Raw genomic sequence first — 72,089 nt, 5'->3', positions numbered from 1 at the left:
CCTCACCAAAGAAGATATATACATGGTTGGTGAATAAACATGAGAAAATGCTCCCCATTATATGTCATTAGAGAAATGCAAATTAAAACCATAAGACATCACTATACTACTGATTAGAGGTATACAGATAATTAATCACCATTGTCTTTTTAAGACATCACCATGCAATATTTGGGCTTCCCTGGTGGCTCAGCTGGTAAAGAATCCACCTGCAATGTGGGAGACCTGAGTTCAATCCTTGGGTTGGGAAGATCCCCAGAGAAGGGAAAGGCTACCCACTCCAGTATTCTGGCCTGGAGAATTCCATGAACTGTATAGACCATGGACACAGAGTCCAACAAAGAGTTGGACACAACTGAACAACTTTCACTTCACTTCATGCAGTATTTATCTAAATGGATGGTGAATGGTGAGAAGATTACGTACTATTTTGGAAATTAAAAGGTTGGAGATATATGGATTTATTAATAGTGATTAAGAACATGAAATTTTTAGTCAGACAAATATGTGTTCAAATTAAAAATCTCCCACTGGTATGAAACCTTGCAAAAGCCACTTAACATTTCTAGTGAAAGTGAAAGTCACTCAGTCATGTCCAACTCTTTGCATAGTTCATGGATACTTTTATTGGATCAATTGTGAAGAGAATAGGCAATTAAAAAATGACCAAAATAATTATTAGAAAATGTTCTTAAATTTTTGTACATATTTGGAAAGATTTCATGTTGTTAAGTGTGTACTTTTCTTATTCTAAAAATAATCCAAGCTGACTATATAATCAGATGCTATAATCAATGAGTCACCAACTGCCATTTGGAAAGTTTTATTTATATTTTTAAACTTCTAAATTACTTTTTATAAAATTACTATTTCTGTGTACTAAATTGTGACCTAAAGCTGCATCTTTTATGGCTAACAATAAATATCAATTTTTAAACAGTTATTTAAACAAAAATGATGATCTTTGAATAAAATATAAGTTTTTTATTATATAGTTACAATAGAACCTAATAAAACCTAATACTAGTAGGATAGTATGAAAAAATGAAAGTCAGTCAGTTGTGTCTGACTCTTTGTGACCCTATGGACCCTGCCAGGCTCCTCTGTCCATGGGATTCTCCAGGCAAAAATACTGGGGTGGGTTGCCATGTCCTCCTCCAGGGGATCTTCCTGGCCCGTGGGTTGAACTCTCGACTCTTATGTCTCCTGTATTTGTAGGCAGGTTCTTTAACACGAGTGACACCTGGGAAGCCCATAGGATGGTATAGTACATATAGGATAGTAAAAAAAAATCAACTTTCAGTAGAATTCTACCCTGATGTAATTTAATAGTATTTTGGTGAGAAGATGAGAATTTGTATGTTCATTTCAATCAAGGGTATTCTGTTCTTGGGTGGCCCATTTATATTTTAATCACTCATTCATTATAACTGCTGAAAATATAGTACAACTAAATTTATCCTTTTTCTGTCAAGAGAAAAAACCCAGAATCTTTTTTAAAACCGGCCTTATGGCCAAGACAAAGCCTAGTCAGGAGTTACTTGAGTGAAATGTCACAAAGGTCATGGACTCTTTTTTTTTCTTAAAAAAATTAATTTATTTATTCTAATTGTAGGCTAATTACTTTACAATAGTGTGGTGGCTTTGCCATACATTGACATGAATCAGCCATGGGTGTACATGTGTCCCCCATCCTGAACCCCCCTCCTGCCTCTCTCCCCATCCCATCCCTCTGGGTTGTCTCTGTTTCTTTGCATCAAACTTGGACTGATCATCTGTTTCACATATGGTAATATACATGTTTCAGTGCTGTTCTCTCAATTCATCCTACCCTTGCCTTCTCCTACAGAGTCCAAAAATCCGTTCTTTATATCTGTGTCTCTTTTGCTGTCTTGCATATAGGGTCATCGTTACCATCTTTCTAAATTTCATATATATGCATTAATATACTGTACTGGTGTTTTTTTTTTCCTGACTTACTTCACTCTGGATAATAGACTCCAGTCTCATCCACTTCATTAGAACTGATTCAGATGTGTCCTTTTCAATAGCTGAGTAATATTCTATTGTGTATATGTGCCACAACTTTCTTATCCATTTGTCTGCCAATGGACATCTAGGGTGCTTCCATGTCCTAGCTATTGTAAACAGTGCTATGATGAACATTGGGGGTACACGTGTCTCTCTCAATTATGGTTTCCTTGGCGTGTATGCCCAGCAGTTGGATTGCTGGGTCGTATGGCAGTTCTAATTCCAGTTTTTTAAGGAATCTCTACACTCTTCTCCATAGTGGCTGTACTAGTTTGCATTCTTACCAACAGTGTAAGAGGGGTTCCCTTTTCTCCACACCCTCTCCAGCATTTATTTTTTGTAGACTTTTTGATAACAGCCATTCTGACTGGTGTGAGATGGTAACTCATTTGGTTTTGATTTGCATTTCTCTGATAATGAGTGATGTTGGGCATCTTTTTATGTGTTTGTTAGCCATCTGTATGTCTTCTTTGGAGAAGTGTCTGTTTAGTTTTTTAGCCCATTTTTCGATTGGGTCATTTATTTTTCTGGTATTGAGCTGCATGAGCTGCTTTTATATTTTTGAGATTAATTCTTTGTCAATTGCTTCATTTGCTATTATTTTTTCCCATTCTGAAGGCTGTCTTTTCACCTTGCTTATAATTTCCTTCATTGTGCAGAAGCTTTTAAGTTTAATTAGGTCCCATTTGTTTATTTTTGCTTTTATTTCCTTTACTCTGGGAGGTGGTTCATAAAAGTTCTTGCTGTGATTTATGTCAGAGAGTGTTCTGCCTGTTTTCCTCTAGGAGTTTTATAGTTTCTGGTCTTACATTTAGATCTTTAATGCATTTTGAGTTTATTTTTGTGTATGATGTTAGAAAGTGTTCTACTTTCATTCTTTTACCAGGTGATTGACCAGTTATCCTAGCACCACTTGTTAAAGAGATTGTCTTCTCTCCATTGTATATTCTTGCCTCCTTTGTCAAAGATAAGGTGTCCATAGGTGCGTAGATTTATCTCTGGGCTTTATGTTTTGTTCCATTGATCTATATTTCTGTCTTTGTGCCAGTACCATACTGTCTTTATGGCAGTAGCTTTGTAGTATAGTCTGAAGTCAGGTAGGTTGATTCCTCCAGTTCCATTCTTCTTTCTCAAGATTGCTTTGGCTATTTGAGGTTTTTTGTATTTCCATACAAACTGTGAAATTATTTGTTATAGTTCTCTGAAAAATACCTTGGTAGCTTGATAGGGATTGCATGGAATCTATAGATTGCTTTGGATAGTATATTCATTTTCACTCTGATGATTTTTCTGATCCATGAACATGGTATTTTTCTCCATCTATTTGTGTCATCTTTGAATTCTTTCAAATGTTTTATAGTTTTCCATATATAGGTCTTTTGTTTCTTTAGGTAGAGTTATTCTTAAGTATTTTATCCTTTTCATCACAATGGTGAATGGGATTGTTTCTTTAATTTATTTCTGTTTTCTCATTGTTAGTGTATAGGAATGCAAGGAATTTCTGTATTTCTGCATTAATTTTATATCCTGCAACTTTACTATATTCATTGATTAGCTCTAGTAATTTTCTAGTGGTGTCTTTAAGGTTTTCTATGTAGAGGATCATGTCATCTGCAAATAGTGAGAGTTTTACTTCTTTTCCAATCTGGATTCCTTTTATTTCTTTTTTTCCTCTGATTGCTGTGGCTGAAACTTGCAAAACTATGTTGAATAGTAGTGGTGAGAGTGGGCACCCTTGTCTTGTTTCTGACTTTAGGGGAAATGCTTTCAATTTTTCACCTTTGAGGATAATGTTTGCTGTGAGTTTATCATATATGGCTTTTATTATGAGTCAACATAATAAAAGAAACATATAAAAGAAACATATGAGGTATGTTTCTTCTATGCCTGCTTTCTAAAGAGTTTTTGTCATAAATGGGTGTTGAATTCTGTCAAAAGCGCTCTCTGCATCTATTGAGATAATCATATCAGATAAAATAGACTTTGAAATAAAGACTGTAAAAAGAGATAAATAAGGACACTACATAATACTGAAAGGATCAATCCAAGAAGAAGATATAACAATTATAAATATATATGCATCCAACATAGGAGCACCTCAATACATACAGGAAAAGCTAACAAGTATGAAAGGGGAAATTAACAGTAACACAATAAGAGTGGGAGACTTTAATACCCCACTCACACCTATGGTTAGATCAACCAAATAGAAAGTTAACGAGGAAGCACAAGCTTTAAATGATACAATGGACTAGTTAGACCTAACTGTTGTCTGCATCTTTTCTGACCACAATGCAGTAAGATTAGATATCAACCACAGGGGGGAAAAAACTATTAAAAATACAAACATTTGGAGGCTAAACAACACATTTCTGAATAGCCCACAAATCATGGAAGAAATCAAAATATGCATAGAAGCAAATGAAAATGAAAACACAACAACACAAAACCTATGGGATTCAGTAAAAGCAGTGAGAAGGTTCATAGCAATACACGCTTACCTCAAGAAACAAGAGAAAAATAAATAACCTAACTCTACACCTAAAGCAATTAGAAAAAGAGAAAATGAAGAACCCCAGGGTTAGTAGAAGGAAAGAAATAATAAAAATTAGAGCAGAAATAAATGAAAAAGAAACAAAGGAGACTCTAGCAAAAATCAACAAAACTAAAAGCTGGTTCTTTGAGAAGATAAATAAAATAGACAAACAATTAGCCAGACTTATGAAGAAAAAAAAGGGAGAAGAATCAAATCAACAAAATTAGAAATGAAAATAGAGAAATCACAATAGACAGAAATACAAAGGATCATAAGAGACTACTATCAGCAACTATATGCCAATAAAATGGACAACTTGGAAGAAATGGACAAATTCTTAGAAAAGTATAACTTTCCAAAACTGAACCAGGAAGACAGAAAATCTTAACAGACCCATCACAAGCACGGAAATTGAAACTGTAATCAGAAATCTTCCAGCAAACAAAAGCCTAGGACCAGATGGCTTCACAGGTGAATTCTACCAAAAATTTAGAGAAGAGCAAACACCTATCGTACCCAAAGTCTTCCAGAAAATCGCAGAGGAAGGTAAACTCCCAAACTTATTCTATGAGGTCACCATCACCGTAATACCAAAACCAGACAACAATGCCACAAAAAAGAAAACTACAGGCCAATAACACTTATGAACATAGATGCAAAAATCCTTAACAAAATTCTAGCAAACAGAATCCAACAATATATTAAAAAGATCATACATCATGACCAAGTGGGCTTTATCCCAGGGATGCAATGATTCTTCAATATTCACAAATCAATCAGTGTGATACACGACATTAACAAATTGAAATATAAAAAGGTCATGGACTCTTAAACCCCAGTAAGTCTTTTCCAAAACTTGCGCATGAGAAGTGAGCTCAACTAGGGCAGGGTGTGGCATCCTAAATGAAGTCAGGACTTTAGAGGAGAAGGCACTGTTCCTCTCACTTCCCTGGGGAGAATAATTGGGGTGGTGGCTTAAAAAAACACTTTAACATAATTACTAATAGGACTTGTTCTGTGTGCCAGGCTCTTGGGATGATTTTCTTTCCCTTTTCTCTTTCTATCTCTGTCTTTTCTTTCCCTTACTCCCTCCATCCCTTCCTTCCTTTCTTGCTTTTCTTCCTTTCTATCACTTTTTCTTTCTCCCTCTTTTCTCCTTCTCCTTCCCTCTCTCCTTGCTTCCTTTCATATCTCTTTTGTATGTTCCAAATTTTAATATTTATGATACTCGTGTAATACAAAAAATTGAGAAAAAACTTTTAAGACACTGAAAGTTTCAGTCTTTAAATTTTCTGCTTTTAATCTTTCTTTTGGACAAAAAGGAAAATAAAAAATGAATCTCAAGCCCCACAAAGGAATCCTTTATTTCCTTGCTGGGAGCAGTAAGGCCCATTACAACAACTTCATAATATGCAGTCTGTGATATTAATGTCTATCATTTGCCCTATGTTATAGGCAGAGAAGATAGAAAGATGGCTTATAAAACATGTCAGGGGCTTCCCAATGCCCTCAGGGCAAATTCTAAGCTGCAGTGCGGCTGGAATCTGGTGAACTGGGCAGAATATGGAGAACATAAATGGGGGAAGGGGGGGAAGTTAGAGAAGGATTGTATTCAGGGGCCAGGGTTGGGTAGCTGAGACCTTGTAGAACTTTGTTCGTCTTTTGATGATTTTGCCTTTTATTCCCAGTGAGATAAAAAGCTGTTAGAGGGTTTGATGCAGAAGAGTGATGTAATTCCAGAGATCATTCTGGCTGCTATTATTGAGAGTGGCCTGTACAGGGGCAAGGGTGGTAGCAAGGAGATCTACTGGGGGCTATGGCTGTATATAATTCAAGTAAGAGATGATACTGGATTAGACAAGGATGGAAACAAGTGATAGTGAAAACTAGTAGGATTCTGGATACATCTTGATAATGGAGCCCATGGGATTTACTGTAGATTGAATCTGGGACTAGAGAAAGTGAAAAGTATGCCAGTTCTGAGATATTTATGAGGAATTCATGATATCTTTAAGAAGGTATAAGGGGATGGGACCCAGCTCATGGGTAGAGGGATTGGATCATGATAGTTTATTTACACACTTGGAAATAAGATAAAAATATGGGTACAGATATGCTAGATGGGAGCTTGTGGAGCTCTTTTCTGATTGTTTCTGTTTTCTCAATGAAGAGAGAAGCAAGGTTATGTGCTAAGAATGAGCAAGGAGGAGAAGGTTATACAGACTTTTTTTGCTCTGAGAGAAAAAAAAAAAGACGTGAAATAGTTCAGTCAGTGTCTGACCCTTTGCAACCCAATGGACTGCAGCAGACCAGGCTTCCCTGTCAGTCACCAACTCCCAGAGCTTGCTCAAGCTCATGTCCATCGAGTCAGTAATGCCATCCAACCATCTTATCCTCTGTCACCTCCTTCTCCTCCTGCCTTCAGTCTTTCCCAGCATCAGGGTCTTTTCCAATGAGTCAGTTCTTCGCATTAGGTGGCCAAAGAATTGGAGCTTCAGCTTCAACATCAGTCCTTCCCATGAATATTCAGGACTGATTTCCTGTAAGACTGACTGATTTGATCTCCTTGAAGACCAAGGGACTCTCAAGAGCCTTCTTCAACACCACAGTTTAAAAGCATCAATTCTTCAGCACTCACGTTTCTTTATAGTCCAACTCTCACATCCATACATGACTACTGGAAAAACTATAGCTTTGACTAGATGGACCTTTGTTGGCAAAGTAATGCCTCTCCTTTTTAATACACTGTATAGATTGGTCATAGCTTTTCTTCTAAGGACCAAGTGTCTTTTAATTTCATAGCTACAGTCACCATCTGAAATGATTTTGGAGCCAAAGAAAATAAAGTCTGTCACTGTTTCCATTGTTTCCCCATCTATTTGCCATGAAGTGATGGGACCAGATGCCATGATCTTTGTTTTTTGAATGTTGAGCTTTAAGCCAACTTTGTCACTGTCCTCTTTCATTTTCATCAAGAGGCTCTTTAGTTCATCTTCACTTTCTGCCATAAGGATGGTGTCATCTGAATATCTGAAGTTATTGGTATTTCTCCCAGCAATCTTGATTCCAGCTTGTGCTTCATCCAGCCCAGCATTTTGCATGATGTACTCGGCATATGAGTTAAAGAAGAGGCTGACAATATACAGCCTTACCGTACTCCTTTCCCAATTTTGAACCAGTCTGTTTTCCATGTTCAGTTCTAACTGTTGCTTTTTGACCTGCATACAGATTTCTCAGGAGGCAGGTAAGGTGATCTGGTATTCCCATCTCTTTAAGAATTTTCCACATTTTGTTGTGATCCATACAGTCAAAGGCTTTGGCGTAGTTAATAAAGCAGAAGTAGATGTTTTTCTTTGCTGTTTCTATGATGCAGTGGATGTTGGCAATTTGATCTCTGGTTCCTCTGCCTTTTCTGAATCCAGCTTTTACATCTGAAAGTTCTTGGTTCACGTACTGTTGAAGCCTCGCTTGGAGAATTTTGAGCATTACTTTGCTAGTGTGTGAGATGAGTGCAGTTGTGTGGTAGTTTGAACATTCTTTGGCATTGTCTTTCTTTGGGATTGGAATGAAAACTGACCTTTTCTCTAGTCCTGTGGCCACTGCTGAGTTTTCCAAATTTGCTGGCATATTGAGTGCAGCACTTTTACAGCATCATCTTTTAGGATTTGAAATAGCTCAACTGGAATTTCATCATCTTCACTAGCTTTGTTCGTAGTGATTCTTCTTAAGGCCTACTTTACTTTGCACTCCAGGATTTCTGGCTCTAGGTGAATGATCACACCATGATAATTATCTGGGTCATGAAGATCTTTTTTGTATAGTTCTTCTGTGTGTTCTTGCCACCTCTTCTTAATATGGACTCCCCTGGTGGCTCAGACAGTGAAAAATCTGCCTGCAATGCAGGAGACCTGGGTTCGATACCTGGGTCAGGATGCTCTCCTGAAGAAGGGAATAGCAAACCATTCTAGTATTCTTACCTGGAAAATTCCATGGACAGAGGAGCCTGGTGGCCTACAATCCATGGTGTTTCGAAGAGTCGGACATGACTTTCACTCACTTCTTTATTTCATCTGCTTCTCTTAGGTCCATATCATTTCTGTCCTTTATTGTGCTCATCTTTGCATGAAATGTTCCCTTGGTATCTCTAGTTTTCTTGAAGAGATCTCTAGTCTTTCCCATTCTATTATTTTTCTCTATATTTTTGCATTGATCACTGAGGAAGGCTTTCTTATGTCTCCTTGCTATTCTCTGGAGCTCTGCATTCAGATGGGTATGTCTTTCCTTTTCTCCTTTGCCTTTAGCTTCTCTTCTTTTCTCAGCTATTTGTAAGGGCTCCTCAGACAACCATTTTTCCTTTTTCATTTCTTTTTCTTGGCAATGGCCTTGGTCACTGCCTCCTGTACAGTGTCATGAACCTCTGTCCATAGTTCTTTAGGCACTCTGTTTCTCAGGTCTAATACCTTGAATCTATTTCTCACTTCCACTGTATAATCGTAAGGGATTTGATTTAGGTCATACCTGAATGGTCTAGTGATTTTCCCTACATTCTTCAATTTACATCCGAATTTTGCACAAGGAGTTCACGATCTGAGCCATAGTCTGCTCCCGGTCTTGTTTTTGCTGACTGTAGAGAGCTTCTCCATCTTCGGGTGCAAAGAATATAATCAATCTGATTTTGGTATTGACCATCTGGTGATGTCCATGTGTAGAGCTGTCTCTTGTGTTGGAAGAAGGTGTTTGCTATGACCAGTGCATTGCTTCATTTTTTACTCCAAGACCAAATTTGCCTCTTACTTCAGGTATCTCTTGACTCTCAACTTTTGCATTCCAGTCCCTATGATGAAAAGGACATTCTTTTTTTGGTGTTAGTTCTAGAAGCTGTTGTAGGTCTTCATAGAACCATTCAACTTCAGCTTCTTCAGAATTAATGGTTATCAAGAAGAAGTGCAAAGTGAAACAGTTATCTGGAAGAATTGCAAAGACTAAAGAAGTATAGTGTATGGTGTTTGCATAGTTGGGCTTCCCCAGTGGCTTAGCGGTAAAGAATCTGCTGCAGTATAGGACACGTAGGCTTGATTCCTGGGTCACGAAGACCCCCTGGATTAGGAAATGGCTACCAACTCCAGTATTTTTGCCTGGAGAATTCCCTGGACAGAGAAGCCTGGCAGTCTGTAGTCTATGGGGTCGCAGAGAGTCGGACATTACTGAGTGACTTTCACTATGAATTTAAAGTGACTCCAGTCAGAATGGTTGTGTGTTTTTCTCCAACTTATTCAGCTCCTTGGGGCATCTGGTTCAGGGTCTCTCAAAAGGCTGTGATCAAGATGTTGGCCAAGGGTTATCTTTATGCTTCAAGGTCTCACTAGACTGCAATCAAGGTGTCAGATGGGCTGCATTCTGGATGCTCAATTGGAGTAGAGTCCACATTCAAGCTGTCAATTTTTAGCAGAATTTATTTCCTTATGACCGTAGGACTGCACATTTCTGGATTTTTGTTTGTTTGTATCTTTGCTGGCTGGAGGCCGCTCCCAGCTCCAAGAACATGTGTGAAGCTCCCTGCCGTGTGGCCCTCTCTGTAGGCAGCTGTCAACATAGTTCGTTTCTTCAAGGCCAGTAGGAAAGTGAAAGTACGTCTGCTAGCAAAACGCCTTAAGTAATACAGCCTCATAATTGGTGTGGCATCCCTACACTGTGGCATATAGCATAGTGTATTCATGGGAATGATCATCTCATCACCTTTTCCATATTCTGTTAGAAGTGAGTCACAGGTTCCGCCCACCCTGAAGGGGAGGGAATTACACATCCGGGAGGTGGGGGTCACAGAGTCACTTTAGAGTCTGCTCACTGCAGCATTCTCATCCTGATACTCGGTACGCAGTAAACCACACTGAGTACATATTATTTTTTAAACAAAACTTACCGAGCTCTTATTCTGAGTCAGAAACTGCTCTAAGCAGTTTAAAAATATGAATCCCCACAGCAACCCTAGTAGGTAGGTGTTAACATTATCCCCATTTTACAGATTGGGAGGTAAGGGACAGAGACATCAACTAACTCAGTTCAAGGTCATTAAGTAACTAAATAGGACTCAAACTCATGCTCATTGGCTTCAGAGTCCGTATTCTTACCTCTTATGCTAAGTGACCAAAAACAAAGTGAATGAATAAATGAATGCTATTGAGAGATACAAGAAATAGTCACCCAGCAGCTCTGAGAACGAAATAAGTTTTGACACTGCATTTTGTAGTTCAATTTTGATGCCATGCCAGTTGATACTATCAGAGAGTTTTATGATTTTAGGTCTTTTTTTCTATTAATATTAAGTAACACAGGTGGAGATGTGAAGCCTGGAACAAAAAAATGTGAGGAACTTCTACTGTGCCTGAGGTTTCCTGGATGTGACATGTCATTTTTATCTTTTCCTTAAAGATATTACCTGGAAGATATAAGGTAAATTTCAGCTATAGTAGGTTCATAAGGAAAGAACAGGTGACTAGGAGATACCTCCAAAAAGAATAATACTGTCCCTTGTGTTTGTCATTTACATTGAGTTGAGAGGCATAAAAAAACAATGACCAGATAGGTGGTGAGACAGGTTTAGAACAAAATATGTTACAGTTCTGGTTTTGGTGCTGTCCAGATGCCATTCTAGGCTAAGTTTCTGTGGAATTTCCCCTGAGGACAGCCCCACTGTGCATTAGAAATATCCCAGTCAAGTGGCCTTCCAAGAGTGGGCATTAAATTGACCACTCAGAATGGCAGAGAGCCATTGGCTTGAAGAGATACTCCAAACATTTATTATGGTGATTGATGTTTTTAGTGATTGGATAATTTTTCCATTCATTAAATCCAGCAAACCCCTATTATACAGTGATAGGCTTCTAATACTGGTTCTGGTTCTTAACTCTAGGGGGGATTTATTTATTTATTCATTCAATGATTCATTTTTTTGTCTATGCTGCATGGCATGCAGGATCTTAGTTCCCTGACCAGGGATTGAACCTGTGCCCCTTGTGGTGGAAGCATGGAGTCTTCCAATGGACTGCCAGGGAGGTCTCATTGTTTCCTTTTCTATGAATTAAGGGAGATGGACCAGACAATCTCTGGCTAACAGCACTGGAAGGGAATTTAAACTCCATTCTCCCACACCATAACAGCCTACTCAATTTGGAGTCCTGAGGCTGTGTATCTCTGTAAGTATTACATACCAACACTCTCATCTACTCTCTCCAGGTTCATTTCTTTCTGTTATTTATTCCTAGATTATAGTCAGTTTAGAGGGGCTGTACTTTGAGTAAAAAAAAAAAAAGTTTAACAGGGTGCATTCGTTATTTCATAATATTTCAAAACACACCCTGAACTACAGAAAATTTAGAGAGTGGGAGGAGTGATGAGCTAAGTCAGGATGATTCCAAGTGAGAATAAAGTGTTCAAGTCCTAGGAAACTGTCAACAGGAAAGTTAGAGTCCTAACTCCTCCACTGCTCATTTGTTTACCTCTTGGAAATAGTGATCTAATGATATGCTCAGGCTTGTCTTCAAACTGAGCCTTGAGCTAAGCCAGAGGCTCCTAGTGCTGATCAACTGCTGGGAAGTAACCTTGGTGCTTTTAGTTGTTCAACAGCCTTGCTGAGGCCTTCACGTTCAGGACAGTGAAGGGAGGACTCTGGTGTATGCTTGCTAATACCAGCCTACTGTCTGAAAAGTCTGCGTGGGTCCTCACTCACTGTACAACAGAAGGAAGTATGGACAGGCTGGCACATATCTGACATGACTGCAGGGAAAAACAAGCAGGCAAATAGCCTCTTTAGTTATTAAGTAACATATCTGCTTTTCTAAAATTAAAAATATATATTCTCTTAAATGTCAATTTTCACTTTAGTAAATTTAGAAAAAAAGCACTCCATAGTCACCAAAATCCCATTGTCCCTGAAAGACAAAACATAAGACCTTCTGTTGACTTCTGAATTTTTGAATGTGTGTGATAATAGCCCATTTAAAACACCCCTCTTCTGATTTCACAGTTTACTTAGTACCATTTTCTATGTAGATCTCTTGCCTGCTAACTTCTCTAAGTACAAATCCCATGGTTTCTTCTGCTGAGGAGGCATCAGGTGTTGCCAGTATGAACACAAATAACCATCTCATCTTCAGCCTAGGCTGAAAACCTAGGGGTAGCCTTTGTAGAGAGTGAGGCTTCTCACCTCTGCTGCTGCTGCTGCTAAGTCGCTTCAGTTGTGTCCGACTCTGTCTGACCCCATAGATGGCAGCCCACCAGGCTCTGCCATCCCTGGGATTCTCCAGAAAAGAACACTGGAGTGGGTTGCCATTTCCTTCTCCAATGCAGGAAAGTGAAAAGTGAAAGGGAAGTCTCTCAGTCGTGTCCGACTCTTCGCGACCCCATGGACTGCAGCCTACCAGGCTCCTCCGTCCATGGAATTTTCCAGGCAAGAGTACTGGAGTGGGTTGCCATTGCCTTCTCTGTCTCACCTCCTAGCTCTCTCTAAAACTCTATTGAATGCATGTTCTTTTAAGAAATGTCTTCATTTTTTTATTCTCTCCCTCCTCTGAGCTCTGAAATCCTTCATGTGTGCATTCCCCATGGCACTTACAGCCCCTGTCCTGGAAAAGGAATCTCTCCCCCATGCTTACTTTTGCACTACATATTCCCTGGAGACCCAGACACCCTAGCTTTTGATTCCCCATGGTTTCCATCACAAGGACCCGCACAGAACTACCTAATAAACATATTCTGAATAAGCACCTGTTTGTTCTTGATTGAATGCTGAAAAAAATGTGTCAGTTTGTTCTTAAGAGAATAGTTCAACCTCAGGGCCAGACATATAAAAGGGGTTCCAGGCCATTTCCCACTCTGCACAATATGTTCCCACACCCCTCATCTAAGCCTCACTGTTTTCAACTGGAAGGTTGAGAATTAGAGAAAAACACTTTCCTAGCATTATTCTTGTCCCAGGGGAGCACAACTGCCACCCAAAACAGCACTGGGTGGCATTTACAGCTTCCCAAGTGATGTGGCTTTCCAACCCGGTGGAGGAGGGCTTGTGATGGAGTCTCTCACCCTTGGTCCTTTCTTCCAGGGTTGAATGCGCCACAGGATAAAGATTTTTGGACTGACAATGACGACCCAGCATTAGTTGTATTCTAATTTTTTGAACTTCAAAATTTGTATGTAATTTCAGCCTTATGGAGAAATTGTTGAGCAGTATAAAGTTTCATATACCTGTTACCCAAATTCACTAACTGATAGTTTACCCACTGCCCCAAATATACAGTTCTACCACATATGCACATGTATCTATGCCAATTTCTGTATTTGGATGAATAATCATGAGTTCATGCTAACTTCAATTCCAATCTTAAGAGGTTATTCTAGTCTCACTCCCTTTCCATATTTGTAATTAGCTCACATGAGTATGGTAAAAATTAAAAGATAAACACTTTATAGGGCTTCTTTGGCGATCCAGTGGTTAAGGATCCACCTTCCAATGCAGGGGATGTGGGTTCGATACCTGGTTGGGGAACTCAGATCCTACGTGCTGCGGGACAACTAGAGAGAAACCTGCATGCCTTAAGTAGTGAGCCCTCAAGCTCTAGAGCCTCTGTTCCGCAACAAGAGAAGCCCGCACGAACCAATGAAGAGCCCTTGCACCACAACGAAGACCCAGCAAAGCCAAAATGTTTCAAAAAGATGCTGCATGCTGCAATGAAAGATTCTGCATGCCCAACCAGAACGGAGGGCAGCCAAACAAATAAATAAATAAAAATAAATATTTTTTAAAAGAAAAATATCTTTAAACAAGACTCTATAATAGTGTCTGGAGTATTATAGGCATTCTATTAATTTTAGATGAATGAATAAAGAGAAAAATCATTAGTAAAGAGTTCATTTATTTAAAAAAAAAAGGTAGAACTAGTCCCAACTCAAGCGTTTCAAATGAACTATTATAAACATTAATGGGAGCAATTTTGTTCTTAGTTATGAAAGGTTTAAGAGAAATGTTCTTTATAGTATCAGGGATCCAAACAATGGAAGGTTTTCCAAATGATGAGAAGTATATTAAGGTTTCCAGGACCTGACAGCATGTGCACTCATATAAAAACAATTAAAATTTATTGTTTACTCTGTTCTATATTCTGTTATTGTATTGACTGATTTAGTTCTCACAACAACCTTAAGGGGCATTTTTATTATTGTCTATATTTTATAGATAAGAAAACTGATGAGTAAGAGTTAATCATCTTGCCAAAGATTCCAAGCAACAAAGAAGTTGGAATTCTGTCTGTAGATGTCGTATTCATAACTACTGTACTATAAATGTTTCAAACAAATGGATGACATTCTGGGATGATGAACTATAGAATATTCAACCTCCTGAATGTATTACTACCAGCAGTACTTATCTGGTGTAAATTTTTCTGTTACTTAATGCAGTGGATAATTTTGAAATTGATAAAATTAAAAGGCATTTTCACTCAAGAAGGCAGAAGAAAGGCACCTAAGTAGCTGAATTTCTGTCAGGTGTTTGGTTAAATCTAGATGTTTTGATATTTCAACATATTGGACTTCTTGCAAAAGCTGTGCTACACGTAAACACAGCTGTTATATGCCAAGCATATTATCTGCGGGGCACATCCACACAAAGATATATGGTACGCACCCAATTATAAACAGTTGCCCTGCCTTGGAGGGCCTTGGAGGTCAGCCAGCCCAAAGACCATTTTCCTGTCATATACGGAGGCCCAGGGAGGTTAAGACCAGTCACACAAAACTGATGTGCGGGCTCAGTTTCAATGGCGCGCTTTTCATTTCCTCGGGCTACCTAATACATTCGCTTGCATTTTCTATTTGTGTGTGTGTGCTTATTTATGCAAAAGTAAATGGGCCTGCTTCATGTGCATGGGACGTAAACCACGATAAAACAGAAAAGACGGTCAGGGCCCTGCGTATCTGGCCAACTCTTAGGCCCCTGCTTATCTGGCCAACTCAAGACGAAACAGCAGCCCCAGGTCAGAGGACACGCCAGGCCCGCCCCTGGTGTTCCGCGCTTTCGATTGCGTTGGCCAACGCGCTTTCGCAATCCTCCGTGTGGGAGGTCGGAAATCAGCCACCCGATGACACAGCTCCCCGACTAACTCTGCGGTCCATTTCGGGAAAGAGGGGAAACGCCCCGAGCCGCGAGGCCACTGGGCTGACTAGGAGCCACGGGAGGGGCCCTCGAGGGACAACGCGGTGAAGTCAGGGCGCTTAGAACCTGGCCAGTATACCTTCGCGGGCCTCGGGCCTCTCCCCCTCCAGCGGACGCAAAGGACACCCCTCCCGGCCGCAGGGCCCTGGGGGGCGGGGCCGCTTGCTGACAGGACTCCGCGCCGTCCCCATTGGGCCGGAGGATGAGTGACGCGAAGGCCCCGCCCCTCCTCTCCCGGCGCTCCTCCCCGCGTCCTCCGTGTCGCCTGCGCTCAGGGAGCTGACGTGTCGGGGAGACGGGTTGCGGCTCCTCCCCGCGCGGCAGCCACTCGTCGCGAAGACGGAGGGGCGGGGTGGCCGGGGCCGGCGCTCCCCCTGGCCCCAGCTCCCGGCCCGCCCCGCCGCCCCGGCCCCCCGGATGAAGGTATATATTAGGAGCTGGCGCTGGACGCAGATGAGTGGCCGCGCCGAAGGAGCCGGAGCCGGGCGGAGCTGCGGTCGCGCCGAGAAAGGTGAGGGGCGCCCAGCCCAGTCGCTGTCTCCTTCTCCCGCCATCCTGGAGTAGACGGCTGGGGCGGTGGGGGGCCGGTGCCGCCACGCACACGCTTCCGAGGCCTCGCGCGCGACGTGGACACGCGGTGCACGTACGTGCACAGAGCCGGCGTCTGGGCACACGCGGAAGATCCCGCCTCACACCCACACCGCCTTCTGTGCCCCGTGGCGCTTCTCAGCCCCGGCTACGTAGCCGGGAGCGCTGGCGTGAGGGGGCCCCAGAAGGGCAGGGTCTGGAATCGGGGGCTTGTCATGCGGTTGGGAGTGGAGCCTTACCTGGACCTGGACGGGGGCCTTGAGGTTCTCAGGCAGGGGACTTAGGCCAAGCTTGGGGTGGGATCCCACAGTGGGGAGAAGTCGTTGCAACTGTCCCATGGGAGCGAGTTGGGGTGTCTTGAGTATATGAGGGAAAGACTCTGAAAGCGTTGACAGTACAGTAAGGATTCGAGTTACCTGTGGAGGACCTGAGAGTGGAACAAAACCTACTTGCCGCTTTTGTTTTAATACTGGTAATGGGAAAGGGTTGAAATTTCTGGCTTTCCCCTGGCTTGGCCAAGCAGAAAGATGGGATTGGAGGGTTTAGAGCACACATGTGCTGAACATATGGTTTCCTGAAGATTTTATTAAGTTTGGCCTGACCCTATGCTATATTTATTTTTACGTGGCTTACGATATCTGAAACCAGGTAATAGTGATTATGATACTATATATATGTTATTATGTAGTGCCTTTAGTTTAAGGTCTTTGTGGTGAAATTAGAAAAATGAAGGCAGTTTCTATTCCTTCACTGTTGCTGGACTGGCTCCCTTAGCTAAGGCTAACAAAGATTTAATATGCCATGCTGTGGAGTATTTATAGGATTCGATGGTTATGGCCCCTGTGTTTTTCTAAAGGTTTGAGAGGTTTACTTACCAATTTGGGAGGCATAATATAGCAGCAGAGATAGGAGTAGGAAGGAAAGCAGAAAAGGAGCGTGAAGTGCTAGATATCTTTTATTCCTGCCTGCATGTGTTCAGTCGGTCAGACTCTTTGGGACCCCATGGACTGTAACCCACCAGGCTCTTCTGTCCATGGAATTTTCCAGGCAAGAATACTGGAGTGGGTTGCCATTTCCTTCTCCAGGGATTCTTCCCAACCCAGGGATTGAACCTGTGCCTCGTACATTGGCAGGCAGATTTTTCACCCCTGAGCCACCTGGGAAGGCCAGATATCTTTTATGCTATGCTAGTTTAAATTCCAATAAAGGTATATTTACTTCCCTCATAGCTCAGTTGGTAAATCATCTGCCTGCACTGCAGGAGACCCAGGTTCGATTCTTAGGTTGGGAAGATCCCCTGGAGAAGGAAATGCAACCCACTCCAGTATGCTTGCCTGGAGAATCCCATGGACAGAGGAGCCTGGCGGGCTACAGTCCATGGGGTTGCAAGAGTCGGACACAACTTGGTGACTAAACCACCACCAAACCACCACCACCAAAGGTATATTTGATAATGGTGGACTACTACAAATAATGTCATTGTTATTGATACCGGTGCATTGGTATGGGCATATCGGAAATTTTGTCATAATTTATAGATCTTCAACTTTTTCAGACTTTGGTTGTCAAAATAAAAATCCTAATCTAGTCTCTTATTCACTGCTGCTTACCATTACACACGTGCACACACCTATTATCAGAATCAATGGAGGAAGTGCTATGCTTTTTGTGGCATGGAGGTGCTTATATCTGGTTCCTCCTGTGAAGTTCCTCTCCTGCTGTCCTGCACGTTTCCTTCCTCTTCCATGACGGCATATGAACTGTCTTGCACAGAGAGTCAGGTATAAGAACATCAAATGTGTCTATATTTCTGAATAAAGAAAGTCCAAATTACTTCTTTTTCTTGCCATCTCTGTTTTACACACACACACATACATGCATAGACATCTACACAAAGATAACAGAGTCTTTTTTTCTCCTGTGAGGCAATACAGCATGATGGTTAAGAGCATGCAGTTAGGAGTCAGGCTGTCAGGATTTGAGTCCTAACTATCACTCTCCTGGTTTTGGACTGTCGGCAAGTTATCTCTGTGGCTCGGTTTCTTCCTCTGTAAAGTAATCGCAATAACAGGACCTAAGGGTTGTTTTGAGGGTTAAGTGAACAGCTGTCTATAAAGCCGTTAGAACTGTGTTTCTGTATATCTTAGTGTTTGTTGTTATTGCCCCTTCAGGGGACACCCAGATGTAGGTTTTCTTAACCTGAGTTCGTAAATGGTGTTTGATGCTTAATAGTCTTCATCAGGTAGCGAGGATTATTAATCCCACTTTACCGGCAAAAGGGAACAGTGAAAATAAGCAATTTAACTGAGCTGCAGAATTCTGCTCTGAACTACCTTTTACTATTCTTAGAGGAGAAGATAGTTGGCTTTTTCTTTGGTAACTACTTTCCCTCCGTCCTTTATATCTAAGTAATTATAATGCAGTGATGATTCTTTACAGTATGTCTCAAATCATCCTTCTCACTTTTATTTCCTCTGCAACAAATCTGGTTCCTCTTTGGTTTTTCATACCTGCAGATGTGTTTTAATTTGTTTTCCTGCTTCTAGTTGTCTCTCCTTACAGTCTCTTTTGTGTGATGCTCTTTTCTCTCATGTCTCTGAAGCAGGGTTGCCCAGCCCTGTTAATAATCTGTGTTGGCTTCCTGTTACTTCGGTTAGATCTAAATTCCTTTGCTTAGTTTGCAGGGCCCTTCACATGTCAGCCCTACCTTAAATCATTTCCCATCATTCTACATAAAACTTGAACTTTCTTGCTGCTCTCTGTCCTGTTCATGTGTACTTCTTGTGGACACCAGGCTCTGCTTATTTCCTTGTTGTTGTTGTTTTTAGTCACTAAGTCATGTCCAACTTTTTTGGACCCTGGGTACTGTAGCCCGCCAGGCTCTTCTACCCATGGGATTTCCTACGCAGAATACTGGAGTGGGTTGCCATTTCCTTCTCTAGGGAATCATCTTGGCCTAGGATTTGAACCCATGTCTCCTGCTTGGCAGGTGGATTTTTACCACTGAGCCACTTGGGAAGCCCACTTATTTCCTAATCTTATCTATATAATCTATGCTCAACCCTTGAGGCACAGCTAGATCATGCTTCCTTTGTGAACCCTTTCTGGATAATGCCTGTCTTCTCTTGCATTTATCTGTATTAGGTAAGTAAACTAAATATTTCCTCATTCTCTTTTTATTGTATGAAATTTAACATTTTGCTGGATTATCATGGAATACTCTTAAAAAGCATTGTCTTATCCCTTGATTGTTTTGTGTATATTGCTTGTCCTTTAGGGTTCAATTCTTAGTAAAGATGGTGGACTTAATTTACTCCTTCTTTGCAGAAGTTGCTTTTGAGATAAAATTGTATTTTTTTATGACTGTATGTGTTTCTGTCTCCTTGATATTGTTGTATTCTGAATTCTCTATTTCTGTTCTTAGAGATAAAAGGAGAAAGGTTGAAAATATTAAGCAGTTAGGTATTTCAGTAGTAGGTTAGTGGTCAGAGGAGTGTAAAGAGGCAGCTAGAGCCCTGGAATCAGACTGCCTATATTCACACCCCAGCTGCAAGAGTCAGCTGGGTGCTTTGCTTCTCTGTGCCTTGGTCTTCTCACCTGTAAAGTAATGATAATAATAGTATTTCTGTCATGTGTGTTGTGCTCAGTTGCTCAGTCACGTCCGACTCTTTTGCGACCCCATGGACTTTAGCCTGCCACGCTCCTCTGTCCATGCTGTTTTCCAGACAAGAATACTGGAATGGGCTGATAGTTCCAATTCCAGTAAACAGGGTAAAACACTTCATTAGGTTAGCATAAAATTTAAGTTATGCCTTTCTTTGGTTTATTTCTTATTTTCTATCCCAGTAAATATTTATGTTCAGTTTTCAGGTTGGCCAGGGCCGTGGGATAGCCAAGAATAAATTGCTATATAACAGGCAAAGATAAAGGGCCATGTGTGTTGTGCTGAGGTGTGCTTAGTTGCTTCAGTGGTGTCTTGACTTTTTGCGACCCCATGGATTGTAGCCTGCCAGGCTCCTCTGTCCATGGGATTTTCCAGGCAAGAATCCTGGAGTGGGTTGCCATTTTCTTCTGCAGGGGATCTTCCTGACACAGGGATTGAACCTGTGTCTCTTGCGTCTTCTGCATCACCAGGTGGTTCCTTTACTACTGCACCACCCTATTGAAAATAAAATGAGACCACGTAAGCAAAGTACTTGGTGCAGTGCCTGATATATAAGAATAATTAACATTGTTTTACAAGTTTGGTCTCTTATGAGTGTGATCATGACGGAAAAGCAAAATTTCCTTAACATCAAGTGTTTAATTATTATTTATTTTAATTTTACTAAAAAAATTTTTTTTGTCTGTGTTGTGCTGCTTGCGGGATCTTACTTCCCCAAGTAGGGATTGAACCTGAGCCCCAGCAGTGAAAGCACTGAATCTTAACCACCAGGGAACTCTCAAGGTTTTTTTTTTAATGTACTCATTTTTAGCAGGAAAAATTTCCTTAGGTTTCAATTTGGACTTTGACCTGCTGTTGATTCCTTTTCTCTTTCAGGTTTACAGGTGCAGAAATTACACCTCTGTTATCACAAAACTTGGCTATTAGAGCATTATGAATGTTAATGACCTCAAACTCAGGTTGTCCAAAGCTGGGCAGGAACACCTGCTGGATTTCTGGAATGAGTTGGAGGAGGCCCAACAGGTAGAACTTTATGCGGAGCTCCAGGCCATGAACTTCCAGGAGCTGAACTTATTTTTCCAAAAGGCCATTGAAGGATTTAACCATTCCTCCCAGCCAGAGAAAGTGGATGCACGGATGGAACCTGTCCCTCGAGAGGTGCTGGGCAGTGCCACCAGGGATCAAGATCAGCTGCAGGCCTGGGAAAGTGAAGGTACTGAGCCTGGAAAGATGAGCTGTAAGGTTTTTTATGAGATATACCATTTAATGGATTTAAACCCACTAAAGTATCTTGAGTAACATCACTAATATTTTGACTTCCCTAAGACAAACCAGGTGACGGATCCAGAAGTGACAGATTGTGTGGCCAGGACACTGGGGCTCCTGTTGCCAGTCCCTCCATTCTCTTTTCATTTCTGGTGCCTCAATTCAGTCGCTCAGTTGTATCCAACTCTTTGCGACCCCATGAACCGCAGCATGCCAGGCCTGCCTGTCCCTTACCAACTCCCGGAGTTTACCCAGACTCATGTACCTAGTTCATGGCTTTTCTCCTTCAAGTCCAAAATTAACTCCAGTCTCTTTCCTTTCTCATTATCTGTACTACTATTAGTTTTCCCTTCCTGGAGCACAAGCTAAATGTTTCAGTTCAGGCTGGTTTACTCCTAAAACCTTCCCTAACCCAGCCCTAGCCAGTGTATCTAGTCTTGTCTTTTATGTTTCTCTCCGATTTTACTGCCCCACACATTTCAGCTGGAACCCATAATTCATCTTTCTCTGAACATTCTGTTATGCCTTTCCTGCCTTTGCTGGTGCTTGTCCTTAGCTGCGTCTGGCCGTTGCACCTTCTCTGTGTGACTGGATCTCCTTGTGAGGCTGCCCGTCTCCTGGAGCTGTGTAGTTCGGTGGCTCATTCTCCATGGATCATCACACATAGTATTTGGTCCATCCCCCTTTTCAGCATCCCAGGCTGGAGTTATTTGTGCACGCTTTTCTTTCTTTCATTCTTTCTTATACGGGTTGTTTATGTCTGCCTTCATTGTCACGATGTAAACTTTTAAAGAGCAGCCCATGTCCTCGTTTCTATGTATATCCATAGTATTTAGAACAGTATTTTGCAGTTATAACTTGATTGATAAATGTTTCCTGAATTAGTCCAGTGCTTTTTCCTCTAAAGAGTATTGTAAAATCTGTCCCCATAACGAGTACTAATGAATGCTTTTGAAAATGGTAAAATAACTAAAATTTAGTTTTTCTTTTGGTGGGGTTAAGAACTGTGGTTTTTATAATCTACTACTCTGTAAGTTCAAGTGACTAAATGTTGAAGCCCAGCCCTTGAGTATTTGTTCATGCTTCTTGGCATATCTGGACCTTATTTCCTCAGCTGTAGAAAGAACAGGCTGGAGTAATACTTTTCTTTCCTTTTTAAAAATACATTACTGTATGGCAAAAATATTAATAATATCAAAGTAACAGAAATAACTGTAGAGAAGTTGCTGATAACCTCATCATATCTGTGCTTTTATTTTCCCCCATTGCCACCTAGTAGTTAGTAATATACATATTTACTTTTATGGATATAATTTATAGCCTGTATTCACAGTATACTGTGGCTATTTTTATTTTGTCTTTTGCTCTTTGGCACTCTCTGCATCTTCCCAGAAAAGAAACATAACTACTGTTATCAACCTTCTTCTGTACCATTATCTTCATGTCTTTCTCTGGGCTTACAGATTTACTCTTTTTCAAACTGTATTCCAGAGACCTCTAGGGTTTTGGCTGCTGATGAGACTGTTTCATGTGGGAAGGGCAGGAACAGATGCTAAACAGTAGGTCTCCAACCCCTTCATGTCCCCACTCCAGGAGCAGTTCTACTTTGACTTATTTTGATACATAAATAAAGCTTGATACCTGAGATTTTATTTAAAAGGGCTTGGAAATTAAAAACATTGAAATAATTGGATGATCTTCAGGGAGGGCCCTTTCAGATTTTAAAATGTTTGTTAGTGTCTAATGTAACTTCTCACTTAGAACAGGGCTCTGCCACTAAGATGTGAGGGGGACTTGCAGGCGGATCCTTCTGAATGGAGGACTGTGCTGACCCTCTGACGCTCACTAACTTTGGATTCATTACTCCTTCTCTCCCTCCCTGGGTTGCAGAAAGGCTTCTACTTCAGACCAAAAGCCACACAAGGCCTTTCTTACCCTCTGGTATGCCAGCTGCCTATATTTCTCCTTGTGGTTTTATGGGGATAAAGCCTTAGAATTAACTCTTTGGAAAGATAAAACTTTGACCTTGCATAATGGGGACCATGAGCAGCAATGAAGACTTCGTATACTTGGAATCTCTGTATAATTTAATTCTTCTTATGTTGGAATCTATGGAACAAGCCCAGTGACCTTTCATTTAAATTAAAATCCGGAACGGTTACAAGCAACTCTAGCCTAAGAAAGTACAAAGCAAACTTCCTTTTGGCTTACTGTCAAGGGAGCAATAGTTAATTGTGGCTTCAGCAGTAGGGGTGGAGAAGGAGACTTTGGAACAGACGTTACATCCTTTTCGCTTGGAAACTACCATATGTGTGCAAAGTTTGTAACAAAATGAAGTTTCTTCAGTAAGTTATCTAAGGAAAGAGTTCCATTGCAAAGATTAGGATGCTTTATTTCAGACAGTTGCTGCTGCTAAGTCACTTCAGTTGTGTCCGACTCTATGCGACCCCATAGACGGCAGCCCACCAGGCTTCCCCGTCCCTGGGATTCTCCAGGCAAGAACACTGGAGTGGGTTGCCATTTCCTTCTCCAGTGCATAAAAGTGAAAAGTGAAAGTGAAGTCGCTTAGTCCTGTCCGACCCTCAGCGACCCCATGGACTGCAGCCTACCAGGCTTCTCCATCCATGGGATTTTCCAGGCAAGAGTACTGGAGTGGGGTGCCATTTCCTTCTCCATTTCAGACAGTAGAGTACTGATAATTGTATCAAAGACAACTGGGCCCCAGCCCCCGCATCCTTGCTGCCCCTGCCCCATCCCAGTGCCCCAGGAGAGGGAAAGTAAAAGTATTCTACAGTAATGTCAGAGTGTCTGGTGACTACTGACATCAGACATTTTAACACCTAGGGTGGAAAATTATTGCTGAAGGATGAATACGTAAGTGACCAATGTGGTCCTTACTGAAGAGAGTCCTTGTTTTAATTTAATTCTTGAAGCACAGAAAATGAAAAGTAGAAGAGTCTGAAAAATCTCTATCTTATAAACTCAGATCTTGAAAGAAGTAATTTAGAAGCTTCAATGAGAATATTATTTTAGAAAGGATACTTGCTCTGGAAAAATATATTTGCTTAAAAAATTCCATTCTTTATTAAAAGCCACCCATGCTTAAACTGAACACAAAGCAGTCTTCTAACTTTGTTATAATAAATTAGTAGTCAGTGTTAGCCTTTTTTTTGCCTATGAGACATTAAAAAAATTAATTTATATAGCATTGTGGCAGAAAAGTAAATGGATTGTTTAGAAAAAATGTATTAATAACATTATTTCTTCTACATTTTCTGAAATGTAGTGCTCTGATATTTCTAATAGATTTGTTTTATTTTAAAAGTCACACATATTTTGGAGAGGTTGGAAAATACTAAGAATTACAAGAGAAAAAAGATAAATCTCTTCTGTCTCACAATCCAGAGATACTCACTAGTAATATTTTATAGTATTTTCTTATATACACACACATACATTAGGTTCATAGTTTATGTATAGTCATGTAGCCTGCCTAAGAATTTGTTATTATGAAGAAACTTCAAGCGTATTTGGAAACAGATATTTGGGGACAAAAAAATAGTATAATGAAATTCCACATATATATCACCTTAATTAAATAATTTTCAAAATTCTGCTTCATATATCCCTCTTATTTTTCTCTGCTATAGTATTTTAAGGCAAATTGCAAACATTATGTTATTTTTATCCTCATAAAGTTTAGTATGCATCTCTTAAGTACAAGGACATTTTCTTCCCCTAATTACAATGCCATCATTATACCTAATGAAATGTATAATAATCCCCCAGTATCTAAAACCAGTTCAAATAGAGATTTCCCTTGGTCTACTTTTCATTCTTAATATTTTGGGGAAATAGTTAATCTATAAAATAATTGTTTAACCTGTGAAATGTGATTAAAAATGAAACTCTTAGAACAGCTCCTCTTTCTTGTATCGTCTTCCTTTGTTTGCACCAGTTGATTAGCTTATTTACCCCACCACTTGTCCCCACCGCCGACAGTTTAGACAGAAAATTCTGAGGATGCTCTATTTCAGAAGCACCTGTGCTAGCCTCTTTGTTTCAGGCACATGCCCAAATCAAAGAGTATGTTTGAGAGGAACTAGTCCAAGCAGGAAGTCATCCAGGAAGCAGTTGACCTGGGAGAGGCTGCTGTAAACTCCTCTCTGTTTGCTGTAAGTGTTACTAGGAAAACTGTTCAGACTCTGTTGGGCCCACATGCCTGACTCTCTGAGGAGAGAGCTCTACCCGTGTCCTGGAAATTGCTCACTCTGGCTTGATTTCTTTCCTCTTTTCTTTTTAAACCTGTGATTTGATGTGTGTTAGGTCCTGACCTCTGTGGGAAGGTAATTAACTCTCATGTTGTATAATGAAAAGATGGGAAGGATGATATAGTACTGTATTTTTCAAGTTTTTTTCCCATATTTTTGTGAAAGTTTTGAAATAAATGTTCATAATTTCCTAATTGTCACATGGGTTAAGTACGTTTTAAGGCTGTTTATAAAAACAGTCAACATTTTTCAGATAGGTGCAGTGCTGCCTGTATAGAATTAACGTCGTGACACATACAGTTTGAAATCGTGTGTATTGCCATGTAACTACGAGGCTTACAGAATTTTATTGGCCTACTTAATTTCAAGAAATATTTGGTCTGTCATAAAGCAGATACTAATTTATGCACTACACACTTTTGGTAAACAATGCAGTTTTATTGCAGTAACATGGATCAAGTAGATGAATACTTCAGCTCGGCAGGATTTGATATTGTTAACAACAGCTATAGCTGCATTTAGTTCTGGAATTGCAGCTGGCTTTAGTACTCTAGGGACTGCTTTCTTTCCTCTTGTTTTTCTCTGTCTGCTCATGAGTCAGATGTATAAACAGGAAGAAGTTAATGCAGACACCTTTTTGTCACAAATATTTATGAATTGTGTTATAGTTCATTAGAACAGTTGTGGCTAGCTGGAGATGAGTTGTAAATGTAGACCTGCCGGTAAATGTACACCTGGCAAGCATGGTGTCAGTGCTGTTTTTCAGACATAGTGATTATGTGGGTTATCAGGTCCTCAGGTAGAAAGAAGAATTAGAGAAAGTATGGAGAAAGAATTGGACATGTAAAGCAACTATCCTTCAATAAAAAATTACTTAATTAAAAAAAATAAATAGATGAAAAAATCAGAGAAAAGAATTGGAGAAAGTGTGGCATTGGAGGGCTTAGGAAACAAACACATGCCATTTATTTGAATGAAGGAAGAGGCCACTACCAGCTGTTGGTTTGCAAAGCTTTAAAACAGAACCATTTGGAAATCTGGAATGAAGCAGTGGTTTAGGGAACTGATTCAAGGAAGAGAAAAGGTTATGCAGTGATAATTTTGATAACTTGCTAGAACCTGGGGAAAGTGCCGATTGATGTTGGGTGGCCATCAGGCGAGCGAGAGCTGAGACAGGGAAGTGACTCTGGAGGTGTGGCTCTTACCTTTTATGGGTAAGGGGGCTGAGAGGAATAATGTAACTTTGGACTGAAGGTGAAAGTGAAAAGTCAGGAGGGATGACTAGAAGCACATTAACAGTTTGTTGTTTAGTTGCTAAGTCATGTCCGTTTCTTTTGTGACACCATGGACTGTAGCTCTGCAGGCTGCTCTGTCTATGGATTCTCCAGGCAAGAATACTGGAGTGGGTTACCATTTCCTTCTCCAGGGCATCTTCCTGACCCAGGGATCAAACCTGTGTCTCCTACCTCGGCAGGCAGATTCTTTACCAGTGAGCCACCAGGGAAGCCACATTAATAGTACAACAACTTAAAACACATGTGCTCTATAAAGAAAATAGTACAAAAAGAACAAAGATCTTTGTGTCCAGAATATTTATCTGGGACTTTTGCAGAACACATTTAGAAATATTTTTGGTTCAACACCTTTGGTGGTATATGAGGGTTGAGACGGTAGTAGTAATAGTGTTAGTCGTTCAGTTGTGTCTGATTCTTTGCGACCCCATTGACTGTAGCCCACCAGGCTCCTCTGTCCACAGGATTCTCCAGGCAAGAATACTGGAGTGGGTAGCCATTTCCGTCTCCAGGGGATCTTCCTGACCCTGGGATGGAACCCGGGTCTCCTGCATTGCAGGCGGATTCTTTACCTAATGAGCCACCAGGGAAGCCTGAGGTACTATTGAAAAACTTTTTTTTTTTGGTCTCACTTAATGTGATTAGAAGGAACTGTCTCAGATCTGCTGGGTTAAAATATGAACATATTGTATATGTATTATATCTGTTTGCTAAATTTTGAAGAATTCTGCATTCTGAAGTAAGCTTCTGAAATAAATCTAGTTTAGGTAAGGGTTTGTGGACCTGTAATTTTAGATAATGCTTTTTGGGTCAGCGACGGCAGAGTTAAATTTATTTCCTAGAAACCATGGTTTCTTTGGTAACTGAAGAAATAACCAAATGGAAAATGGTTTTCAGAACTGCTTTATATGGTTCCCTGTTCCCTTCAGATTGCTTCATCTCAGCCAGTCTTTGTTACATGGTGGTGGTAGGGCCTGTTTAAGGGCAACACAGAGCTGGAATGCTGTTAGAAATTCAGTCTTTGACATATTTTGCAGAATGTGGGCTCTTGGCCACCTCAGCAGCTTTTCCATGTAGGGTGATGGGTAAGATATTTAAGAAAAGGCAGCGCAACTTCTCATGAATTCAATGGAAGAGAGAAGGAGGGGCAGGAAGGCAATAGGAATGACAGTTATACAGCACCTAAAAGTTATGGCGCTGTATAATGTATCTGTTCAATGTTTGGATGTGATAAGAGACTGCTGGAGGCAGTGCAGTGTTGGTGAATAGGCCTGGAAGTCAGGTTCTAATCCTGATTCACACTGTTTAGCTGTGTGACCTTGGGCAAGATCCTTAACTCATCTGAGCCTATTATGTCTAAAAAGGGGGAAATTATACTTACCTCTTAGATTATAGTTACTGTAATAATTACTGGAGTCTAGCATTACTCTTGATATTTTATTTGCAAACTCTAATAAGGTACAGTGAAATGCTGTGGAGAAAACAAGGACAGTCTCATCATAAGCAAGGAGGAAAGAGAGAAGATTAGTTCTCAGGTAGCTAAGCTCTCTGCTTCATATCAAAGGTGAAAACTATGGAAATATCTAATGTGCTTTTAAATTTTTTGATTGAAAAAATTGCCAGAAAGTTCCTGCATAATATCCGTGGCTATGCTTAGTTACTAGTGAAGGCAGGTTGTAGAATCAGGATAGTTTTGATTTTATATTAGGTTTATTAAGAATATTTCTCTGAGTTCACAGTGTACTAGTATATTAGCTGTAGGAAAGCCTAGGGCTTCCCTGGTGGTTCAGGATGGTAAAGAATCTGTCTGCAGTGCAGGAGACCTGGATTTGATCCCTCTGTTGGGAAGACCCCTGGAAGAAGGGAATGGCTACCCACTCCAGCATTCTTGCCTGGAAGATTCCATGGACTGAGAAGCCTGGGGGGCTACAGTCTATGGGGTTGCGAAGTGTCAGACATGACTGAGCAACTGACACACACACACACAATATATCAAAAACATGTAAGACCAAAAAAGCCACACCCACACATAAAGCATGAAGTTGGTAATTTAGACAAAAAAAAAACCTGATACTGGCCACCACTGTCCCCTCTGTCTTGACCTACAGTTATGGATAGTGACCTGCCTCATTCACAGAATTTCTGACAAGTTTAATAAAAGTATGAAATTCATAAAATAGAACAAAACCTATCAAGCATTGCTTTATCACATTTGACTTTTTACAGCTTTTCTAGCTTCTCAGAGATCCACTCTATATGTTACCTCTTCCCGCAGGTTATTCTACGTTCTGGTGCTGAAACTGTCCACCTTAGAGAGATGAGGTAGTTCCTAGAAATGGTATATGGCAAGATTTTATTTTTGTTTTTTTTTTTTTTTTCAAATCCAAACTGAGAGCCTCTGTCTTTTAATACCATTTTTAGTTTTATTGTTTCACTTGCAGTTTCACAAGAACTCTGTGTTTCGCATCCTTCTGAGCTGCAGTAGATGGCCCATTCACAAAAAAGGCATTGTAAACAATTTTATTGAAGTATAATTACATGCAATAAAATGCACTAGTTTTATGAGTTTTTTAAAAAGTTATACATCTGTAAAACTACCACCCCAATCAAAATATAGAACATTTCCATCATCCCACAGAGTGTCCTAATGCCCTTCTGCAGGCACGTTCCCTAAGCTCATTCAGTTGAGTTTGGTTTCATACCCAGTGTCCTGACATCAGAGCCTGGCTTCTTAACCATCGTTCTATACTGCTTCCCCAACTCAGGATTTCTTGTCTTTCCATTTATTGGATGGTAGTCTCTCCAGTATATTTACATGCTAATTGATTAATCAGTTATTACTGATTGATTTGTAGGCTGGAGGTGATTTAATAGCATCATCATTCATCCTGAAGTCTGGGGATCTTCTATCCTTTTTCTTGACCTGCCACAACTAATAAGTTGTTAGGTGCTTGTAAAACATTTGCAACGTCTCTTGGTCTTTGCCTTCAACCTTATCAGAATAACAATTATTGGTTCATTACAGTATGTTATTAATTATCTGGTGTTTTGTTGGATTATATAAACTTCATTTTTTAATAATGAAAGTGTTTATAACAATGTAGTCATCCATGATTACTTGTGAATTCCTTGTTCTTATGCCTTATGCAGTTAGGGTGACTCTTTGCAGCTACCTTTGTATGTGTAACCCTAAAGTGTTGAATTATAGAATGATACAAGTGTTTTCTTTTTTAGGACTTTTCCAGATTTCTCAGAACAAAGTGGCAGTTCTTCTTCTAGCTGGTGGGCAGGGGACAAGACTCGGTGTTGCATATCCCAAGGGGATGTATGATGTTGGTTTGCCATCCCATAAGACACTTTTTCAGATTCAAGCAGAGCGTATCCTGAAGCTTCAGCAGTTAGCTGAAAAATATCATGGCAGCAAATGCATCATTCCATGGTAAGATATATCTCATTATGGGAGAGTGTCTGAACATATATTGGCATATAATATTCAAAATGCATATATACTTTATTCATAAGCAGAGGTGTTTCCTGTTACTACAGATTTTCTTGGGAGCTGTACTTTATATGTTGAAATCAATATGTATTATAGCTAGGTGGATAATCACTATAGCCTTAATGAGCAATATATACTTATTTCCAACTTTAACTCCCACCTGAGTACCTTTGGATCCTCAGAGGGTTCTCTCAGTCTTTAAACTTCATACTGATTGGTAGTTTGTCTGTGTACAGAGTTTGATTGAAAATAAGTTTCCCTCTGAAATTTGGAGGTATCGGTCTATTTTTCCAGCGTTGCTTTTGAGAGATCTGTTGCCATTCTGATTCTCAGTCTTTTTTTCTCCCTTTTTCCTCTGAAAGCATTTGGAGTCTCTTCTTTAGTAACTGAAATTTCATGATGATGTGTGGATCTGTTTCCAGTCACTGCTGTGGGCACTCAGTGGATTCTCTCACTCTAGAAACTCATGTCCTTAAGTATTGGGTTATCTTGTCCTCCTGAAACCTTTTGCCCCCACCCCCCCACCCCCCCCAAAAAATTATTTTGTTTTGTTTTTTTTCAAATCCAAACTGAGAGCCTCTGTCTTTTAATACCATTTTTAGTTTTATTGTTTCACTTGCAGTTTCACAAGAACTCTGTGTTTCGCATCCTTCTGAGCTGCAGTAGATGGCCCATTCACAAAAAAGGCATTGTAAACAATTTTATTGAAGTATAATTACATGCAATAAAATGCACTAGTTTTATGAGTTTTTTAAAAAATTTATACATCCGTAAAACTACCACCCCAATCAAAATATAGAACATTTCCATCATCCCACAGAGTGCCCTTCTGCAGGCACGTTCCCTAAGCTCATTCAATTGAGTTTGGTTTCATACCCAGTGTCCTGACATCAGAGCCTGGCTTCTTAACCATCGTTCTATACTGCTTCCCCAACTCAGGATTTCTTGTCTTTCCATTTATTGGATGGTAGTCTCTCCAGTATATTTACATGCTAATTGATTAATCAGTTATTACTGATTGATTTGTAGGCTGGAGGTCTACCCCCCCCCCAAAAAAAAAAACAAACCCTGAAAGCCTCACTGATTTCTCTGCTGTGGGCCAAACTTGGATTCTGTCTCTGCTTTTATGCCAGCTCCCCAGGGCCTATCTCAGCCATTGTTCATCTTCTGAACACCAAGAGATTATGGTAATTCTGCTCCGTTTTTTAAAAGGTTTTGATTTAGCTCTTGAATCTGTTTCTCAGAGCAGCTTTGGAAGTTGTCCTGTTTTGAGGGGGAAACCAGCTGTGTGTTTGAAATCCCTGAAGTAACTAATCTTGTTATTTTAGCCCCAGGCGACTAACAAAGCTCTGCTGGTTTCTCTGTCCTGCCTGGTCCAAGCTCAGATTCCTTACCACTGGCCTTTGCCCCAGATCAGCAAATACCCCCAGGAAAAGGCAGCTGCATATCTGAAGGTCTCCTTTGAAAGATTCTCACTATCTTAAATTTTAAGTTCTAATCCATGTTGCTTTTATAGCTCTCTGATGCCTTTAAAAATAGGCTTTTTATAATTACCTCAGCTTTTCTAGTTCTTAAGAAGGGTATTGGCCAGTTGTGGACTGTTTTTTGTGTTTTTTTTTTCATCTTGGTTCCCTTGGGGACTTTTGAGGGACATCTGTGTTTTAAGTGGCCAAAATTCTACTTACAAGCCTTAGTCTCCCAACTTTCATGTTGGATTTTCTTCTCTTTCTTTCTCCTCACAATTCAGTTTATTTTTCTTATGTGAAACAGTTTAGTCCCTTTTCATTTGACTCATGATGCCCAAAGATTTTGTGCCCAGAGTTCAAATATCCAGGATAATTTGTTAATCAGGCAGATACTGACTGTCCTGGGAAATTTTACAGTTTTCTTCATTTTTTGCATTTAACAGGTATTAAGTGAGTACCTGCCTTTAGGTGCTGGGAATATATCAGTAACCAAAACAGATAAAAATTGCTACTCACACATAGTTTACATTTCAGTAAGTAAGGGCAAAAGTTATTGTAATCGATAATTACAATTTTAGATAGACTTTTTTTCTCTTTTACTACATTGGCATGGGTTGGATTTTTGTGACAACAGTGTATACTTATACTTTTATGATTGTAAATAAAGGGTGAGCAGAGCCCAGATGTCATTTCAAAATTTTAGTAAAAAGAACCGTAAAAGGTAATTAGAATGTATTGCATTTATGCCTTTATCCCTTTTATTAGAATAGGAGAGATTTTGACTTAGACTATACTTTTCACAGAGTTCTGAAATGTTTTCTTGAGCCTCTGTTGCAGGTTCTCTGTTACAGGAAGTGTGTTTTAATATTGTGTTACAGAATTATTTTACAGCTCAAGTAGCAGAACTTTACTAAAACAGGCAGCAGATAGTATACTCCAGAGACATGGGAGCGGGCCAGCCCCCAAGGAGAGAGCACAGATTTATTTTATACATAAGGATTAATGAAGTTGCTAGAGGAAATTCCTGTTGGGTAGCAACCAATGCTGCCTTATTCAGGAAAGGGATGAAGGAAGTGAAAGCAATAAACAGTGCTCTCAAAAATTTTCTTTATCTTAGGAAATAAACTTTATTTTGCCCTAATTCACATAGCATTATTGCTTAGAAGATCTGCTTTTCTCTTGCAAGGTATATAATGACCAGTGGCAGAACAATGGAATCTACAAAGGAATTCTTCACAAAGCACAAGTACTTTGGTTTAAAGAAAGAGAATGTAATCTTTTTCCAGCAGGGAATGCTGCCTGCTATGAGTTTTGATGGGAAAATTATTTTGGAAGAGAAGAATAAGGTTTCTATGGCTCCAGGTTTGTAACTGTGCTTACTTAATGGTGAATAGAAATGGACTTAACACAGTTCATTAACTTTTTTTGTTTTTGAAGTGTGGTTGATTTACATAGTGTAGCTCATTAAGTTTTGATTTTTTTCACTATGGTGATTTTGATGTCAAAAATTAATATTTTGCTTAACATAATTAAATTTGTCAGTGATTTTAAAAAATGGAAATGCCCATGGGTGAAATGAATATGCTTTTATACTTCCTGTACTCTTGACAGCAATTTGAGCGTCATTCAGAGTATTTATTCTCTTTACTCAGTATTTTATATACAGTATTGTTCATAGCTTCATTACTTATCATAGTGAAAAATTGGAAACCATCTGCTGTTTAAAAAATGAGGCTAGATTGTTTATCTGTAGCATTCATTCTTAAACAGTATTAAAACAATCATTTGTAGATATCAAATGACGAAGTGAAATAGTTTTAGTAGGTTAAGTAAGAGGATGGAAAATACAGAACTCACAGATTCTCATCTGTGTGACTCACTTCTTGGAGAAAAGGGTGAAAGGAAATAAAAAATAGTATTTACAGTGATGCTCTGCAGATGTAGACTTTTATTTCATCTCAACTCTTTTTTTTTTAACCCCTACTTAATTCTTTTTAATTAATGGAAGAGTTTACTATTTTTAGCTTAGTTTTGTGAAGTTGTCCAATTTTTTTTGTCAACATTTAGGCTGTAACCGAGGTTGTTATGGAAGAAGTATATTAAAACAGCACTAAAAATAGATGGAGAAAGAAGAGGCTTTGACCTGTATTTAATTTAATTCACCATAGACCTTCATATTAATCTGCTTTCTTAACAAATCATTTGGTATAGATGGTCATATATTTTTATTATTGAGGTGAATGAAATTGGCAGTGTTGGGGCTGTAAATACAGAGCTAATTTGAATCATGCAAATAAAACTTGAAATGTTATAAAATAATCATTGCCTGATAAAGAATTTTATGTTTCACTGTGTATTATGGGCCAGATTGTTAAAAGGACTGTGTTAAAAGTATGTTCTTAAGGATTGCCTAGTCTTATATTAATAATGTTATTCTCTGTATACTTACGGTAAATTATCTTTGAAATCACATAGTATAACTGTTTGACCTCTGAATCCTTACTTATGGATACTCAGTTTTTGTTGGCCCTGTCATGTAAAACTGGTTTTTAGAGATCTTCTGCCCTGTTTAGAAACATTGAACTATATTTGACTTACCTTCATAATGAGTTTTGGTTTGCTACTAACAGGCAATTTTTTTTTTTTTCCCCAGATGGAAATGGTGGTCTTTATCGGGCTCTTGCAGCCCAGAATATTGTGGAGGATATGGAACAAAGAGGCATTTGGAGCATTCATGTCTATTGTGTTGACAACATATTAGTAAAAGTGGCAGACCCACGGTTTATTGGATTTTGCATTCAGAAAGGAGCAGACTGTGGAGCAAAGGTAATGCCTTTCTCAACTATAATGAGGCTTTATGTGGTCTTTCTCTTGTCAGTATATATGTTCCAGGAGTCAAGCTAGACTTTTTAGGGTGATGTGGATATTTTAGAACCATTCATCTTCTAAAGTAGCTGAATTGTCCCATACCTACTTTTTCTTTAATTTGTAGCATTTGATTCTATAAATAATGGTGTATACTTAGTTTATCGCAAGTAAGAGTTTACAGTATGTGAGGATGATTTGGAAGTACCTGGAAAAGTGAGTGGTCATCACTGGGTCTGGGATGGACTTAATAATATCAAGTTGTTGGATTCATTAATACCAAGTTTCTTCCTATGGCAAAGTTACCAGAGTAGTAAGTAAAAGAAATATGGTAGAAATAGCACATGAAGACTTCAGCAAGGCATTTGACAAGGTAACTCATGATAGTCTTGTGCATAAAGATGGAAATATGCAGACTGGGGGAAGGGAAGTTGCAGAGATTAAATAACTGCTTGAGTGACCACAAACATACTGATAATGAAATAGAGGGAGGTTTGTAATGCCATATAACAAGACTGTCCTTGCCATAGTAATTTTTAGCATTTTTTTCTTAGTTGCATGCTAAGTCGCTTCAGTCGTGTCTGACTCTGTGCGACCCCATAGACGGCATCCCACCAGGCCCCGCCGTCCCTGGGAGTCTCCAGGCAAGAAAACTGGACTGGGTTGCCATTTCCTCCTCCAATGCGTGAAAGTGAAGTCGCTCAGTTGTGTCCAACTCTTAGCGACCCCATGAACTGCAGCCTGCCAGGCTCCTCCGTCCATGGAATTTTCTAGGCAAGAGTACTGGAGTGGGGTGCCATCGCCTTCTCCTCTTAGTTGCATAGATGATAATGTAAGAGACTTGACTTTGTGACATGAAGGGCCTTAATAATACTTTTGGAAGATTTTAAAATGCTAATGTAAATATTACTTTCCTGGAAATCTGTAAAGGTATCAGGTCTCACTGAATTAAAGTATAACACAATCCTGATCAAAGTCCCAATGAGACTATACCGTGGACATTTGAAAAAATTATTGTAAAGTTTAGAAGAAACATGGAAAGACGACCAGGAAAATGTTGAAAAAATGATAATTAGAAAGGAAGAGCGTTAACAATCTATCAGCTATTAAAATGGGTTGTAAATAAAAAGTAACTAGGAGTGTAGTGCTGAAACCAGAATAGAATAACAGAATAATGGAACAGATAATCAGAAAAGAACTCACATATATATAAGAATGTACTGTACACAGAGGTGGCATTTCAAATCGTTGCAGGGAGATTAATGGGAAACTGGCTTAAAATAAACTAAGATGTCTCCCTCAGAGCTCATATCAAAATTGATTTCAAATGGATTACAAAGTGAAAAAACATAGAAGAAAGTTAAAAATAATTTTATTTATTTATTTACTGCAGTTAGGTGATTTACAGTATTGTTGGAATAATTTTATAATCGACATGAAGGGGGAACCTTTCTGCCAAAAGCAAAAGCCATGTATAGGTTTCTGACAAAAGCAAATTAAGTTACATATAAATTTTAAATATATGAATTTAAAAAGAAGTGCTGCCCTGTTGTTGGGAATGTAAATTGATACAGCTACTATGGAAGACGGTATGGAGATTTCTTAAAAAACTACGAATAAAACCACCATATGACCCAGCGATCCCATTCCTAGGCATATACCCTGAGGAAACCAAATTGAAAATGACACATGGATCCCATTGTTCACTGAAGCACCATTTACAATAGCTAGAGCATGGAAGCAACCTAGATGTCCATCAACGGATGAATGGATAAAGAAATTGTGGTACATATACACAGTGGAGTATTACTCAGCCATAAAAAGGAACACCTTTGAGTCAGTTCTAGTGAGATGGATGAACCTAGAACTTATTATGCAGAGTAAAGTAGGTCAGAAAAAGAAAGATAAATATTGTATTCTAACGCATATATACGGAATTTAGAAAAATGGTTCTGAAGAATTTACTTACAGGGCAGCAGTGGAGAAACAGACATAGAGAATAGACTTATGGACATGGGGAGAGGGGAGGAGAGGGTGAGATGTATGGAAAGTGTAACACAGAAACTTACATTACCATATGTAAAATAGATGGCCAACGGGAATTTGCTGTATGGCTCAGGAAAGTCAGACAGGGGCTCTGTATCAACCTAGAGGGGTGGGATGGGGCAGGAGATGGGAGGGAGGTTCATAAGGGAGGGATATATGTATACCTATGGCTGATTCATGTTGAGGTTTGCCAGAAAACAGCAAAATTCTGTAAAGCAATTATCCTTCAATAAAAAAATAAAAGAGAGAAAAAAAGAAGTGCTGCCATAAGAGATGTATCTTTGTTTGGAGATTTTCTGTTATAAAGATGCCATTTCAAAATTAATCTACAAATCTAATGCAAAGTCATAGAAGCTAAAGTCTTAAACTAACCAGTAAAAGTTTTGAGAGATTAAGCTGAGAGACCTAATAAGACTCCTCCTAACTCTGAAAATAAAGGGTTTGGTTCACTGATTGAAGATCTCCGTCCCTTTCAGTATTCTATGAGTATCTGTGCCCTACTGTAAATAGCTATTGAACTGTAATAGTGCATTGGATTGTACTCGTTGAGGTTTGCTCCACCTCAGAGGATTCTAGGTTTGGCTTTCAGTCCTCCTGCCTGGTCTGGGGTGGGGTTCAGCTCTGAGTGGTTTCAGGGTGCTTTCCACTTAGGAGAGCAGAAGGGGGAAGATCAGAAACTGTACTCAGCTGTGCCCTGCCAGGGGCGCCCGCTGGTGACCGACAGCAGCCCACAGTTCCTTCAGAACCGCTCTCCCCTCCCCTAACGGGAATAGTAGGTTAACTTTTTAAAGCTACTCAGCTTTGAAAAGCAAAACAAAACTGTATTTCTGATTTTGTTCCACTTGGTGTCACTCTTCTTTCTAAGATAGAAGCTTAAAATTTTACTGCTCTGAGCTTCAGCATGTGCGTGCTCAGTCGCTCAGTCATGTCTGACTCTTTGTGACCCCATGGTCTGTAGCCTGCCAGTCTCCTCTGTCCATGGAATTTTCCGGGCAAGAGTACTGGAATGGGTTGCCATTTCCTTCTCCGACTCAGCTTCAGAATCAATTTAAATTCTAAATGATTAGAGAATGCTGAACCTGGAGGGACCTCAGAGATCATCTGGTCAACCCCTTTGATCTAGAAATGAGTTCCAGTACTTAATAAGTTCCAGGCTCTAGGTCCATCATCACATTAGCAGAGGCAGAATTAGAAATGTTTCCCAACTCTTAGTTTTAGTATTATATCACTTTAATAAATCAATTCTTTAATTATGTTTTTGCTGGCAGCTCAAAAACCTTTGAATTGGTCTGCTAACTTTTTTGAGTATTCTAATCATACAGGGATGTAAATATAACCATTCTCTCTTTACTGCCAGTGGGTCCTCTAGGACAAATCCGTTCTCAGTCTTTCTGCCTGTTCTGTGTCTAGCATATAATCTAGTGGTCTCTCAATGAATGAATAAATAAATATTCAGATGCAGCTGAGATATTAAGAGATTGGTAATGTTAAAAAATTTTAGAGATGTTAGAAACCATTTATTTAATCTGTCCTCCCACCCTTTTAATTTAAAAAATCATAGATGTTAAAATATACTTTAAAAAACACCTAAATTAGGGAGTGATTCATAAAGGGTAGTAGAATTGTTTGCAGAGAATTCTTTTTAGTCCTTATTTAATAGTCTCCTGCCTTGGGGAATGAAGTATTTTTAATGAAGTGAGAGCCTTGAGAAAAGACTTAGTGGAGTGGTTTACAAAGGTCCATAGCTGAGAGAGTAGGAATGATTGTTAAAGATAATTTTGTAAAACACTTATAGTAACTTTGAGGTTAAAGTTATTATTTTGAGCTCAGCTTTTCAGGATTTAACTTGTCGGAAGTCAAGAGACCTCTTAATTCTATGCTGCATATCTTTTCTGTAGAATATAACTGACTTCCAACTTCATGTACTTTACAAATGCCTTCTTTTGTAATCTAGACTTTTACAGTATTTGGAGGTTCATGTTGTTATAAAAGCAAACCTTTCACTGGCAGATTAACACTTGGAAAGTAAAGTATGAATATGCTTATTTTTATTTTCCATGGCTGGTCAGGAGTAGGGTTATATAGAAGTGATTGGAAAACTAACCTCATATGTGTGTGTGTGTGTGTGTGTGTGTATGTGTTTTAATGTGGATAGGCGGAATCTGTCCTAGATGCCCTGTCTACTGAGATACCCACTGTATAGAATGTGAAGTGAGAGGTGGTGATGGCTTGATAGACTGGAATTGGAAATAGGCTCATGATTGGTTTAAAACCTTTTGCTGTATGTTTCGCTCAGTTTTATCCACCTCTGTGGTAGAAGGATCCTTTTCACTGAATGCCGTGCTCCTTTCAGGGTGGCAGACAGTGGAACTGCACCGCAGGCCTGTGTGCGCAGTAGCCCAGCCTCACTGGGCCGCACTCAGCGCCTGTGTCTCTAATTGCAGTGTAAACGAAGCGCTCAACAGTGACTCCAGTTGTCTGCAAGGGACTGACTGGCTGTATTTATTTTATGAAATCAGTTGCTGAAGAAAAGCTTTAATTTCGTTGGTATAATTTCATGTATACTTTGGATAGACTTTTCAAGTTGGGGACGGTTTTTTCAAAATACTCTGGAGTATGCTGAATTGTTAATAGAACAAGGCAAAACAAATATTTTCAGATCTTTTAATTGTTTGATTCTTTTGCTGGATATTCATCTCGTCTGAGGCTTGAGTTTTCTATTAGCGCATTGCATAGGGTTCCTTTATAATTGTATTCTAAACACTTAATTTAAGTCAGTGATACGTAAATAGGGTGGTCGGGTATCAGAATCACCTGTGAGGTTTTTTTTAAAAATTACATACTCTTATGTTTTCCCTCTGATTTTGACTAAACACTTTTCTCTCAGCTCCCTCACCATCCTAGAGCCTTTGCTAGATTATCAAATCACTGGTTTTCAGACTTTAAAAAGCACAGAATCTCTTACTTCAAATAAAACCAAGCCTGCAAGACATAAATGTGAGTGGACTTTTCTGATTCAAGTTGGAGTGGGAACCCTGTGACCTGCTTGCTCTAACCCTGCTGCCATCTAGACAAGTGCCTGAAAAATAAGGAATTTGCTATATTCATGAATGAAAACGAAAGCAACACCGTTTTCAAATGAAATAATGACTTGTGCAGTATAAAATGAGAGGCAAAATGCCCTACTTCTTTTGTCTTGTGAATCTCAGAGAGATTTTGTTTCATTTATTCTCAAAGTAGTTGAGTATGACTGAGGATCAATAGTGAAAATATATTAGATGGGGGGATGTAGTTATTCACAGTCCAGTGTGATTTCTTCTGGGCCCTATGTGTGCGATGGAATTTCTGCTCTGCAGTTTAGTTACTTGATAAATAGGAGGGAGATAATTTACCTCTTTCTATTTAAAAAGTAGTCTATCAAATATATAGATGATTATCTAAAGATTCCTCTTGATTTTATACCTTAAAGATAAAGTAAGCAGAACTGTAAACACGATCTTGGAAAATGACAGATCTCCAGCGTAGCACCTGATCAGATTTCTTTCTCTATGGTTTTCTTCCTTTGGTGGGTAGGTGGTGGAGAAAACAAACCCTACAGAACCAGTTGGAGTGGTTTGCAGAGTGGATGGCGTATACCAGGTGGTGGAATATAGTGAGATTTCTCTGGCAACAGCTCAGAAACGAAGCTCAGACGGACGACTGCTGTTCAACGCTGGGAACATTGCCAACCATTTCTTCACTGTACCATTTCTGAGAGATGTTGTCAAGTATGGGCAAGATGGGGGCTTTTAAAAACTTTATTTACTGTTAATCAGAAGCTAAGTCACCTGAGAAGTAGGAAGAAACTTCAAATCCATAATTCATCTTCCTTCCTGAGGATTTCCTTTATCAGATAGAAGTTTACTTGACACTGCGGTTGTTTTTAGTAAGCTATCTCACCAGGTGCAAATTTGTAGCAGCCCATTCTCCCTGTGCATTAACTGGAGTCCAAAGCACTTCTCCCTGTTCTTCTCCTTCCCTCTAACTGTGCTCAGTTCTGGTGAAGTAATGAATAAGAAAGGCAACACCCCCTCTCTCTATCACAACTGGAAACCTCAAAAAATACACATATCTGCCCTACCTCTACGGAATCAGAATTTCTAAAGGTCTATGTAGACATCTGTATTTTTTAAAAAGCTGCCCACACAATTTAATTTAACTGGTTCTCTGACTAGCATTTAGGAACTAGTAGATTGGAAAGTAAAGGAAAAAGAGCTTGAGACCAAGCATGGAAATCAGCATAGTGGTGTCAGCTAATAATAAAGAGTTGTTTTATCCCACCAGATTTTTAAATGAAGGACATCTTCAATATCTGATTGCTTGATTGCTTTTTGGATATTCAAGATGACTGCCTACTGTTTAAAAAGTTACTAAGCTTTACCTGACAATTTCAGCTCCAGTTCCACAATATTTCCTGCTGTGCTTTTTGTAGCTGTGTTACTAATTCACCCATAGTAACTATAAATACTCAATCTTTTCATCTAACACTTGACAGGATCCCAATTGGGGAAACTGGGGCTGACAGTGGAACATTTTTATATAAGACATGGAAATTATGGGAGAGATGTTGTTATGAGCTGTGTGCGTGTGTATTTTTATATTGTAGAGATCATCATTTGATTTTTTAAAGAAATGAATAGGGAAATCTGTTTATTTAATATTTAAATATGAACTGAAATTTAATGACTGCCCTTCCCTTTGAAAGTCTTAGTACTTGTTGATGTATTAGCTCCTGAGTGTGATTATCAGATTCCCTGGCATTTTAAATTTGGAAAGTGATTGTCTTTTTTTTTTTTTCTCCACAGTATTTATGAACCTCAGTTGCAGCACCATGTGGCTCAAAAGAAGATTCCATTTGTGGATTCCCAGGGACAGTTAATTAAGCCAGACAAACCAAATGGAATAAAGATGGAAAAATTTGTCTTTGATATCTTCCAGTTTGCAAAGTAGGTTTCGAATAGCATCAGTAAGATTAAGTATGTCTTGAGATGTTGCTTTTTGCTCTTCTAGGCAGGACACTGTTTTCAGAAAACAGTTGACAGCAGGTGTGTCAGCATGGTGTTTTGACTGTGAGTATATAGTTTAGATTCATTATTATTCTCTAGTATGAAACCGCCAATGCAAGAATATGGTTTGAGTTGCCCATGAGTGCTTTTTAAAATTTTTCAATTATTGTATTATCTGGCTGCCCTGAAAAACTTTGCTAAAGTCTCTTACTTTGGCTGAGAGACAAACAAGGTTGAGATAGAGAATTGGCCCATTTTGTGGTTAGGAGGCCTTTACTGGCTTATGAGTAAATGTTTCAGTGAGAATGTTTTTAACTTATAATTGCTCTCTATTCTCTTGATTAAAGATCACATTAACTTGAGTTGAGATTTGTGTTATATATATATTGTTGGGGAAGGAAATTCTCATTTTGTGTGGAGAAGATAATTCCAAATTTATTTCATCCAAGGATGAACATTATTTCTTTCAGCATTCATTTGAAATTGCATTAAAAGAGGCTGTAATTGAAGACCAAAGGCTTAGCTATGTGGAGAAAAGTCAGAAGCTGTGTATGCAGTTTTACTTCATAATAAAGCAGTGTTTGTATGGTTTCACTCTAGGAAGTTTGTGGTATATGAAGTATTACGGGAAGATGAGTTTTCCCCGCTAAAGAATGCAGACAGTCAGAATGGGAAGGACAACCCTACTACTGCAAGGCATGCTTTGATGTCCCTCCATCACTGCTGGGTCCTCAATGCAGGGGGCCACTTCATAGATGAAAATGGCTCTCGCCTCCCAGCAATTCCCCGGTAGGTTGATGTCTTTGCTTCTTTGTGTGGCTGCCTCCTGTACTTGTCCTCTTGGGCTTCTTTCTCCTCTATCTCGGATGTATTCCTAGAACTTTTAAAAGAGCTAAGTATTGTTGTGGCAGTTCATGATGTGAAGTAATGAAGGCTTGGCCCCTGACACAGAGAGCAATAGCTTTGCTTCCCCTGAAAGAGGAACCTTCTAAAGCTTTTGTTTTTTTGGATGCCCCTCTACCATGTCAGTGAAATGACTCCTACTGAAGAATGGTCAGAAGGTAGTTCTTTTGCTTTGCCACAGGATTAAAGACCATCAGCAGCCACTATGCCACAGGGAAAGAGGATTGATTATTGCTGCCCATATATCTGTGGCCTCAAGTGTTATCTACGAACTCCCCACCCCAAAAGACCTGGCACCCACAGGCTGCCTCTGAGACATACGCATACTTCAGTTCTCCTTGTGGCACTTTCAGATTGCAGAGGGAGGTGCCAGGAAGGGATGTGCATGCTACTTACAGTCACGGATACTCAAACTGTTGAAATGTTTAGGATTTTAGAAGTTTAAAAAAAAAAAAGATCCTTGGAGCTATTCAAATATGAGATAAAGTGCTTTTCAGCTGTCTTATATTTTATGATAAAGCCTCCCTTGATACTTAGAATTCCCCCTTTCTAAATCATTTGATGTTTCTATACTTTTGTCAAAACCGTTTTGCCATAAAATTTATAATTCTTAAGGGATAAAAAGACTATGCACAGAGTGCTAGAATGCCTTGTTAAATGTTTGAACATTGGGTATTGGAACTTACTGGGTTTAACTATTTTTATTAAGAAGGGGCAGTGGTAGACTGTCTCAGTCCAAGGCCACTTCAGGCTCTGTCTTGTCAACAGGCTAGCTCTGTGGCATGTCAAATGTTCCTCATGCTTCATCTTTGACCATTGACGTTTTTTTTTGTTGTTGTTGTGGGTTTTTTTGTTTGTTTGTTTTTCCCCCTCAGATCTCCTTTGCCAAGTTCATTATTTACCGTGAATACATGCCTTTCAGTCAAGTATATTTTGCAGTTCCACTTCATTTTTGTTGTTTGGTTTGTTTCCATTCCCATTAATGCTTATTTATTCCTACATAGCAGTGCTACACATGGAAAGTCAGAGGCCATCACAGCTGATGTCAATCACAAGTAAATATACCAGCCTGCCTGCAGTGCATGGTGGTGGGGCTGTGCTTCCCTCCATACTAACTGGCGTTGTAGTTTAGTGCTCTCTGCCTTTTGGTGGTCTGGGGGTGAAGGGTTGAAGCTGTGGTGGGGTTATTGCTTACTTGGTGGCAGGTCTCTGTCTGGATGGCACTAACTCAGAATCTCAGTGCATGCTGGAAAGGGGAGCATGCTTTTCTAAAGACTCTCACCATAGGTATTTGAGCCTGTACTGACAGGTTTACAAGTGAAAGATAAAATCTAGAGCAGGTCACAGGACAGGAACAACAAATGTGAGTCTGAGTACCCTTTTTAGCATAAGCATCAGCTGGATAAAAATGATATTCTATGGATGTGTCTTACTGAATTAGATATCTGCTCTCAGTACAAAGGCTAACTCTTCCTGACATATTGGATGGCTCTTAATGTGGAAAAACTGTTCTTTTGATTTAGTTTCATAGTAACTGCTCCATTTTTGGTACCTCTGTGTTTATTTTAGTCAGTTATTATCCTGCTCCTAAAGAAAGTACCTTTTTGTCTTAACGGTTGATAATTTTTAGCTAGCAGTAGCATGTACCCTCTCTTATTTGGGTACTGACCAAGTTTGAAAAAGCCATTATCTTTATAGCCAAAGAGACAGCTTGATGTTCTCATTACACTTTGAAAGTTATTTGGTTTAGTTTGAATTTAAAATTTTTAGGATAATTTAAGACATGTGTACAGAGCCAAGGATCTGGAGATGGCATTTATCTCAGAAATAGAGTAGCAGGGATGTCCATTTTGTTGGTGTGTTTTTTCCTGCCTGTGCCACTCATCCTGACCCTGCAGAGACAAGTCCCTATGAGCGTCAGGTGTTTCCGGGATGCGGCCCTGGACGTAAGGAAGTAGACTCAAAGCTGGCTAGTTCCTAGAGCAGCCGTAGGTGACTGTTGCCCCTTGTGCCATGGCAGCTGGGACAGAGAGCCTTTTGTCATTTTCTGTCCCATCCATCATTTTTAATATGTGGAAGCAAGCTGCTTTTACAATTTGACAAAATAAAGTTTTGATCCTGAATTTCCTTTTCATTGAAACACAGCTTTCAGTCTGTTAAGTGAGATAGCTTCTTAAGTATACAACTGAAAACAACAGGGAGTGATCCCAGCTAAGATACAAAGTGTTTTAAACGTTATTTAATTCTTGTTTGAGTTCTTTATTTCACACTCCCTCACCCTCATTTACTTCATTTGTAGTCATTTCTTGAATAGTTAAACTGAAATCAAAGTTTGGCCCCAAATGAGATCATGGACTTAAGAATAGGTCTTCCTAAATTCTTAGCACTAAAGGATACTCTCAGAGAATAGAAAAAGATTATTTAAAAATGAGAGATGAAAGGGAAGTATTTTTTTATAAAACTGGGAAGAAGCAGCTTGGAGGTATTCTGAAAGAAGGGAAGGCAGGATGCTAAATTTTGACAAAATGACATTATTTTTATTTATCACCTTACACCTGCTCAGCAGTGTTAGCTACCAAAAGGATGTTTGACTAAAGAATAGGGGACAGCTAATTTGCCTGAGATTTTACATTTGGTAATGGTAGCTCCTGTCTTTTCTGCTCTCTGGCACCCAGCTTGCTTAGTTTTGTGGGGGATATCTGTGATATGGGAAGTTATATTCAAGTTGTTTACGTGTTCCTTGGGTTCAGAAACATCTTCAGTTAATTACTGGCACACTAAATCCTTTAGGGGTTCAGGTGGGACTGGGCTATATACATCTTATCAATGGAATGGGCCCTCATTTTCCCATCTGGTTTTATGTGACTCCAAGCTGTCCCCAGAGGGTCTGGACCAGACCTCTTGAGCTCTTTTGATAAAATCTGACACATATCTACATCTCAGGCTGTGGAGACAAATACTCCATTTCTTAATTCATCTTTTACTTGAATTAGTCTCCCATCTGTCTGCCCTCATAGTTCATTTGTTCATTCAGTCAACAAGCATTTGCAGGCCTGCACACAGACCTTCAGGTACTGAAATCCCAGGGGCTGAAGAAGCGTACATAAGAGAAATTAGTCATTTCTTACAGCCTCCTGGGAGATTCAAGATGCACATACATTAAAGTAAGTAAATCATCAGACCGTGATGTTGTTTATGTGTTAAATGTATGGTATAAATAGTAATTACCCTAGGAGCATGTGACTTATCACATGTCTAATAAATTTATTTGTTTTTATAAATAAATGAATGAGAACAATCACTGTACAATGCAGTGGTCAAAGCAAAGTTGGGGCTCGAGTTAAGTCTTGGAGGGTGGGTATGATTTGGATAGTTAAAAGGACCATAGTTGAGAATGACTTGCAATAATCTAAAGTGCCTGTGTCTAGCCTGGTTTGACTGGGAAGTAGCAGGCAAATGAGTTGGAGTAGGGTGTAGAGTGCCTGGAAGGCTCACTAAATGGTTGTTTGGAGAAAGATTGGGTGTGGCTGACTTCAGAAGGTCTCTGATTTTATTGACCCCACCAAACCCTCAGACTTACATATTTGGTGAAACAAAGGGGAGCTAATGGTTTGAGGCTGCAAAAGACTAGATTTTTTGTGGGCCCTGTATCTTACTGGTAAAATTCTCAAAATGGTGAAACATCTCGAGGTTAGTGACTTTAAACATACTAAAAGCACTCTTAATTGACTTTTGTGTTATGTAATTTAGGAACTGTAAATGTTAGAGTGTGATCTAGAGGAAGCAAGTGGTGACTTCAGCTTTGCCTTCACTGGGGTGCAGTGAAGGGACTTTGAAAAGTAACAGTGAAGCTCCCTGAAACATTGAATAAGTCAGCTCAGCTAATCTGGGAGATGTGGGCTGTACTGGGAGATAATCTAACCGACCTTTTATTCCAATTAGAATTTTCTGTAGTGAAGGACATGTTCTATATCTGTGCTGTCCAGTTTGGTAGTCGCTAGCTGTTCATGGCTACTGAGCACTTGAAATGTGGTTATTATGAATGAGAGACTGAATTTTGAATTAATTTTTAAAATTTTAATTAATCCAAGTTTAAATAACAGTATGTGGCTAGTGGTCGTTGTATTGGACAGGGTAGCTTTAGAATGCCGGCCAACATTTGCACCTAACATGCGAGGTTGTGACAAGGATTAAAAGGGAAATTCGAAGGATTCAAATTGTCTGGCTGTGAGCCTGGAATGCAGTGTGTACTCAAGAAATAGTCCTTTCTTTATGGAATTAAAATTTGGAAACTATAAAAAATAGTGTGTACATTAAGGGATAAGTATATCAAGGTTGGTGAAGTACTGTGAAGAGCTACTGGTGATTACTGGCATGCATCCCAGGTAGTGCCCTTTGAACCACAATGAGTTTGTATTAATTTACTCCCCAAGAAATTCAGTGATCATGAGGGTAGGAGCTACTCTAATTGTTGAGGAGAATTTTGTTGCAGGCTTCTCAGAGGGAAGTTATAATCTGTATTTTCACTCTGGCAAGCAACATGGGAAGCAAAATCTTCAACATGTCTGATTTTTTTCTTAGCTTGAAGGATGCCAATGATGTGCCAATCCAGTGTGAAATCTCTCCTCTTATCTCCTATGCTGGAGAAGTAAGTCTACTTTGTTCTTTTCCCTATTCTTTTAAAATTAGGATTGTGATACTGTTTTATGTTGAAGTAGAGTTGTCCTTGGGTTTCCATGGTAGCTCAGCTGGTAAAGAATCCACCTACAATGCAGGAGACCTGGGTTTGATCCCTGGGCTGGGAAGATCCCCTGGAGGAGGGCATGGCAACCCACTGCAGTATTCTTGCATGGAGAATGCATGGACAGAGAAGCCTGGTGGGCTACAGTCCTTGGGGTCCCAAAGAGTTGGATATGACTGAGCAACTAAGCACAGCACAGCACAGCACAGAGTTGTCCTTGGAGAAGATACAGCATTTTCCAGTGGGCATCCCCTGAGGAACTCATCCTGAGAATGAGAAACCTCTTGGAAAATTCCTGGTATGGCTTGTATCAGTGGCTTAGTTGCCATGAACAGAATGTTCAATGTTTAGTTCATTTTACCTGTACATTAAAATATAGTGGTCTTTTAAAAATAAGCCTTGCTTTTTAGGTAAATCTTCTGGCTTTTTTCAGTGCAATATAATTAAAAAAAAATTTTTTTCAGTGGGTCTGCTTTGTTCATACACTTAGTACTTTCACTTTTAAGACCAGGGGATGTAGGGGTCCTTTTTAATATGTACAGGGTTTTGTTTTTGTTTTTGTTTCTGGAGATCCTTGTCAGCTTGCTTAGTTCTAGCATCAGAAATAGCCACCTTGCTTAGAATGTTATCTGTTGGGTGATGATTATAGGAAGAATGACTGTCATCTTATTAACTTTAAATATTATGTTATAATAAGAACATTTTTCCCTCTTTTTGTTGTTTGTTTTATGCTTCCATAAATAGGCCATTAAACCCAGGTTTAAAAGTAAACCAAATAGAGTTTTTTATTGACTTTTAAATTTTTGTATCTCAGTCCAACTTTTAGCATTCATGCTTTACGTCATTATTATAGCCTCTACATCCAGCACTATGTGACTTGTGTTGATCAGTGTTCTAACTATGTTTTTATTTCGACCCTTCTTTTAGGGACTAGAAAGTTATGTGGCAGATAAAGAATTTCATGCACCTTTAATCATTGATGAGAATGGAGTCCATGAGCTGGTGAAGAATGGTATATGAGCCAGATACTAAATAAGTTCCACCACAATAAGAATAGCTTTTATTTTTGATAGACTGACTGTGAGCCCACAGGACCTCTCCTGGAATACTCATGTTTGAATATACACAGGCTTTCATTTTGCTTGTTGAACTCTTGTAACTACTACATATTTCATAAGATCCAGATGACTGAACTTCAGAAAGCATTTTTATGATTCACAGCTGATTGAAGGTCTTATTTATATTTTTCAATTGTATTTTTTTTCCAAGCTAAGGAAAACATTGGCCATCTTGAAATTTCTTACAACTTAAGTATAGTCAGGGTGTTCAACATCACTTTACTTGGAGCTGGAAGCATTTGTTTTGAAATTGTACATAGTAATAATATGTCATTGTACATGTCAAAAGGTTTCTATGGTACTAAAAGTTTGTTTTATTTTATCAAAAATTAAATTTTTTTAAGAAAATAATTGGACAGTAAAATAAACTTTTCTTCTTGTCTCAAGTGTCATTTGTACTGTGAAGAAATTATTCCATTGGGAAAATATGAAACTTTGGAGAAACTTTGAGATAATACAAGAAAAACCAAATTAATATTTCTATGACTACAGTCTTCCAGCTTTTTATTGATTATCTAACTTTTGACTTTATCCTCCTATCACTTTATAATAGTAGGAGATGGCTTCGCCCTTCTCCAGGACTTATTGGGCAGTGTCCTGAAACATTTTTTGTTATCATAACTGAGAGGGTAGAGTGGTAGTACTGGCATCTAATGAATAGAGATGAGGAATATTCCTACCCATCTTACAATGCACAGGACAACCCCTTATAAACAAGAATTAATCTGGCTCAAACTGTAAAGGTTGAAAAACCTTGTTTTATATCACTGCTTTATTCTCTTTTGCTCAAATATTTGGTGACACTTGGAATTTAAAAAGATTGTAATTTTTGCATTTCCTCAGCAAGTTAATCACGAACATCCAGGTTTTTGGTATGTTTGTTTGCTTTCAGCTAGAGGATTAAAGGGCTTCCATGGTGGCTTAGCATCTGCCTGCAATGAGGGAGACCTGGGTTCAATCCCTGAGTTGGGAAGATCCCCTGGAGGAGGGCATGGCAATCCCCTGGAGGAGGGCATGGCAACCCACTCCAGTGTTCTTGCCAGGAGAATCCCCATGTGCAGAGGAGCCTGGTGGGCTACAGTCCATGGGGTTGCAAAGAGTTGGACATGACTGAGCTGTCGACTAAGCACAGAGGATTAAAAAGAGAAAGATGGTTCTTTAAATATAGGCCATAGGTCACTGGATATTAGTAAGGGTCCTCTATGTCTAAAATGTAGTTTGCATAAAAATATTGAGCTTTATAAATGCATTTTATATAGCCTTTAAGTATTGACCAAAAGCATAAAAATTGATAACTGGATAAATGAAAAACATTTTAAAATTATGTCTAGAGAAGAGATTAATAAATTTCATTTTCTGTTGATAAGATATCACAAGATAGAATGTCATGGATGATCCTCTGTTCTCTAGAGGTACAAAGTTTAAGGATCCCTTTTTTCCTTTGGTTCAGCTCAATTCAGTCACTTTGTCGTGTCCGACTGTTTGCGACCCCATGGACTGCAGCACGCCAGGCCTGCCTGTCCATCAACTCCCAGAGCTTGTTCAAACTCATGTCCATTAAGTCGGTGATGCCTTCTAACTATCTCATCTTCTGTTGTCCCCTTCTCTTCCCGCCTTCAATCTTTCCCAGCATCAGGGTCTTTTCAAATGAGTCAGTTCTTGGCATCAGGTGGCCAAATTATTGGAGTTCTAGCTTCAGGCATTAGTCCTTCCAATGAATATTCAGGACTTATCTCCTTTAGGATGGACTGGTTGGATCTCCTTGCAGTCCAAGGGATTCTCAAGAGTCTTCTCCAACACCACAGTTCAAAAGCATCAATTCTTCGGCCCTCAGCTTTCTTCACAGTCCAACTCTTACATCCATACATGACTACTGGAAAACCATAGCTTTGACTAGACGGACCTTTGTTGGCAAAGTAATGTCTCTACTTTTTAATGAGCTGTCTAGGTTGGTCATAACTTTTCTTCCAAGGGGTAAGCGTCTTTTAATTTCATGGCTGCAGTCACCATCTGCAGTGATTTTGGAGCCCAAAAAAATAAAGTCTGACATTGTTTCTACTGTTTCCCCATCTATTTCCCATGAAGTGATGGGACCAGATGCCATGATCTTCGTTTTCTGAATGTTGAGTTTTAAGCCAAGTTTTTCATTCTCCTCTTTCACTTTCATCAAAAGGCTCTTTAGTTCTTGGCTTTCTGCCATAAGGGTGGTATCATCTGCATATCTGAGGTTATTGTTATTTTTCCCGGCAATCTTAATTCCAGCTTGTGCTTCATCCAGTCCAGCATTTCTTATGATGTATTCTGCATATAAGTTGAATAAGTAGGGTGACTATATACAACCTTGATGTACTCCTTTCCCGATTTGGAACCAGTCTGTTGTTCCATGTCCAGTTCTAACTGTTGCTTCTTGACCTGCATACAGATTTCTCAGGAGGCAGGTCAAGTGGTCTGGTATTCCTATCTCTTTAAGAATTTTCCACAGTTTGTTGTGATCCACACAGTCAAAGGCTTTGGCATAGTCAATAAAGCAGAAGTTTTTCTGGAACTCTTGCTTTTTCAATGATCCAACGGATGTTGGCAATTTGATCTCTGGTTCCTCTGCCTTTTCTAAATCCAGCTTGAACATCTGAAAGTTCACTGTTCACGTATGGTTGAAGCCTGGCTTGGAGAATTTTGAGCATTACTTTGCTAGCGTGTGAGACGAGTGCAATTGTGCGGTAGTTTGAGCATTCTTTGGCATTGCCTTTCTTTGGGATTGGAATGAAAACTGACCTTTTCCAGTCCTGTGGCCACTGCTGAGTTTTCCAAATTTGCTGGCATATTGAGTGTGGCACTTTCACAGCATCATCTTTCAGGATTTGAAATAGCTCAACTGGAATTCCATCACCTCTACTAGCTTTATTCATAGGGCTGCTTCCTAAGGCCGACTTGACTTCACATTCCAGGATGTCTGGCTCTAGGTGAGTGATCGCACCATTGTGATTATCTGGGTCGTGAAGATCTTTTTTGTACAGTTCTGTGTATTCTTGCCACCTCTTAAATTTTCTGCTTCTGTTAGGTCCATACCATTTCTGTCCTTTATTGAGCTCATCTTTGCATGAAAAGTTCCCTTGGTATCTCTGATTTTCTTGAAGAGATCTCTAGTCTTTCCCATTCTATTGTTTTCTTCTATTTCTTTACATTAATCACTGAGGAAGGCTTTCTTATCTCTCCTTGCTGTTCTTTGGAACTCTGCATTCAAATGGGTATATCTTTCCTTTTCTCCTTTGCCTTTCACTTCTATTCTTTTCATAGCTGTTTGTAAGGCCTCCTCAGACAACCATTTTGACTTTTTGCGTTTCTTTTTCTTGGAGATGATCACTTCCTCCTATACAATGTCACACACCTCTGTCCATAGTTTTTCAGGCACTCTCTATCAGAGCTAATCCCTTGAATCTATTTGTCACTTCCACTGTATAGTCGTAAGGGATTTGGTTTAGGTCATACCTGAATGGTCTAGTGGTTTTTCCTTTAAACTGTATGATATTTATATCTATTAATAGTGTTTGTGCTAAAGCTTAAATAGTGTGTCTTGTGTATTTTCTGTTTCATTTCAAAATAATAGCTCAATTTTGCTGTTGTTATCCATTCCATTTCTCAAAAGGATATAGGATTTGAGTTTTTCATCAGAGCAAGCTCTAAAATGGATTGTTGAGGACAGATCTATAGAGTCTTTAGCCTCTGAATGGTATATGCTTGCTTTTCCTTTTTCTGAACCGTCATCTCCTATTTCCTGTCTCCCTATCTTAAGATCGTATACTAATAGTGCTGGGAAGGGGAGCTCTGGCAGTGTGGGGTCGTGGCAGTGGTTTCACTATAGAGGAGCAATGGTTGGGCAACACTGGATGTAAGGCTAAAAGAGTTTGAGAGCCTCTGAGCCATGAAATCATAAGGTAATAGCATGGTGTATCTTCATGAGTTCTTGTCAAGTTATTGTTCTAAATCAGCAAATATAGAACCAGGTAAAATGTTTATTAAAATATGAATTGGAATCACTTGGCAACAGCATTGTAGAATTTATGTGAGAGTTAATAACCACTGAATTTGGTCAAAATCACCCTTACTATGTGTTAATAACTTTGCTGATAGTCACAAATGAACATCTAAGCCCAACTGAGTGTGTTATTTGAATACTTGATTTTTTTCTTCATTTCCTTCTTGCTTCTCAAAATCGATTCAGTTTTGATGTCTAAAAAGGAATTACTAGTGAAGAATATAGGAAGGGGAGCAAAAGGAATTCCATTTTCAATTTCTAGCCCTTCTACTCCTGGAAGTTTTGGCTGTTGCTGGTAACATGTGATTTCATTTCTAACCCTAACTTACTATCTCCAGCATTTTCTGTTGGTGATTCATCATGGTACGGTAAGATCTCGATTATTCAGGTAAAAAGAGGCAAGGAAGAATCATGCATAACCCAGGAGAGTGACTAAAACAGAGGTCATTCAGTTGGCTTGGAAATCTGTTTCTGCTCAGACTGAGACCGATGCTTTTACAATTCATGGCCCTCTTTAGAGCTCCAGTTTAGGAAAAGCATGTTGGGAAGTGATGAATGAATGAGTCAGCCAATAAAGGTTGAGTGCCTGTCACATGTCCGGCACCACTAGGGGATAGAAAGTGTAACATAGGGTCTTCTTACAAAGCTTGAATGCTGCTTAAAGAGATAAAATTAACCCACTTAACACAATAGGAAGATACTCTAGTACTAAAATACTCAGAATGAAAAAGTCCAGTAACAGTTAAAGGTCATTATGACCTGGAGTTTGGTGTGGCAGAACTCCCCAACAAACCTCATCATTTTGAGAATAGAGCTATTTCCTTCTCAAATTGGGATCAGAGGTTTGTGTTCTAAAAAGATGTACTTCAATCATTTCAACATGTGTTAGGAAAAATCAGTGAAGTTTTTAGTGTTGGAATCCTGTTTTGCTCCTGTTAAGCACTCAAGTAAGTTAACTCTGATTTATTAATTTTAATTACCTTAAAATGCAAATGATTCAGAAATGGATTATTAAAGGGGTATTGTTATTATGGGAAGAAGGAGTCACTTGCCTTGTTAGGTTGTCAGATTATGCCCAAGTTAGGGGTTAGTAAGAAAATCTGTGGCAGTGATTTTCTCAGTGTAGTCCCCTGATCAGGTCCATCAGTTTCCAGTACCCCTGGAAACTTGTTTGAAATGCAAATTCTGAGACCTGCCATAGTACACATTTGTGGATGGGGCCCAGAAATTTGTGTTCTAGCAAGCCCTCCAGGTGATTCTGCTGCACACCTAGAGAATAACTACTGTAAGAGAATTCAGAGTAGCTAATCAAAAGTTCACAGATGGTACCATAAAGAACATAAATTAGGGAGAGAAACAGAGAGGTCAGTGTTCCTAGAGCAAGAATAGTTGATCTAGAATAATTAAGCCAGAAGCCAAATAGATATGTCTTTTGTGAGCTTTATTCTTTACAATGCCTAGGGAATGTACCGATACTGGTAGAAGAATGGAGGATGGAATCTGTAAGACCTGATCAGGACAATTATAATTGTGAGAATAGTGGTTTCCAAGTCCCGTGGAGTCTCTGAATTACTTGGAGAGCCTTAAGAAAAACATGCTCCAGTCCTAGAGATTATGATTCTGTCTGGTGAAAGGCTTGGGTGGCTGATTATAAAAAGCATTTGACAATTGTAAAGGGCAGCTAGAAGTGAGAATCACTGACTTGGAGATGTGTACTTAGTGCGGAAATCAACAACCAAGGGTGAGATGGGAAAAGTTTGAATGTGTTCTGGCTTTGGAAAAATAGACAAGGGGTGGGGTGAAGAGTGAGAAAGTTTTCACTTGAACAGCACAGACAGAATGGGCAAATGGGGCTCAGATACAAGTGCTCTGGAGGTGATTTGATTCTGCAGATATCTCACACTGCTAGAATGGAACCACCCTAAACAGTGCTCTTCCTAAATTTTATCCCTCATTGACTTAGCATTTCCTAATACAAGGAATGGTAGGGGACCAGGGAAAGTTATTTCATAATTTGGTTAAAAAATATGTTTCCGGCTGAATGAAAAGTAAAATAATGTGTTAAGGTGATGGCATAATGGGTGGGCATTTTTTTCTATATTGCAGAAATTTTTAGATACTGAATTATTAGTAGTTATGAAGGGTCAAGAGTTAAATAAACCACGGGTATCCACATTAACTAGTTAGGTGCAGCTGTGAGAAAACTAGGAGGTAAAATTGGCTGTGGTAAACTTAGGGGGATGTAACCGTACTTTCAGATAATAGAATGTTGACAGTGTAGCATTGTCATGTAAAACAACATGGTCTTCATATGCTACCAGCAAGATAATGCTCAAAATCCTTCAAGCTGGGCTTTAACAATACGTAAAAAGGAATTTCCGGATGTACAAGTTGGATTTAGAAAAGACAGAAACCACAAATCAAATTGCCAACATCCATTGGATCATAGAAAAAGCAAGGAACTCCAGAAAACATCTGCTGCATTGACTGCGCTAAAGCCTTTGTATGGATCACAAATTGGGAAATTCTTAGAGATGGGAATACCAGACCGCCTTACCTGTCTCCTGAGAAACCTGTATGCAGGACAAGAAACAACAGTTAGAACCAGACATGGAACAATAGACTGGTTCAAAATTGGGAAAAGAGTACATCAAAGTTGTATATTGTCACCCTGTGTATTTAACTTATATGCAGAGTACATCATGTGAAATGCCAGGCTGGATGAAGCACAAGCTAGAATCAAGTTTTCTGGGAGAAATATCAATAAGATATGCAGATGACACCACCTTTACGGCAGAAGTGAAGAGAAGCTAAAGAGCCTTTTGATGAAAGTGAAAGAGGAGAGTGAAAAATCTGGCTTAAAACTCAACATTCAGAAAACTAAGATCATGGCATCCAGTCCCATCACTTCATGGCAAATAGATGGGGAAACAGTGGAAACAGTGACAGATTTTCTTGGGCTCAAAAATCACTGCAGATGGTGACTTCAGCCAGGAGATTAAAAGACACTTGCTCCTTGGAAGAAAAGCTATGACAAACCTAGACAGTGTTTTAAAAAGTAGAGACATCACTTTGAGAACAAAGGTCCATGTAGTCAAAGCTATGGTTTTTCCAGTAGTCATGTATGGATGTGAGAGTTGAACTATAACGAAGATTGAGGGCTGAAGAATTGATACTTTCGAATTGCGGTGCTGGAGAATACTCTTGAGAGTCCCTTGTACAGCAAGGAGATCAAATCAGTCAGTCCTAAAGGAAATCAACCCTGAATATTCATTGAAAAGACTGATGCTGAAGCTGAAGCTCCAATACTTTGGCCACTTGATGTGAAGAATTGACTCATTGTAAAAGACCCTGATGCTGGGGATGATTGAGGGCAGGAGGAGAAGGGGGCAACAGAGGATGAGATGGTTGGATGGCATCACTGACTCAAATGGACCTGAGTTTGAGCAAATTCTGGGAGATAGTGCAGGGCAAGGAAGCCTGAAGTGCTGCAGTCCATGGGGTTACAGAGTAAGATAGGACTTAGCAACTGAACAACTGAGCTTTGGCATTACTTGGAACTTCTTTGTGGAAAATGATAATGTTTTAATTCAGAAGGGTGTATGAAGCAAATTTGCTGTAAGAATTCTGGGTAACACACTTGGGGTTAAAACCTTTCTGCAAGAGGCTTAATATGAGTCCTCTGATGTAATACGTGAATTGAGTGTTTTATTATGGCCTCTTAAAGAGGATAGGCCTCGTAGGCTAGCCAAAAGCTCAGTGAGTCAGTGGTGACACCAAAGATGTTTATATAGACATAGTGTTTTCAAAGTTCTGCACAAAATGAGGACAATGTAAGAACGGGAAGTCTGTCATTATAACTGCATGACTCATTGTTTCCACATTGGTTTCTTATTTCTATCTCAGTGATTCTACTTCTCAGGAAATGTTCCTTTGCAGATTTTGTTCTGGTGGACAAAGTTTTTTTTTTTTTTTAATTGACAAAATAATGTGTAGAACTCTTCATGTATATATATTATATGGTAAAATATATAATATAGTTGGTATGAATAAGATTATAAGGAGACTTGATAGATTTCCTTTTAAAGTTTAAAATTTCTCCTAATTTGAGGAAATTAAATCTCATGAACATAAAAAGTAATTAAGTAATGATGAATGTGCCCAGCATCTTATGGTGCTTACCTCAGCCAGGCATTGTGTTAAGCATGTTATGTACACTGTCTCATGTAATCCTTATTACTTTCCTATGAGATGAGAACTCTAATGTTCAGTCCTTAAGGAAACTGAGGCTTAGAAGTTAAGTAAACTGTTTAAGATTATATGATTAGTAAGAAGCAAAGCTGGAAAGTGAACCCAGTCTGAATCCAGAGACCTCCTCTTTTTGTTAATATTTTTCTTTAAAATTTTCAAACATACCCAGTAGTAGAGAACAGAATAATGACAGCCTGTCCCTTAGTTTCTAACAACTAACATTGGCTATACTGTTTCATTTAATGCCCACCTCCCAAGCCTCCAGGGAATTACTTTAAAAGTAATTCTACATGTTGGATGTTATACTTCAGATTATATCTAATAGAGAGATTTCTATTATATATATATGTGTGTGTGTGTGTGTGTGTGTGTGTGTCTGTGTCTGTGTGTATAATCCATCTATTATATATGGGCTTCCCTGGTGGCTCCAATAGCAAAGAGTCTGCCTGCAATGCAGGAGACTCAGGTTCAATTCCTGGATTGGGAAGATCCCCTGGAGAAGGGAATGGTTACCCATTCCAGTATTCTTGCCTGGAGAATTCCATGGACAGAGGATCCTGGCGGGCTGCATTCTGTGGAGTCGCAAAGAGTCTGACACCACTGAGTGACTAACACTTTGATATTTATGTGTGTGTGTGTGTGTGTGTGTGTGTGTGTGTGTATATATATATATAAAACCCAATACCTTAAAAATAATTATTTAATATCATCTGCTATCAGTGGGATGTTTATATCCTCTCAGGATTCATATTTTGAAAGCTAACCCTCAATATGATAATATCAGGAAATGAGGCCTTTAGGAGGTGATTAGGTCATGAAGGTGTAGTCCACATGAACAGGATTAGTGCCTTTATAAAAGAGACCCCAGAGATTTTCCTTGCCCCTTCCATACTGTGAGGATACAGTGAAAAAAGGATAGCCATTCATCTATGAACCAGTAAGTGGGAACTCACCAGACACCAAATCTGCCAGCACTTTGATCTTGGACTTCCCAACCTTCAGAAATGTGAAAAAGAAATTTCTATTATTTATAAGTCACACAGTCTATGGTATTTCTGTCATAGTAGCCTGAACAGACTAAGATGTTATCTAATATCCAACCAATGTTCAGATTTTCCCAACTATCACATATACATCTTTCTAATATTAAAAAGCAGAGACATTACTTTGTCAACAAAGGTCCGTCTAGTCGAGGCTATGGTTTTTCCAGTGGTCATGTATGGATGTGAGCGATGGACTGTGAAGAAAGCTGAACGCTGAAGAATTGATGCTTTTGAACTGTGGTGTTGGAGAAGACTCTTGAGAGTCCCTTGGATTGTGAGGAGATCCAACCAGTCCATCCTAAAGGAGATCAGTCCTGGGCGTTCATTGGAAGGACTGATGTTGAAGCTGAAACTCCAATACTTTGGCCACCTGATGCAAAGAGCTGACTCATTTGAAAAGACCCTGATGTTAGGAAAGATTGAGGGCAGGAGGAGAAGGGGATGACAGAGGATGAGATGGTTGGATGGCATCACCAACTCAGTGAACATGAGTTTGGATAAACTCTGGGAGTTAGTGATTGACAGGGAGGCCTGGCGTGCTGCGGTTCATGGGGTTGACACAACTGAGCGACTGAACTGAACTGAATATTGATGTATCTGAATCAAGTTTTTTTTTTTTTTTTTATTTTAATTGGAGACTAATTACTTAACAGTATTGTGGTGGTTTTTGCCATACCTTGACATGAATCAGCCACGGGTGTACATGTGTCCCCTTTCCTGAACCCCCCTCCCACCTTCCTCCCCATCCCATCCCTCTGGATCATCCCAGTGCACCAGCCCTGAGTACCCTGTCTCATGCATCCAACCTGGACTGGCGATCTGTTTCACATATGATAATATATGTTTCAATGCTATTCTCTCAAATCATCCCACCCTAGCCTTCTCCCATAGAGTCTAAAAGTCTGTTCTTTACATCTGTGTCTCTTTTGCTGTCTTGCATATAGGCTCATCGTTACCATCTTTCTAAATTCCATATATATGCGTTAATATACTGTATTGGTGTTTTTCTTTCTGACTTACTTTGCTCTGTATAATAGGCTCCAGTTTCATCCACCTCATTAGAACTGCTGAATCAGGTTCTTTGTTAAGACTTTTAAATGTTTTCTAACCTATCCATGTCCTCCTTTTTAAAATATATTTGTTGGAAAAAAACCAGTAATTTTTTCATTGTCACTTTGTAGATTTTGGAATTCATGTTCATGGTACTCTTTAACATTTTCCTCTGTCTTCCTTATTTCCCAAAAACTGTTGTTGAATCTGAGGTTTGATCAGATTCAGGCTCTCCTCTTTTCTTTTGATGAAAAATACTTTGTAGGTGGTTCTGCATTTATTTAATGTGTTAGCAGATATTGATGACAGTTTCCTAGAGCCATTATTTCATTAAGGGATGAAAAACGGCGATTTTATTAGTATTTCTTTTGTATTTATTAGAAAGATTATTTGTAAAGAAACATTGTCATCAATTATTTGATTAGTTACAACAAAAGCAGTTGTAACTGCTTTTTCCTTTACTAGTTTCCAGAATGAGATATATATTAGCAAAACTCCCAAGATAATCAATGAAGTCCTCTCCAACTCTGAATATCATTATGAATTCATGGGTTTAAAAAAAATACTTGATGTGTTTCCATCCATTACATTCATTATTCGTTTTGGGCAGTGAGACCCTTTGAATTGTCTCCTATGTTCTTCTGACATAACTCATAACATTCTTTTGTATTGATAGCTTCTTTGCTTTCTGGTATCACAAGATGTCTCAGGACAAAATTAATTATTTCTAGCCCTACTCTAGACAAAATTTTTTAAAAATACCACTTTAGATGTTTTATAAAATATGTTTACTAACTCATTTATTGTGACACATTTGTTTTCCTGACTTTAATTTGGAAAAATCCTTGTAACGAAGATTTAGGTTTGTAAGTCTACCTGTGGAATCAAGCCTATACTCTTGATCCAAGGGATGAGATTACATCCTAGAAAGATTGGATCCTGTCTGGGATGAGAGTGCAACTGCTGAGTCGAGTCAAGAGACGGGCCAGGAGTCAGATTCCTGGGAGCTGTCGCATCTGCACCCTCTCTGCATGTCCCTAGGAGCTGTGACGACCTAATACAAGTGAAGTCTGTATGATTCCTACAGATGCCACTGAGGTCACCTCAAATGAGATTGCAGGCCCTTTAAATAGAGAGGCACCCAGTGGTGCCTAGCAGTGGGAAAAGGGTCCAACCTATCAAAGGAAGCCTTTTCTTCAAGAAGTCTTTTTCCTTTTAATAAGAAATGATCTCTAGGTACTATAGGCCCTAGTAGTATTTATTGCTAGAGGCACTGAGCTAGAAAATATATTTTGTTTGTTATGAAAAAGAAAAATATAATTATACTGAGAATTCCAAATTTAAAAAAACCAGGTACTTTTTAGACTCTGTGTCTCTTAAGCTGAAAATCTTGCTTCCTAACAATCAATGTAATTATTTATTTTCATTATATTACTATTATGGTTAATTTTATGTGTCAACTTGTCTGGGCCATGCATGGTGCCCAGTTATTTGGTCAAGCATTATTTTTCTGTGAAGGTGTTTCTGGGTAAGATTAACTTTTACATTGTTGTACTTTGAGTAAAGCAGATTGTCCTTCATTATAGAGGCAATTGTTTCAACTCCAATCTCAGCTGAAGTCCCTGACAGAACAAGACTGATCTCTCCTGGGCAAGTAGGAATTCTGCCAGAAGATGGCCTTTGAACTTGAGTTGCAACCTTGGCTCTTCCCTCAGTCTCCAGACTTCTGGCTTACCCTACAGATTTTGGACTTGCCAGTCTCTACAACTGCATGAGCTAATTCCTTAAAAGAAATCTCCCTTTAAATATACATATCCTATTGGTTCTGTTTCTCTGGAGCTTAAGAGAGACTATTTGGGTTGGCCTTTCCTACCTGAAACAATTGAAAAACCAAATTAAATAAATGAAACAATGGCACTGAAAACCTTGGCGATCAGGCAGTGAAGGTCAATGATCCCTGGGAGACAGGAGACAAATTAAGTAAGTCCAGTGATTGTCCCAGCTGGTTGCCTGAAGGGAATTTGCAGAAAGGAGGAACCAGGAAATTTGAGGAGATGAAGCTAGGAGTTAGGGAATGCCAAAGGTAGCTGGAGTTCATCGGACAGACTACTGGAGAAAAGAGAACTGCACAAAGAAAACGAGATCTGCAAAGGCACTCCTGTGAGTATTCAGTTACATATGATCAGCACACACGTGTACAGAGAAACAACGTGAGGCTGAGGAGAGAACCACTTGAAAGAAAGAAGTGGAAAACCTTATAATTCACAGAATATTGGGTAGGGTACTAAGGAAGATCCTGCTTGGACTAAGTACAATTCTTACGCAGCCTAACAATGTTTAAAAGCAAGACTGGAGTAGGTCAAACTGTCTCCATATAAAGATGTCTGTATTATTTTTTATTGCTGCCTAACAAAAACATATATATTTTCTTAGAGTTTCTGAGGATTTGGAACTTAGAATTTAGCTGGATTGTTCTGGGTAAGGTTCTCGCAACAGGTTGCAATCAGTCCATCATCTAAGATCAAAATCATCTGAAGTCTTGACTAAGGCTGGGGAATCTGATGCTAAACTCATTCATGTGGCCACTGGCAAGAGTCCTCAGTTCCTTTGCTCTGGGGCCTCTCCCAGAGGGCTGGTTATAACATGGAAACTGGCTTTCCTCAGCACGAGTGATCCAAGCAGGAGAGAGCAAGCAAGATGGAAGCCACAGCTCCTGAAAGGTAATCTCAGGAATGAAATAGCAACATTTAGAGAATACTGTACTGGCTGTTTAAAGGTAGGAGAGATCATTGGGGGCCATCTTAGAGGCTGACTGCCATGAACATAGATATAAAATTCTTAACAATATTTTAGCAAATTGAATCCAATGATATATAAAATGGATAATGTATTATAACTGAGGTTTATCTTGGGAATTCATGATTGGTTTAACATTTCAAAATTAATCGATGTGATTCACCATATTGGCCTAAAAAAGACAAATTATAGATGGTAGCTCAGCTGGTAAATGCTGTCCTTGTTGGTATAGTGGTGAGTTTCCCCGGCTGTCATGCAGGAGACTGGGGTTCGATTCCCCGACAGGGAGGCAACATGCCCTTTGGGCTTCCCTCGTGGTTCAGCTGGTAAAGAATCCGCCTGTGAAGCAGGAGGCCTCGGTTTGATCCCTGGGTTGGGCAGACTCCCCTGGAGAAGGGAAAGGCTACCCACTCCAGTATTCTGGCCTGGAGAATTCCATGGAGTCTCAAAGAGTCAGACATGACTGAGGGACTTTCACTTTACATCTGCTAAAGAATTTGCCTGCAATGCAGAAGACCTGGTTTGATCCCTGGGTTAGAAAGATCCTCTGGAGAAGGGATAGGCTACCCACTCCAGTTTTCTTGGGCTTCTCTGGTGTCTCAGATGGTAAAAAATAAGCCTGCAATGCGGGAGACCTTGGTTCCATCCCTGGGTTGGGAACATCCCCTGGAGAAGGGAACAGCAACCTACTCCAGTATTCTTGGTGTAGCCCGGTGGGCTACAGTCCATGGGATCCCAAAGAGCCTGACAGGACTGAACCACTTTTCACTTTCATAGATTAAGAAAATGCATTTCACAAAATATAACATCTTTTCCTGATAAGAAGTGTGACGGCAGTAGGTAGGAATAGAAAGGGTAAGTGCACTAAACGTCATGTATGTAGAATCTACAGTTTAATATGGCAATGGTGAAAGATTATATATTCCAAATCAGGAAAAAGACAGTGTGTTAGTCATGGTCACCTCAATGTTGTATGGAAGTTTTAGCCAGTATGATAAGGCAAGAAAAAGATATAGAAGGCACCCAGATTGGAAAGGGCAAAACAAACCTGTGTTTGTAGATGACATGACCATCTACCAAGAAAATCCTATGGGACCTATGTAAAAGTCATTAGAACTAATGCGTTGGTTTATTCTTCAAAGTTATATCTCAGGAAGAAAAAGTAAATGTCTTTCTCCCTATGCATTTTGAAGTTTTAAAATATATTTAAAAATAATTCATTGATCAAAGAGAGAGTTTAAACAACCTACCTAAAATTCCATAACTTAGTAGAATAGTAGGGAGTCTATCTGACTCTAAAATCCCTGTTTTTCATTACTAACCTATCTGCTGCCTGCCATGCCTTCTCCTAAACCCAACAACGTTCTAAAAAATGCTATATGCACTAACTATATTTTGAAAGAGAAAAGGAATGTAATCGTTGTGTGTTGCAATTCTTAAGCTGCCCGAGTTGAGGAGGAATGGAAAAAAAATAATAGTGAAGGGAGAGCAGTTTCTCTCAGTGAAGTTCACAATTAGCAGTTCAAGTGAAAGGCTACTTGGTTAAGAGACTGATTTGGCCTGCAGTTTCAAAGGAGGAAGGATCTCAAGCACAAGATACAATATGATCAGGACCAGATGGCTACTGCCAGGGCCATGCTCAAGTCAACGTGAAACAAGGGGAATCACGACAAGATTATGCAACACCAGGCCCAAGCCAGCTAATGTTCTTGAGTCTACACTGTGATTCCTCTTCATAGGAAAATGTGTGTGTGTGTGTGTGTGTGTAGTTTCAGGGAATAGCAAAGAGCGGTTATGGGAATAACTAATCAACATTCGAGAGTAGAATTGGGCTATATTTAGATAAGTGTAGTTGTTTCAGTGGAAAAGTTTTTCTCATACTTTCCCCCTCCCTCTCTGATATTCTCAGCACACATCTATCCACTGCTTATAAAAGGCATACTGAGGGGCAGTGCATTCGGCAGGCTGAACCTGGCACTGTGTGGATTGTTGGAGTAGAGAAAAAGGCCACAGGACACTAAATTCTATTCAACCCCATTTAGTGAGCCACTGGAACATGGAATAGGAATCTTGATAGCTTGCTTCTGGGGAGTAAGGAGAAAAAAGCACAAACTGCTACTGGGCCTTGGACCCCTGCAGAGAACAAAGTTGTAAGACGAACTGCTTTGCTTATTGGCCTGTTCTCGGTCAGAGATGAAAATATCCAAATGGTGATCAAATTAAAGGCTCAGTACTCTTTCAACTCAGCTATTAGGAAAAAGCTTTTTTTTTTTTTTTTGCCTCCCGTTATCCTTGTATCCATATTTAATCGGCCTCCAACAATAACCCTCTCAGGGACTTGTTTCTGGAGATCTTTGGAGTCCTCCGGATATAGCAGCAGCCCTTGGTCCCCTTTGCTTGTCCTACCTCAACCTGCCTTGGTGTCAGGGGGGCTGCGTAAGCAGAACTTGAGGGTAATGATGAGGTCATATCTGAAGTCCTAGAGCAGAATGTATTTGCTTAAGCGAATTTTTATGGCTTGATTTTTCACTTATTTTCTAACTGAATTATAGGCTAGTTCCTGTGACTAAGCTACTTCCCTGGGGGCATTGTCCTGGCTAGCTTTGGTTACTGGAAACCTCCCAGCCTTCCTGGGGGGCTTACCTGGTAGCTCAAATGGTAAAGAGTCTGCCTGCTGTGCGGGAGACCTGGGTTTGATCCCTGGATCAGGAAGATCCCCTGGAGAAGGAAATGGCAACCCACTTCAGTATTCTTGTCTGGAAAAAATTCTCTTTCTTTCTTTAGCCTTCCTGGTAGGGTTATTTCTGTGCAGTAGAGGGCAGCATTTTCAAATGCTTAGCCATTAGGAGAAAGGTGGGAACTTGACGTTTGAGAGTACTGGGATATGTATATGTATCTCAGAACGCCAGCATAAATGTTTCATGAGCCCTCTTCCCACTCCGGATCAAGATTTCAGGAGGAGTCCTACCACGCCCAGACCCACACAAACATGTCACTTTCGGTACAACTTTCATCGCAAAAGACCTGAGATTACTGACATGAGTACTTCACTTAGAGAGAACGGAGGGCCAAAAAGGAATGCCTCCCTCAAAGTCACACAGCTTGTTAGTGACAACGTTCAGACTAGATTCTAGGTCTGTGCTGGAGTTAGGATTTGGGGGCATGAATTTACTGAGAGCAATTAAAGGTCTGAAGTGAAGTGAAGTGAAAGTTGCTCAGTTCTGTTCAACTGTTTGCGACCCCATGGACTATACAGCCCATGGCATTCTCCAGGCCAGAATACTGGAGTGGGGAGCGTTTTCCTTCTCCAGGGTATCTTCCCAACCCAGGGATCAAACCCAGGGATCAAACCCAGGTCTCCCACGTTGCAGACAGATTCTTTACCAACTGAGCTATCAGGGAAACCTAGATGTGGATAAAATGCTAGAGAGTAAGACAGGGAAGGGCAGGGTAGAATGGGACCCTGGACCCAAATAGTACCAACAGTATGGATTAAAGAAATTAGTAAAAATTTTTTATTTTTGCATGCTTTCTCCAGATTTCACTCCAACAAAAGCCCTTTCACAAAAAGTATCTGATAAATTTATTAATACTAAAATGATGCTTCACAGACTAAATTTATTACTTGTCTTGGGTTTAGAAAATTAAATAATAGTTAAAGGATAAAAGAATACTAATCCTCTACCCCACTTCTATTCAACTTCCCCTCAGTCCTGTTCTGTAGAAGTAACCACTTTAAACTCTTGTAGCTTTTTCTTCTGATATTTACTTCCATATTTCCATATATGGATCTTCCTCAGCTTGCAATGCAGCTATGTCCCATCTCAGTTGAAAATATAAGTCTAAGTCCATGTAATACAACTAATCTACTGAATATCATAGCTTAATGTTACCTACTTTAAACGTGCTCAAAGCACTTACATTAGCCTGCAGTTGGGTAAAGTCATCTAACTCAAAGCCTGTTTTATATAGTCAAATGTTGAGTATCTCATGTAATTTATTGAATACTATACTGAAAATGGAAACAGAATGGTTGTTGGGGTACAGATTGGTTGTAAGTGTATCAGTTGTTTACCTTCGTGATTGTGTGACTGACTGGGAGCTATGGCTGCTGTTGCCTCCCAATATCACAGTTCAGTTCATTTCAGTCGCTCAGTCGTGTCTGACTCGTTGCGACCCCATGAATAGCAAGCAGCATGCCAGGCCTCCCTGTCCATCACCAACTCCCGGGGTTCACCCAGACTCACGTCCATCGAGTCAGTGATGCCATCCAGCCATCTCATCCTCTGTCGTCCTCTTCTCCTCCTGCCCTCAATCCCTCCCAGCATCAGAGTCTTTTCCAATGAGTCAACTCTTCGCATGAGGTGGCCAAAGTACTGGACTTTCAGCTTTAGCATCATTCCTTCCAAAGAAATCCCAGTACTGAGCTCCTTCAAAATGGACTGGTTGGATCTCCTTGCAGTCCAAGGGACTCTCAAGAGTCTTCTCCAACACCACAGTTCAAAAGCATCAATTCTTTGGCGCTCAGCCTTCTTCACAGTCCAACTCTCACATCCATACATGACCACAGGAAAAATCATAGCCTTGACTAGACGAACCTTTGTTGGCAAAGTAATGTCTCTGCTTTTTATCATAAGAGAGTATTATATCCCACATTGCTAGCTGGGAAAAAAAATCAAAATTCCAGATTCAAAGTATGATTTCTACTGAATGCATATTGCTTTTGTACCTTCTAAATTTTGAAAAATTTTAAGTTGAATTAAAGTCAAGGACCATCTGCCTATGTGTATGTACGTGTGTATATATATACAGTCTGATTTATTAATTTATCAATTTTAGATGTTGTCTATTAACCTCCTATTTTAGTAGATGAGTAATCAGCTTTCTAACACCTTCTTTTAGCTGTCTCTCCTTCATCCTCTTAATGTCCTTCTAGTGTTGCATCACAGCATTTGGTCAAATCAATATCAGCGTTTATAGTATCATGATGGTATAAACATGTCCTGCAACTGTTCCAAGTAGTGTGCTGTGATTATGCTTTCTTTTATACATAACTTTTTGTAAACCTAGGGTCAATAATTTCCTTTTTTCCATTTGCTTTTCTTTCTGTTTACCTACTGCTATTTTATCCAAATGCTCCGAAAGATCTGTCAAATGCAAAGCAATAGTATTGTTAAAATTCTCAAACACATCAGACCTCCCTTCTACTTCCTCACCTGAATTGGTTGTTTTCTAAGCCTGTTTCATGGCTTTTGTCCAGGTTCTTTCTTTTGTACCTTTTCTATGTTGGAGTGTCTATTTTCATGTCTTCTTCACTGGCTTACTCCCTTGCAATGGTACAGAACATACTCCAGTAACTTCCTAAAAAACGGTGTATGACAGGTAAATTTTATGAGTTCTTCCATACTTTAAAATATTTTTGTTTACTGCCGTACTTGATAGATTAATTTGATTGGGTACTATTTTCTACATTAAAAAATATTTTCTTTTAGATTTGGGAGGCATTGACTTATTGTCTTCTGGCTTCCAGTACTGCTAATTTATTATTTGTTCATTTATTGGCCATGCTTCATGACATATGGGATCTTAGTTCCCCTACCAAGAATCAAAACCCGTGCTCCCTGCAATGAAAGTTTTCATTCTTAATCACTGGCCCACCAGGGAAGACCCTGGCTTTAAGTACTGCTGCTGAGAAATCTGGTGGAACACTGATTCTCAGACTAGATCCCTGTGTGTATTGTTTATAAGCTTTGAGAATCTTTTATCTCTATTGTTCTAATTTCATGCTAAATTCCTGTCATTGATTTTTTGACCTCTTGAGAGTGCTTTCAGACTTGAGATTCCTGTCTTTCACTTTTAGAAGATCTTTTGCCTTATTTCTTTGATAATCTCCTCTCCTTCAATCTTCTTTTTCATTTTCTGAAACTCCAATGAGATAGTAGACCTGCAGAATTTATCCTCTAATTTCTCATATTGTCCAATCTATTTTCTTTTCTTTTTATTCTGTTTTATGGGAATTTTCTTATATTTAGCCTCTAGCTCCCCTTTTCCTTAATTTTTTATGTTGTCTATCATATTTATTTCATTTCTAAAAGCTCTTCCTTAATCAGTTATGCTTCTTAAATATATATATATATCCTCCTGCTCTTGTTTTATGTGTAGTGTCATTTCTCTATGCTGTTCCCTAAAAACATCTTGAAGTTTTTAAATTTTGTCTCTATTACCTCTCTTTTCTGCATTATGTATGTTTTTTTTCCCAAATCACCTTCATTTTGGTTTATTTTAGTATATTCGTGTCAGAAGTTTTCCTCTAACATTCATATATAGTAATAAATATATTTTTAAATTTATAAATATATTCATATTTAAGAGTAGTTCTAAAAACAAATAGGAAACTCCGTGTGCACAGTGGGGCTCATGTTCATGTAAGCTTGACTCTAGGGTCCTGATGGGTTTTACCTGGCAATTTGGATGGTTCAGGATGTACAAACAGCTTCTCCAAGCTCACTCTGTTTTCAAACCTGTGCCTTCTGCTGCACTATGCTCTGCCATGGAACTCATTCAAAATTGGGAAAGGACTATCTCAAGGCTTTATATTGTCATCCTGCTTATGTAATTTATATGCACAGTAAATCACACAAAATGCATGACTGAATGAAATGAATGACTCAGAGGCCTGGAATCAAGGTTGCTGGGAAAAATATCAACAACCTCAGATATGCAGATGATACCACTTTAATGGCAGAAAGTGAAGAGAAACTAAAGAGCCTCTTGATGAAGGTGAAAGAGAGGGAAAAAACTGGCTTAAAACTCAATATTCAAAACAAGAAAATTATGGCATCTAGTCCCATCACTTCATGGGAAATAGATAGGGAAAAAGTGGAAACAGTGACAGATTTTCTTTTCTTGAGCTCCAAAATCACTGCAGACAGTGACTGCAGCCATGAAGTTAAAAGATGCTAGGTCCTTGGAAGAAAAGCTATGGCAAACCTAGACAGTGTATTAAAAAGCAGAGACATCACTTTGTTGACAAAGGTCCATCTAGTCAAAGCTATGGTTTTTCCAGTAATCATGTATGGATGTGAGAGTTAGATCATAAAGAAGGCTGAGTGCCAAAGAATTGATACTTTCAAATTGTGGTGCTAGAAAAGACTCTTGAGAGTCCCTTGGACTGCAAGGGGATCAAACCAGTCAATCCCAGTGGAAATCAACAATGAATATTCTTTGGAAGAACTGATGCTGAAGCTGAAGCTCCAATACTTTGGCCACCTGATGTGAAGAGCCTACTCATTCGAAAAGACCCTGATGATAGGAAAGATTGAGGGCAAGAGGAGAAGGGGGCAGCAGAGGATGAGATGGTTAGATATCATAACTGACTCAATGGATATGAGTTTGAGCAAACTCCAGGAAGGACAGGGAAGGATGAGGAAGCCTGGCATGCTGCAGTCCATGGGGTTGCAAAGAGTCAAACACAACTTAGCAACTGAACACCACCAACAACAATGCTGGCCTTATCAAACGAGTATAAAGTGGCCCCATCTCTTCTATATTTTGCAGGAAGTTGAGAAGAATTGACGTAAATTCTTCTTTACACGTTTGGTAGAACTCAGCAGAGAAATCATCTGGGTCTGGGCTTTTCCCTTCGTGTAGTTTTTTGATTATCAATTTAGCTTCCTTTATTATTTTGGATCTAGTCAGACTTTCTACTTCTTCAGTCAGTTCTTGTATTTTGTGTTTTACTAAGAAATTGACAATTTCATCTAGATTTCCAATTTGTTGGCATACAATTGTTTATAGTATTCTCTTAAAATCTTTTAAAATTATTTTTGTAAGATCAATACTAAAGTCCTTCTTTCATCTCTGATTTTGGTAATTTGAGTCCTCTCTCTTTTCTCTTGGTCAGGCTAGCAGAAAGTTTGTCAATTTTGTTGATCTTTTCAAAGAACTAATGTTCGTTTTTCTTTGATTTTCTCTATTATTTTTCTAATCTCTATTTTATTTCTATCTGCTCTAATCTTTATTTTTTTGTCTACTTTGGGCTTAGCTTTCTTTCTTTCAAAGAAGTTAGAAATCAGGGTATTTATTTTCAATTTTTTTTAGTATATACATTTATAGTTAAAATTTCTTTTTGATCTTTTTCTGTCTTTTCACTATAATCTATGTGTTTGAATCTAAAGTGGGTCTTTTGTAGGTATTATGTTCATATACACATAAATATACATATATACATTTTAATTTTGGCCTTTTGATTGGATGCTTAATTCATTTATGTTTAATGTTATTACTAATAATGTAAGTTTTGCATCTGCCATTTTGTTATTGTTTTCTATTTGCCTTGTATCTTTCTTTCCTTTATTAATACCTTCTCTTGTGGCTTAAATAGATACATTTTTTTTCTCTTAAATTTTTAAAATTTTATCTCAAGAATTAATATAAATACATTATTACGATGATAGATAATTCTACTTAGAAGTATTACCTTCTCTTAAGTACAGTACTAGCATTCCATAAAATAACAACAGGGAGAGCTAATATCTCTGGGATTTTTCAAGCTTCATTTCTTTGGAAACGAAAAACCATTGTCAGATAATTATTACCATTGTGATACATGCCTTGGCTGCATCGTCTAAGTTTTTGACATACTGTGTTTTCACTTTATTAATCTCCCAGTATTTTTTATTTTCTTGGGATTTCTTGTTTGACCCATGGATTACTTAGCCATTTGTTTAATTTTCACACTAAATGCATGTTCCCAAATTTCCTTCTGTTACTGATTTCAAATTGAATTCCACTCTGGTCAGAGAACATACTTTGAATGATTTCAATATTTTTTAATTTAGTAAAGGTCATTTTATGCCTAACATATAGTCTGTGGGAGAATATTCTGTGGGCGCTTGAGAAGAATGTGTATTTTGCTTTTATTTTGCTTTTGTTGGGTAAAGTGCTCTATTGATGTCTGTTAGATCTGGGTGCTTTATATTGTTGTTCAGTCTTCTATTTCCTTGTTGGTCTTCTGCCTAGTTGTTCTGCCCGTTATTGAATGTGGAAAATTGAAGACTCCAACTATTATTGGTCAGTTACCTATTTTACCCTTCAACTCTGCCAGTTTGCACTTTATGTTTTTTTTGGCTCTGTTGTTAAGTGCATATTTGTTTATAATTGTTTATAATTATGATGTATTCCTAGAGGATTGATCTTTTTATCATTATAAAGTGGATTTCACCTCTAGTAACACTTTTTTTTATTTCAAATCCTACTTTGTCTGATATTAGTAAAATTACTCTAGCTCTCTTTTTGTAATTGTTTGCATGGTATATCTTTTTCTGTCTTTTAACTTTATGTGTGTGTTCAACTCTAAAGTGAATCTCTGGTAGGTAATGTATTATACACAAACACCAATATACATATGGTTAATCTTGGCCTTTTGATCGGATATTTAATCCATTTACATTTAATGTAACTACTAATAATGCAGGATTTAGTCTGCCATTTTGTTATTGCTTTCTATTTGCCTTATGTCTTTTTTACCCTCTATTCCCAGCATCAGGGTCTTTTAAATGAGTCAGCTCTTTGCATCAGGTGGCCAAAGTATTGGAGTTTCAGCTTCAACATCAGTCCTTCCAATGAACACCCAGGACTGATCTCCTTTAGGATGGACTGGTTGATCTCCTTGCAGTCCAAGGGACTCTCAAGAGTCTTCTCTAACACCTCGATTCAAAAGCATCAATTCACACACAACAAAATACTACTCAGCCTTAGAAAAGGTGAAATCTTGCCATTTGTGATAATATAGATAGGGTTGGAGGGTATTTGCTAGGTGAAATAAGTCAGATGGAGAAAGACTATAAGCAAGGTGAAAAGACAGCCTTCAAAATGGGAGAAAATAATAGCAAATGAAGCAACTGACAAACAACTAATCTCAAAAATATACAAGCAACCCCTACAGCTCAATTCCAGAAAAATAAATGACCCAATCAAAAAATGGGCCAAAGAACTAAATAGACTTTTCTCCAAAGAAGACATACAGATGGCTAACAAACACATGAAAAGATGCTCAACATCACTCATTATCAGAGAAATGCAAATCAAAACCACTATGAGGTACCATTTCATGCCAGTCAGAATGGCTGCGATTCAAAAAATCTACAAGCAATAAATGCTGGAGAGGGTATGGAGAAAAGGGAACCCTCTTACACTGTTGGTGGGAATGCAAACTAGTACAGCCACTATGGAAAACAGTGTGGAGATTCCTTAAAAAACTGGAAATAGAACTGCCTTATGATCCAGCAATCCCACTGCTGGGCATACACACTGAGGAAACCAGAAGGGAAAGAGACACGTGTACCCCAATGTTCATTGCAGCACTGTTTACAATAGCC

The 72,089-nt window shown here is 39.1% G+C and overlaps 1 protein-coding gene across 5 annotated transcripts; it reads left to right on the top strand.

The window, feature by feature from the left end:
- The first annotated feature begins 16,034 nt into the window (after positions 1 to 16,034).
- Positions 16,035 to 48,923, top strand: UAP1 (UDP-N-acetylglucosamine pyrophosphorylase 1). 5 transcript variants are annotated; one of them, XR_003109874.3, is made up of 12 exons: positions 16,035 to 16,284; positions 20,902 to 21,238; positions 30,089 to 30,293; positions 33,006 to 33,181; positions 34,473 to 34,645; positions 40,304 to 40,497; positions 41,575 to 41,715; positions 42,376 to 42,564; positions 43,686 to 43,733; positions 45,696 to 45,842; positions 47,260 to 47,326; positions 48,347 to 48,458. XR_003109874.3 is itself a non-coding variant. In XM_006054489.4 (11 exons), the coding sequence occupies exons 2-11, from the start codon at positions 20,959 to 20,961 to the stop codon at positions 48,437 to 48,439; spliced, it is 1,566 nt and encodes a 521-aa protein (XP_006054551.1). In that variant the 5' UTR covers positions 16,035 to 16,284; positions 20,902 to 20,958; the 3' UTR covers positions 48,440 to 48,923. The 5 variants fall into 5 exon arrangements, 3 of the variants coding, with proteins under 3 accessions (XP_006054551.1, XP_006054550.1, XP_006054552.1); XR_327210.4 differs by having other exon boundaries at positions 43,683 to 43,733; XM_006054489.4 differs by lacking the exon at positions 45,696 to 45,842 and having other exon boundaries at positions 48,347 to 48,923.
- Positions 48,924 to 72,089: the final 23,166 nt, after the last annotated feature.

Source organism: Bubalus bubalis, chromosome 6 (assembly GCF_019923935.1).
Source record: "Bubalus bubalis isolate 160015118507 breed Murrah chromosome 6, NDDB_SH_1, whole genome shotgun sequence".
Taxonomy (NCBI): Eukaryota; Metazoa; Chordata; class Mammalia; order Artiodactyla; family Bovidae; genus Bubalus; species Bubalus bubalis.
Note: the sequence above shows the minus strand (reverse complement) of the source record. Positions and strands in the feature narration are given on the sequence as shown.

Coding starts and splice junctions, on each gene's coding strand:
- UAP1 (XM_006054488.4), top strand. CDS start 20,959: ATGAATGTTAATGACCTCAAACTCAGGTTGTCCAAAGCTGGGCAGGAA. Junction 21,239..30,088: donor GCAGGCCTGGGAAAGTGAAG/GTACTGAGCCTG, acceptor TTTCTTTTTTAG/GACTTTTCCAGATTTCTCAG. Junction 43,734..47,259: donor ACAGCTGATGTCAATCACAA/GTAAATATACCA, acceptor TTTTTTTCTTAG/CTTGAAGGATGCCAATGATG.